The following is a 72,089-nucleotide window of genomic DNA, read 5'->3' on the forward strand; positions in this document are numbered from 1 at the left end:
ACTTCAAATTACAGACTTTCTAATGTCATGCGTGCATCTTTCCAGTGCACCCCACACCGCCCCCCCCCCTTCCGCACCAACCTTGTGTGACAGATTACATTTTTCCCCACAAACACAAACATTAGAGAGACGTGGTTAAATATGTCTGCACGTATTTCACCACTACATCAAATACACACACAGAAAATGAGCATTTAACACATTATGACTTCCAGTGTTCCTAAACAGATGGTTTTTTGTGCAAAGAGAAAACAGCAGGGAAGCTTTCTGAGTGTAGGTATTCTGAGTATGGTTGTAAAGACCATACAAAATGTTCCACGAAGCAGTTTTTCTCCAGTTTTAATAAAAGACTACCCACACTCCATTCACAATTTCCTTCACATTGGTCTTATTTTGCAACTCCCACAGCAAGTACTTTAAGGCCAGATTCACGCTGCTGTTTGAAGTGACCTACAGCCATGAGGTAATAAAGAACTGGTTTGAAAGGAAAGGACCATTTTCACCATATAAACGATCCCAGATGAATAGGCAGACAGGAAAAGGGAGAGAATGAGGGAATGGAAAGCAGGTTTAAAAACACATCTTCACGTTCTGTTTTTCAAAACCTAAAAGTATTTGTGAAGTGGAGCGTTGTATTTGTTGTCTTTTGGATAAATCTAAAATGTTCTCTGCTTTAAAACTGATGTTGTATAGATTGTACAGGTAAGACAGAGATGCAGTAAATGCTTGACTGGGCTGGACAATGCTAAAATGCTATCTCAGCTGCTCTCTCATACATAGATCATTACCAGCTCTGTCGCTGCAGTCCAAATTTAGAAGTAACTTAGTCAGAGTAAAAGTGGATTACATTGTTAGCTCCATGCATTGGGCATAACGTATTTCATTGGGTGTGTTTGCACTGGTAGGACTGGAGAGTTTCCAGTGATTGTTTTATCATTATAGAATTACATAAAACTTATTCTATTCAGCTCTGTTCAGGGATAGCGAAGTCACTTCTGGGTTAGTGCATCTGTCTATCTCGTAGGCACAAATAAATGTATTTCTGCATGTCTGCAATTTATTTCTCTCTCTCTCTCTCTGTCCCTGTCTCTCTCTCTCTCTGGATGATTGTCTATTGTGCACACATACCACAGTCTTCATGAATGTAACCAAAACATGTGACTAATGTATGACATGAATGGCTCGAGAACAGTTGTGCATGTCTTGTATTCATGTACCACATATCATTCGCACCATGGTAGAAAGTCAACGAATTCTTTGATCAGCTCTGTTGTTTTGCTGTGTCATGTATCTTATCTGTAATGTAATTAAACTTCTGCCAGCAGCGGCAGTGGATTTGAAAACCGTTGAGGTTTTTCCTACGTGGTCTGAGTGGATGTGTCATAGGATTCCACATTTGCATAATGAATTAAGGGTGGTTGACGGCAGTTTATTCCATTGTCCTGGTGTGAGTCTCTTCTCTTAGGAGAACATTCCTAACAGGATGACAAAATCTGATCATTTGTCCTTCCTTTCTGTTCAAAACGTCTCATTTCATCTATCAATTTACATTTCTCCACAAAAGCCTTTTTTTTTGGTATAGCACACTTCTTAGATCAATACTTTGAATAAAATAATCATGCTAAAACAGCTATAGAATTCAAGTACACATGATATAGCTTAGCCCTTTGAGAACAGACACTTAACCTCAGCAAATCCATTGCACCTCAGCTATATTCAGAAATCATAACCCTTATCAAGTCAAACTATATTTACATATCACATCTTCCACTCCACTCCTGCATGGCTATGGAGTCACTGTGTTAAATAAAAGTGGTAGAGAGGGAGTATGGGAGTGCTGCCTGTTCTGGTTCCTCTCCAGGTTTTGCAGGCAGTTTTGTCCTGCCTTGGGACTGGAGCAAACCCAGGCCTCATTATCTGTGCTGAGAAGACACATCAGGAGCAGCTTTCCAGGGCCGACCTGCACTCATTAAAGCCACATCCTCCCGCAAGCACTCCACTCACGCAGCACAAGCCCTCCAATATCAAATCAAATCAGCCAGCCTGGGAAATAACCCAGAAAACACATACACACACTCACAGGCACACACACATACACAGATACTATAGGGAATGACTGTAAAATACTTCCTCACTCCTCCACTGTGCTCTTTCACACACGTGTGTGTATGCTCACTTGAACATGCATAGAGACACAAGCACAGACACAGACGTAGACACACACACACACACACACACACACACACACACACACGCACACACACACACACACACACACACACACACACACACACACACATTCTAAATTATTACGGTATGCAGTTATGCAGAATGCTTGTCCTCTCTCTCTCTCTTTCTCTCTGTTTCCCTCTGTATTCTCATCACACAAACTGAGAACAGTTCATTTCAGATGGAGGAGTAGAGGCTTTGGCTCTCACACTCAAAGTGCTGCTGAGCAGGGTAAAGTACATAGCACACATCTCCGTACTGTTTACTAAAGGTTTAGCTTAGTCAAGCAAGGAGCCGTTATCACTGTTTACACTAGCAGCTTTTAACTTACTGATTTAGCCTGTGTGAGAAGCTCTGTCACTCTCATTTACACCCACTCCTCCATTCAGTGCACTCATTTAATCCTTCCTCCTAATGCGTTTGTAATGGTTCAGTATTACACCTTATTACTTCCCCTTCTAAGTTAGATGGAGCCCATGCTAAAAACCAGCCATAAAGGTAAATGTTAATGTAAGGGCAGACAGCCCCAATAAATTTGCACCCAACCCCCCCCATTCACATTAATCTGAGAAGGTTTAAAGCTTTTGTTTCTGGTATCTCTGCAGTTCATTTCTGACAAGTAAATTAGGCTTGTTTAACCATTGTGTGTTTGACATGAAATATGAGACTAGCCTTTTTACTCAGTATTTACACACCTGGTTCTTGGAACTTGTCAGGTGTTAGCTTATTGAATAATGTTTACCTGACACTGTTTACACTCTGCCTACATCCTGAATAACAGTAAATCATCGCTGAATATGAAACCTTCTTTACATGGGCTGCAAATGTTACACTGTGGTTTTGAAAGGGAAATAACAGACCAAAACAATAAAAACAAATATATTGCAATAGCCTTAATAAATAAATAGTGAATAGTATAGTGTTTAATATCTTATTAATAACAGAATATTGACACAACCAAAAATCAGAGGTATGTTAACCTTTTGAAAGTAAGGGTCACACAAACAACAGCTTTGTTATGACATGTGACAAATATAATATACGAAAATCAGCATAAATTTATCAACGAAGATGAGAGAATATGGTACTAGATATTTCTATGCACCAGTATAACACCCGCAATGAAAAACTGCCTAGTTATTCCGTGATCTAATATTTTAGCCGTTAGAGGGCGCTCTTAGACAATACTCGACGCTATGAAACAGAACGTTATTGTTGAAACGAGTAAAGAATATTTTGCTGAGGCCTGCATTGCTGTGTCGTACGCCGAGGTAATAGAGTTGGAGAATCAGAAGTGATTCATTCTAAAATTCATTATTCGTGATGAATGCCTGCAATCTTACGCTAAATACTTTCCTCTAAGAATATATATATATAAATATAAATATAAACTTAGTGTCTTTATTCCTAAATCCAGGCACCGCGACTTGGTATGCTATTTACGCTCTTTTAAGTCAAATACAGGCTACAGGACGGTTCTCTCTCCGCAACAGCTGTTAAGCGCGTTAAATGTGCAGCCACCAGAGACGCAAGGGGAACATGAAGGAATGTGTGTTTTCTACATTATGCAGTTCATACAGCTACACCCAGGGGTAGCTACAGAGCGTTCTGCAAGATGAGCCAACAATTTTTTTTTTTTTTTGAAAGGAGACACTGTTGCTACCAGCTTGCGCTGAATGTTCTCAGGAAAATCATATTCTCAGGACACTGTGCTCTAGATAAGGCACTAAATATCTAATCTGTTCAAAGATTATGGATCCCTGGTAAACACGGAACGGTAAAGTGAAGTACCAACACGAGCCCACGGCAAGATTTCCAAAAGAAAGAAAGAAAAAGGACAGGCAGACAGACAGACAGCAAGAAAGAATATCAGAATTGTACAAATTTCTTTAAGTTCTAATCTTGCGAATAGTCATTTTATCCGGCAATATTTTGCCCATTTAGCCCTAATGATGATAATACAGTGGTTAACATTTTCACTATATGTGTCCAAGGGCTTTAATGTTCTTGATACGTATGGAACTCAGACAGCCCCGAGATATCCCCAGATACATGTGCATTCATCCCCCCAAGCTTTCATCACCCCACTCTGAGAAAGAGTGTAATGCAGGACCAGTTTCCAATTCCATCTCACTTCTCTCTGAGTCTATTTTCCCTCAGCCAGCTTTAATGGAACCAAAAGCACAGGGCACTCCATATTAAAAGCAGACATTTTCTCCCCAGTCCTCATCATTCCCAGCCCAGCAAGCTGTTAAGATTTGACACATACATCTTCAAGAGCTCTAGGCAGTGTTTTGCACAGACTTGCTGCACTGAGCCAGAGAAAAGCCCCACATCTAAAGGATTAAGTGCAGCATCTGATTACTGCCATGTTGCCATTTCTAATCCTGAAGCACAGTTATTGGTCTGGAATATAAACTGGTATTAGACATCACTAGGAGCTTTTATATGTTGTAATGGTATACTAATACTCCTTTACAGCTATGATCAGAGCTACCATTACAAGGTGAAGACACACCTAACGGACTTTATTGATCCTTCATGTGTTGCAGGGTCAGTAAGGTTATTTTGTCAAAGAGGGATGGCAGAATATGGAGGACAGGTTTTTGGTCTCGTCTTTACTCAGAATAACATTTATTCCGCAAACCACCATTGGGTGCCTCAGAGAGCTTTTTATAAATGACAATTTGCTCAGTGCAGTCTGTTATCTAAAGAAATTTCAAATGTATGAGCAGCTGGCAGGGCGGCAAAATCAACTTTCCAGAACAATGCAAAGTGATATAGCGATCTATTATTGGCGGAGCTGTTCTTTTACGCCAAGATAAATTACACTGAGAGAAGGGCTGGGACAAATAATGTGCTCTTTTCTCCAGATCCAAGGTGAAAGAGGCCTCAGCGGCTATGCATTTAAACATCTTCTTTCAGTTCTCTCCCAGGTGGAGGTATTCTGCTGGGTTCTTTGTGCGTTTAGCCCTGGTGCGTGTGAGTTTATCACCTGCCAGCCATGCCCGTGTCTGCTCCGCCGGAGTCCAGCCCAGCCAGGAGATGGACTCGCCGAAGATTAATTGGGCTGCGGAGGTGCGAGAAAAACAAAGAGCAATCTATCTGCGTCTGGGAAATCGGACAGCCCCACAGAAAGGCGAGTGAGCGCGTTGGCATGGCGATCTATCACAGGATACTCATTACACACAAGGTCAGGGTGCTGTGCGTCTCCGTGCCCTGAGGGAACATCCACTCTCTCCACACTGTTTCACCCGCACCCCTCAGAGCCAACGCTACAACAGTGGGGTTCCAGCAACCTGCACCCCCAGAACCCTAAATCAATGGGAGCATGTTGGAGGCCCCGGCTTATTTAAATGGAGGTCTAACCGCATCAGGAGGTAGACTGGAGCTGAGCAACCGACACCAACAGCCATAAAATACTCACCACAACAGACAGAGCTATCAGTTCTACCAGAGACATGTGATTGGTGTTCATGTCTTAAGAGGGGGAAAACCCATCTAAGATAAATAAATAAATAAATAAGGACTTTTTGGGAATAGCTTCCACAGTACTGTAAGGGCTCTCCCAACTACCTCTGCAGGCCTCAGACAGTATTGCTTTGATTCATTATCAATCAGCCCTCAGTAGACATGTATGCATGCCACTTCCATTATCCATAGACACAAGAGTTCAGATTAGTAGTTTATGGTACCAGTGTTCTGTTAATATTTGTTAAACTAAATTTATATAACATGTATCAGTGGTTCTCAGGTTAGAAAGAGTTAAATAGTTCATAGACATTAGTGTGCCTTGAGTATCAAATTGAATTTCATGCCTTTGCAGTATGATCTTTTCAGAATAAGACTTTCTGTTCAAAAATGCCGGGGGTATAATCATTATATTCCTATGATGAAGTCATTGTTTTCATAATAGAGGCTATATGAATTTGAGAGTTCTGTCCCTGTGGCCCAAAGAGGCTTATGTTATTACAGACACTTTCACAAACCAAACGACTCTGAGCTTTGACACCTGTCAATGTGAAATGGAGATTTCACATATCTCACAAGTCCACAATGTAATCCAGCTGTGTGTGTGTGTGTGTGAGAGAGAGAGAGAGAGAGAGAGAGAGAGATTGAGTGTGTCAGGGAGAACAGTGTTGGTCTGGGGCGTAGTTTCAATTTTAGAAGTGGTTAAGGACATTGTCGGTGGGGGCTACTGGATGTCTTCCCCCAGAAAAATATTTACTCACTAAATGGCATTTCCTGCTATTTATACTTAGCATAACTCCTGTCACCTATTGCAGACTAGCAGATCTTTTTAGTGGGTTCTAGCTTTAACGATTTTTTGTTATGCTACTTTCCCCATGCTAACTGGTAAGAATTATCGGTTTTAGGTTGACAGCTGGCTGGGTATAGATTGTCCTCAGCTGTCTGCCTCAGAAAATAGTCCATATATCATTGTGATATGACAAAGTCTCCCTACAAATCAAACGCAGTTCTAGTGTGGCTAGCTCAATACCACAGAACATGTCAGTTAAAATAAACATGTTGACTCATCACTTGAGTTGCACTGAAAATATGAAAAATATATTTTATATGAAAAAAAAAAACTACTTTATTGACCAGCTGAGACATTTCAGACATTTCTGTTGAATGCAAAGTGATTCATTCTGATAACAGAAAATGGGAGTGCAGCTGTCATATCACGAAATAATAACCTACAAGAAATTAAATGGAACAGCGGCATGCCAGCTGTGTAAATGCCCACACCAGTTTTCAAATTGGACATAGGCCTGCTCAGCTTACAAAGCCTACATCAACAAATCTCTGCCTCTGTGACAGGATCAGGGCGCGCCTTCAGTTCCAAATCACAGCCGCATTTCATACGGTCCTGGAGACATGTTTTGTGTTCTCTTGGCTGAAATAACCTACTTGAGCATGAAAATGAAAACGGTAAGGACATAAAAAGAAAAGTGATACAGACATGTCCGTACCAATTATACTAAGAAACTACGCCCATGAAGTTCGTTTAGAAGTGGAATGTGCGGTGCAGGCCAAATTCAGATCTCTGTGGTGCTGTAGAGCAGACAGAGGGGAAATGGAGATAGACTATGACAGGAATGTTAGAGTGGGATAACACTAAAGCCTGGGAGCTGGACTCCTGTTCACACACATCGCCTAACACAGCAGGGACACAAAACAACAGCTGTCTAATAACTCCACTCACAGCCTGCAAGGGCTGCCTCCCAGGAGTTGAGCGTCCACACTTAAACCGTATTCTTCTCTCAGACGGGGAGGTGGAGACAAAGAACAGCTCATTACCGTGTTAGGAGTGCATTGGTGTTCCTGTCTCCTTCAAGATGGACGTCAGGAAAGGGACGATTCTAGCCCACCCCCCCGTCTCGAAGCGAAGGTTTGAGTGAGGAGGTGCAGGATCTTGTCATGATATGCCAAATTCCACTGCTTTCCAATTTCCTGTCTCCCTTTCCTTTGAGAGTGCTTTTGACCGCAAAGAAAATAAACCGACCAAGTGACAATAACCTAGACAGAGTTTCGATCCGTCCTTTCTGGCTATCATCGGCAGGTCTATGCTTAAGAAAGAAAAGCAACACTAGATACAGGAGCAAATTTTTCAACATTTTTATTTTGAGCAATTTTTTTCTTTCCTTTTTTCCTCTGTCACCATGTAAGAGAACTCCTTACCCCTAACACGCACACACTCTTTCCATATTCTTATAATTAAAGCTCAGATGCTTTACCTGGAGTGTCCTTGTGCTTTTGATAAATATATAATCAGGGACTTAGAACATGGCACATAATTACAAGGCCGGGAGAAGCAGTGAGAAGTAGGAGGGCTGGGGAAAGGAAATGAGTTGGGTGGTTAAGTCTGCACAAGCTTAGACATGACTGCTCATCACAGGCATGTTCTTCTCACTCTATGAAAAATAAATTACCTGTTTAAAACAAGCATCACGGCCTCATTGCTGTGAAGAAGGCTGCAATTAAAACAGTTGATTGCACCAGTCAGTATGAGTAGATAAAGAAACAATTTTTTTGTGCATCCTATTTCAGTTTAATTTTGGACAGAGCACTATGAAATTCTACATATGTCTTGTTATCAATTCTACGTGCACATTGATGTAACAGTTGTGTGTGTGTGTGAGAGATTGTTAGTCCTACGCAGACACGGTGCAGGAGGGATGTAATGTGTTGACTCTCCACTGTTGAGTCAAACAGCTCGCAGGCACAACCCACAGTCACATGTCAGTCTCGTAGAGCAGGCCTCCAAATGGCATTCCACAAGCACTAACCTATTCATCTGTCTGCCTCTCAGCCTCCAACTGCTCCACTCCGCTCAGAAAAAAAAACATTTTCACACTTCATTAATCACTGTGACTACTTCCCTTCACTAACACAGACTGTATCATTTTTGATAGTATTTGTTTAATAAAAAGAAAAGAGATGATATAATTTAAATTGGTTGAAACATCTGAAGTCACTTGCTGGGTTTTTAAGTAGCATTTGACCTAAACCTCAAACAAGCTGAAAAGATGGCAGATACTGAACTAAAAACTGCTTTTTTTTTTTCTTTTTTTTATCGATGCTCAGTCTCTGGTTATTCACTGATGAGATTTCACCTCACAAGCAATTTCTTCTTTTTTTTTACGGCACCAGCAGTGTCCCTTTAGATATTAAACACAGCTCCGCTACAGGGCAGACAAGACAGAACCCGTGGAAGAAACAAGCTACCTTTCCGACTGAGCAAGCTCATAGCATGGAGGCTATAGGCTGACACAGGGTATAAATCTCATGTGATCACTGGTCCGTACGGAGAGAGAAGGAAGAGACACAATGTCCTGGATCTTTTTTTTTTTTTTTTTTTTTTTAAATAGGGTCTAGACAATGCCTGTCTCTCACCACAGAGATTTTTCACATTCAAACTTGGAAAAATGTTCATGACCTTGGGCATGTAAATGTAGAGAGCTTTGGTCTATGGTGAGGAGATGTATGTAATACTCTACCAAAATAGATAGGCCATAAAACTAGTGTGGCCAAACAATGCTGTGTTTTCATAGTCTGATTGTACTGAAGTGAAATCCTGTTTGATTTTCCACTATCTGTTAGCACAGGCTGTGCTCTATAAACATGTATGGATAGGCTCGCTTATGTTAAGCCGACTACAGACTAAATTAACCTTTAGTCGAGAGTAATGAAAAGTACATTTCACACAGTAGGATTAATGTCTTAACTGAGCTTAGGCAAGTTTTTAAAATGCATTTCAGCATAGACAAATTTGACTTCATGTAAATTAGAATAAGGCAGCAAAGAAGCTGTGTTCCCAAAATGTATTTCACTTAAAAAAAAAAAATGCATTAGTCAAGTCTATGCCAATTTTAATGTGACCAACCAATATTATTTCTTAAATGGAGAGTACAGGATTTTATTCCATTATCTTGAATCAAATGATTTTTCTCCTTTGACTGAAATTTTCATCCCCACATCACAATCACTCTATGTCGTGATGGTGCAAGATAAAAATAAAAAATGTCAAATGCAAATAATTATTCAGTCTACAAGTTGTACAGTGACTGAGCCTGGAAACCCAACCCGTACGTGGGATGCGCTAGCCGCAAAGACGGCACAGCTTAGAGGACGAAGGATTCACAGCTAAGTGATTAAGCCCGGCCCTGCAGAGTGTATGGCATTGATGTTTGTCATCTAATTGCCTCTTGTTGGAGATTCGCCCAGCACAGGGTGACATGCTGCTACATCTCCTCACAAAGCTCATGTCACATGATTGCTCGAGACATCACACAGAGGGAGAGAGCTCGATGTCGCCGCGGTGAGTCCAGTACTAAGCGTCAACCCTGACAGCACTCGGCAGCAACGGACTCCCCACACCCCCCCCCCGACGCCGACCGAACAGGCTTCATCAAAGCCCGCCGACCCACCGCGCCGCCGGCTGACGTTCTGGAGGAAGGATAATGAAGACAGGAGCCCCCTGCTCCCATCCTGCTGCCCCTCCCCACATGGGTGGTCTCCTACGCACGGATAAGCCTGTGTGTCAAGGCTCAGTGCAGGTCGAGAAGTGCAGCTTTGTAAATCATTCTCTCTATCTGTGCTGTCTAAGCATGACATAAAACACTACACCTTTCAGGATTGTGGGCTACAGCAAACATACGGGCAGGGTCGTTCACTCTAACAAACACTCTGCCAAAAAGAAACAGTCACACTTTAGTAGACGCCTGCTCATATCAATGTTTGTGGTACATATTTTCGACCCTATTACTATATACAAATGTAAGGATGATTAAATGGAGAAATATCATTATAGAGCTTCAACTAAGATGTAATCTGAAAGCAATGTCTGACTAGTAATTGAGGTAATTCATTGATACCTGCCAAATCATTGTAAATAACAAATTTGTGATTCGAAGCATAAAATAACCGTTCTCAACCATACTGCTAACAACATGAGTATTCAGCTGCACCATAACAAAAAACTGATAGTAACTAGAAATCAGGTTGTCTTGTGGTGTAACTTAGTTTTATTTTAATTCCACAAATTTTTCAAAAAAATTACAAAATACTCAAATGGAGAGAACACAGGACTCACAATTTTTTCTTAATTATTTCTACTTTTTGTTTACATTGTGTCATCCCATGGCGACTACTAATATATACAATAAGCTTCAAGATACCAGTATATATAAATCTTAGCAGTCAGAATGTACATTCTGCTATTGCCGCTTTGAAACAAGAAGCTAAACCATTGACAACACTTAACATCAAAGGTTTGAGACACGCGAGAGGGACATAGGAGGGAATGACAAATAAAGCAAAGGAAAATGCTGGATACACCATAGAGACAGACAGGCAGATGGTAGAGTCCAAGTGAGGGATGTGACTGATTGACTTGGGGATTTTTTTTTTTCCAGCAAAATCGCATTTTGATGCATGGCAATTCCAGATTAAGTTAAGAGAAAGACAAATTTGCATCTGCTTTCAAATTTGCTCAACTTTCAACAATATCAATATTCATCAGCTCAAACTGAACTGTTTAACATGACGATATCAAATGGTGGGATCCAAAAACCACCATGCAGCAATGGCTAAGAACATTTTTTGGCATTAAAAAAAGAATTGTTGGTGTGTATGTCACTGAAACAGAGTGGCCATGATGAACGTCAGAATGATCCAAAGTGGTCTGACAAAAAACAAACAAAACAAAAACCCCACTGTGTGTGTAACAGTCAACAATGTCAGTGCCCCAAATGGCAGCGGGAGGCTGAGCATCATGGGAAATGTAGTCTCAGGAATGCAGAGAAAATTGGAGTGGCAATGCTTATCTTGACTATAGCAAACACACAGATACACACTGAGACAAATGCGCACGCGCGCACGCACCCACGCATGCACGCACACACACACACACACACACACACATACACACATACACACAGACATGCTGGTCCAAGCTCTTAACCTTTCTTTAAGTAACGATCAGGTCATTCTAACATCACAGTGTATATGGTACTGCGAGTTATTACAGTAAATCTCTAAAATGACAGCATGAAACCCAGCTACCTGTGGGATGAAGTGCAACATGACAGAAGTAGTGAAGGAGAGAAATGCTGAACTGCCATCTTTTTCCATTAGCACCCACTGACATGTATTTAAAAAAAAACAAACAAACAAAAAAAAAAAAGAGTACAAGCACACATAGGAAAAAAAACAACAAAACAAAACGTAGTTATATTATAACTATTAAGCTGTCTTCTGCAGCATCATTGCGAAACTACAGTAAAAACAAGATTCATTTTGCATTATCCATTTTTAAGTACTTTCAAATAACACATTAAGGAACTGAGGTGTGTTTTTTTTTTCTTTTCTTTTCTTTTTTTTTTAGCATACAGAAATATAAAAAAAGGTCCAGGATTTTAAGCATTGTTAATTCACTGCATTTTAAATCCAATTTGAGTTCAATGACGTATGAGCGTTTTGTGGTTTTTCAGTGCAATGTAGTCTTTATAGGGGCTTGGTGTGTGTGCGCGCTCTGAAGCAAACACACAGCTCTCCTCTTCAAGTGTCTCAAATCTTCAACTCAACATGTTGAGTTTCAATATAAAGCAAAATGAAAACTGCAGTGATGGTCAAGTTGTGAGTGCGTATGTGTGTGTTTATGCGTATGTGTGTATGTCAGTGATGGTCAAGTTGTGAGTGCGTATGTGTGTGTGTGTTTATGCGTATGTGTGTATGTCAGTGATGGTCAAGTTGTGAGTGTGTATGTGTGTGTGTTTATGCGTATGTGTTTATGTCAGTGATGGTCTAAATGACAAAAAAAAAAGAAGCCTCATTTGAAGTGAAGAGCATTCAGACTGTAATCTGGTACCATTCTCCCAGTAACCTCGTTTTGTGGACTGTAACCACCTCTGAAACCGATATCTGCTCAAATAATGCCAACTCTCTCCCCTCTGAAACAAGGGATGATGCCTCACAACTGTTATATACTGGAGCTCTAACAACTTGGTTAAGAATCCACACCTAATAATAATTATAATAATAATAATTATATGTATATATATATATACTATTTACAGACTCAAAAAAATGCCATGCTGCAGCTTTTCCTTAAAATTATGAAAACCTCCTACAATGTATTAAAATAAACATTGAATTTAAGATAGCACTTTTCCAATATAATGGCCAAACCATTCAGTTCCTCTTTTTTTTTTTCTTTTCCATAAGCACAGTGACAAAGTGTCTTGTATTTATTTTCTAGCACCTACAAAAGACGCTGGGGAAGCTTCTTAGAGGAGTTTTCATGCAGGAGAGTCACAATCAGTCTGTGGACACTGTCACTATGCTATATACCAAACGGTCAATTTCTTAAAAAAAAAAAAAAAAAACAAAAACAAAAAAAGAAAAAATATAATTGTTCATAACGGTAAAGAAAACTGACAACAACAACAAAAAAAAGTCTTCAGATGATCTTCCTTTCTGTTTCCTTTGTTTTTGCAAAGTGAAAATGTTTGAGGGACGTGTCAGGGCTCCTCTCTGTGACTGGTCTAGTACGACTTCCTGTGTCCTGCTGAACTCTGTGAGTTGTCTCGGCCACTCACAGCTGCTTATCGCTCTCTTTCTTCAACCGGCTGAAAAACAAGAAGATAAGCTTGTCAGAACGCGATCAGCAAGGAATGCAAACACTATAATTCAAACAGGAGAGAAGAGATGATTTCTCCAAAGGCCGTATGAGTGCGTGTTAAAGTTACTAACAACGGGGAGGACGCTTTTATGGGAAGGATAACCTTACTGTCTTCAACACGAAGCACTACGGAGCTGAAGAACTGTTAGGGGGGGGTAGGCGTGCAGCCAAGTGAGTGTGAGACTCTGTCTCAGGTTGTGTAGTGCCTTGCTGTGCAGGGGCTGGAGCACTGACCTGTAGTAGTCCTCTTGCCCAGGCAGAGGTCCTCCATGCATGTGGTGGTGTCCATGCAGCCACTGCTGCTCCATGGCCAGCCGCTGCAGCTCTGCAGACTGCGCATGCATGGCCTGCAGTTGATGCGCTGCTGACATGGTCGGAGGCAAACCTCCAGGCAGGTCTCTGGGGTATGGAGTGCCTGTAAAACAAAAAACAGGAGCCGACTGAAAACTCGCTGACCTACCTGTTTCTATTTAAACAGAAACAAAGAAAAGGAAACCCCGTAAACAGTTTTGAGAACACAGTGCGTGTTGAGGGTGGTAACGTGACTCACCAAACACAGGGTGTCTGAGCATCTCGTGTTCATGGGGTGGCTGTCCCAGCAGAGGGTTGGGGATGGCTCCAGGCGGGTACGGGAAACGGGCCAGATGTGGTCCGGCAGCCAGCGGGTCAACTAACGGGTGGGCCCCAGAACCTGGGGGACACACAAGACATTCACCACCACCTTCTGCGTGTCAGTGTGTTTTTGTAAAGGTACACAGATATTATACAGTACTGACACACTTCAGCGTGTCAGTATACAGATATTATACAGTACTGACACACTTCAGCGTGTCAGTATACAGATATTATACAGCACAGACACACTTATGTGTGTCAGTACACAAATATTATACAGTACAGACACACTTGTGCGTGTCAGTACACAGATATTATACAGTACAGACACACTTGTGCGTGTCAGTACACAGATATTATACAGTACAGACACACTTGTGCGTGTCAGTACACAGATATTATACAGTACAGACACACTTGTGCGTGTCAGTACACAGATATTATACAGTACAGACACACCTGTGCGTGTCAGTACACAGATATTATACAGTACAGACACACTTGTGTGTGTCAGTACACAGATATTATGCAGTACAGACACACTTATGTGTGTCAGTACACAGATATTATACAGTACAGACATACTTTTGTGTGTCAGTGTGTTTTCATAAAGGTACACAGATATTATACAGTACAAACTCAGTATTCACCACACTGACACTAATATCCATTATCAATCATTTTAATTAATGAAGCTCTTTTAATCCTTTTTACTCCCATTTTCCTCCTTGCATACATTTTCTCATATATCTTTCCAAGTGATAAACCTGAATCAAATTGCTAAGTTTGATATTTTCCTCAGTAAACTGTCGTTAGCTTAGCTGCCACAGTTAACACACAGCTGAATATCGGAGTTTCTTTTACCTTGGTGCAGAGGATCCTGTTGATGCAGGTGGAGGTGCGAGTGGATGTGCGAGTGCTGGTGGTGGTGCGGTGTGACGTTGAACATCTGCAGTCGGGCGATGGGATCGTTGGCCACCGACGCCATCCTCTCCGCGTGCAGCCTCTCGGCGGCCAGGCGCTCAGGGTACGTCATCTCCGGTCGCAGCTGAGGCCCGGCCAGCGCCAGCCGTTCCCGCTCCAGCGGGTTCAGACCCGGGTGGAAGGAGGCGAAGGGGTGCGGACCTGCCATGGGGGGCAGGCCGATGGCTCCGTGCCTGGCAAAGTGCTCCATGGGGTTCGCCGAGGGGTGCAGGCCGTCCAGTTCGGGTGGCTTGACCTCGAAGCCCGGCTTCATTCTCTCTCTCAGCTCCCTCTCGCGGATCTCCCTCTCTCGCATCTCCCGCTCTCGCAGCTCCCTCTCTCGCATGCCGGGGTCGGCGTTGTACAGGCCCGGCATGTGGTAGGCCAGCAGGGGATCGGTGGGGTTGAGTGAGACGAAGAAGGGGTGGTTGCGGTTGGTGGGGGACATGACGTGGGGTCGAGCGTACTCGCTGAGGGTGCGCAGGGCGGGCGTGTCGGGGCCGATGTAGGGCGGCACGGCGGCGATGGTGGTGGGAGGAGGGTCGAAGGACGCCCGCATGTGGGCGGAGCCCGCCAGCTGAGGCTCGCCCATTCGACCTTCGTGGGAAGAGCTGGATGCTTTCTGTGAGGGCGCAGAAAAGATTTCGTTTCAAAAAAGGGGTTGTCGGGACAAACATTTTTTTAGCTTGTAGAGATGCAAATACAGGAAATGAATGAATTCAAAAAGAAGAACACTCACAGCGGCTCTCTCAGCCTCTTTCTCTCTTTCCCGTTCCCTTTCCCTCTCTTTCTCTCGCTCCCTCTCTTTTTCTTTCTCTTCCCGTGCTTTCTGCTCTGCTTCCCTCTTAGCCTTCTCCAGAGCTTCCTCCCGTTTCTTCGCCAGCTTGGACGCTGCCAGAGGAGTGAAGTACAGATCTGTCCTGGCACATGTATTGTAGCCTCGGTCCAGATGTTTATAGAAACTGAAACAACAAACAATAGGACAATGATTCATATAACATACTTTGCAGAGCACTCATCTCATTTAACAAACAAACATTTGTGGGTGAAAAAAAACCAAAACACAGTACCAAACGTACTTTTCATCACATGAAATCCAGGCTTTAATAAAATCAGACTGAATTAACCGAGAAATGGTAAAGTAGCAGGCCGTGGATCTGCTGTTTCCTCTATGACCATGTAAAAACCAATACAATTAGTTAGGCCAAAATAAATAACCTTTGGCGTGTCAGCTCATTATTCTATACTAAAGCCACTCCATCGGTCTTTTCATTGCCGCTGCCATAATGAGATTGTCCCTAGGTGCATTAAGCAGCTCATTGCTATTCAAAGGCAGTATGTGCAGCACTTAGAGACAGAGCCACAGTGGGCCTAACATGACATATTCCCATTCTGACGGAGCCATTCACTCTAATGATGCAGTCATTAATCTCAGCTCCAGCCAGGCCTGATGACTACAAGTGCCACAGTGTAAGTGAAGATAAGGCTAATCCCTGCTCATAATAGAGGTTTTGTCTGCAGACATTACAATTTTAATCTTCACCAAGGCTATTTCATGTCAATTTGCAAAACCTTTGTACTTTATTGACTTTAATCTAAGCTTAGATTCCAGAGAGCGGTCGGTGAAGTAAATGTGCTTTAATGTGAAACGCTTTATGATCAATTTCTATTGGCGCTACCAAGTTGCGGCAAGACAGAATGAAAAGAGAGTCACGTGGGGGGGGGGGGCTTTGTGAGTTGGGTGTTTAAAGAACTCCGTATGAATCTGGGTTAAGTAAGGTGTTGGGTGACATACCGTGCTGACTGGCTGGCGTGGCTGGGGGTGTTGACGACAGTGGGCTCTGGTGAGGGGCTCCTCTGAGGAGGTGGTGGGCTTTCGGGTTCCTCTGCCTCGTCCAGAGGCTCCTCTTTAATCTGGACCGGGGGCACAGTGGAGGGTCCGGGGCAAGGGGTGCTGACGGACGCCGGTAGCGGCATCGAGATGGAGGAGGAAGGCGGCGGCGGCAGGCTGGCCATGGAGCCCGCCGTGGAGGGGGTGGCGGAGGAAGCGGGGATAACAGGTGAGCTCCCCGGGATGAAGGGATGAGGAGGGAAGGCCGACTGGGAGGGCGCTGCGTGCGAGGAGGCGGATGGAGGAAGAGGCGGAGCCGGAGGTGGTGCGTGGCCGCCTGAGGCAGGGAGATTTTGGGATTGTGTGAGCACGGGAGGCTGAGCCGGCGGAGGCTGCAGCTGTTGGCTTTGAGGCATGAGCTGTAGCGGAGGCGGATGGGCGGAGGGCGGGTGGTGCGTGGAGAGCGAACTGAGGGGTTTCAAGGCTGGCGGCGGGGGCAAGTTGGAAGGCATTGTTGGGAAGGGAGGGGCCGAGAGATGCGGAGGATGCTTGTGCGACTGGGGGTTTGGCATCTGTGGGATGGGGGTGGTGGGTGGAGGTTTGATGTGGGGCATGGACATGGGCGCCGGTGGCAGGGGCTGCTCGCGTGGGGGCTGCCCGCTGCTCTGTGAGGAGGACTGGGACTGGGATGGGGGCGTGTGGGGCTGCTGCTGGGACAGAGAGGACGTTTGGGATTGGCTGGAGAGGGGCGAAGGGGGAACCTGAGACTGTGCCAGAGGGAAAGGCTGTTGTGGGATGGGGTGAGGGTGATGGGACGGCCCTGCCTGGACAGGGTGACCCATAGGAGGCACAGGGCAGTGGAGTGGAGGCTGTAGCGGTTGGGCACCTGCCTGGGAAGGAGGTGGAGGTTGAGGCATACCCTGCATAGGTGAATGGGGTGAGGGAAGCCTTTGTGGGTGCAGGGAAGCTCCTGACTGGATGAGGGAGTGCGGCCCCGCCTGCGGTAACTGCTGAGGGGGCATGGAGGTGGGCGGGACAGAAGGAGACACTTGGGACGACAGAGACGGTGCTCCTGACGTGGCAGGGGTGGAGGTTGTGGTGGAGGTCTGGGGCAAAGCCCCTGTCTGGCACTGAATAACTGGAGGGTGCTGGCCCTGAAGGACCTGCTGCTGAGCGGACGAGTCCGAGTCGCTCTCGTTGTCCCGCGGGCTGGGGATGCTGGGGGACGAGCTGCGGTTGTCCTGGTCAATGTCCTTGGGGTCGCTGCTGCCCTCGTCATTCACGCTGCGACCGTCCGAGCTCTCACCTTCACCCTCACCCTCGCACTCCGAGGGCGAGTCAGGCCGACTCAGCTCCTGAGGGAGAAAGGAGAGAGTGAGGTCGGTGACCTGGTCTCCAGCCCCCTGTTCATTAAGGGATGTCCAGCAGCACAACAGGGATTAGGAAGACTAATAAACTAAACAAAATACCAGAACCCATTCCAGGGCATTTATCTCCGCCAAGAGAACACACACCCTTATCGCAAGATAGCACAAACAAAACTGAGTAAATGCACCTCCAGTCATGGCCCTGAGGCAGCGAGAGCTCTAATGACATGCTCTGGAGATGACAGGACCTTTTACAGTGGATACTGTGGCATGTCTGTGCAGTTTTGGTGTACTATGCAATGTGAACTAACAGGGAGATGAGAATACTGGTAGAGCGCAGTAAAAACTGGGTGCAGACAGAGAACTGATGACCGTAGTTAATGACGCTCACCTGAGTCTTTGATTTCTTAGCACTGGCTCTTTCAGGCTCATCTGTGTCTGAGGCTGCTTTCTCTCTTTGACGTTTGGCACTCTTCATGGGTGATGGAGCCTCCTCTTTAATCTTCTGATATAACAAAACAATATTAATGTCACTCCTACTCACAGGCCCATGCTATAAAAGTACGTAATCATAATTAAGAAAATAATTTAACTTAAGCTCCTCTGCTAAGTACTGAAAGGCAGGTTGAATGGCATTTTTAAGAGTCTCCATCCTTTAGGAAGCCTCCCCCTCAGTGTTCAGTGTTTAATATGAGTAGCTCAGTGATCAGTGTTCAATATGAGCAGCTCAGTGTTCAGTTAATATGAGTAGCTCAGTGTTCAGTGTTTACAATGTGCAGCTCAGTGATCAGTGTTTAATATGAGTAGCTCAGTGATCAGTGTTTAATATGAGTAGCTCAGTGATCAGTGTTTAATATGAGTAGCTCAGTGTTTAATATGAGTAGCTCAGTGTTTAATATGAGTAGCTCAGTGTTCAGTGTTTTAGTATGTGCGGCATACACACTAACCTTGCTGGGTTTCTTCATAGTGTCAGTCTTGCTGTCAGTACTGGATGTGCTGGCAGCACTGGGGGAGGTGCGACCGCTGGACCGCAGGTCCTCATTGGTCGGCGAGGCTCTGCCATCTGGGCTGGCTGTCTGCTTCTTACGACCACTTCGTAGCGTCGACATCTGAACCAAATGGGGAGATAACAGCGAAAATTCACAAATGGCTCCATGGAAAAATGTTGACACCATACTAATACAGGCTACACATGCAGTGGTGAGTCTACAGTGGGAGCAATGGGACCTACACCAACTAATAAAACTGACTGATCAAAGCCTTTGGCAATTACAGACCATTAAACGTGCGGAGACAGTCGGAGAGGGCTTACCGAGCCGCGATTCCGTCGGGTCCTCATGCTATGCTTCCCGCTGAGTCCATCCTCTTCCTCTTTGACAGGTTTGAACATAAACGGCGGAGGGTCCACCGGTTTCTCGATGGGCGGCAGCTCGCCGTACTTCTTAAAGTGAATCCGGCAGTCAGTGCACAGCAGGATGTTCTCGCGGCCCCCGTGGTGCCAGTCCTTAGAGGCTACAAACACATTTACAGCTCCAGATGAGTTCTGGCTCACACAAGGACAAAAGCGGCCGCGCCGAAGGAAGCCGACTGGAAACCTCCCCTCCCCTCCCGACTCATTTCTCTACAGTTACGAGCGGCGGAGGCAGCGACGGAGTCGCGGACGTCAAACGTCTCGCGCTTCTCCGAGCTGAGGCACACTTAAGAGGCGGCAATGAAAGCCTGTACCAGATGGGAAACCAATATGAGGACCAACTGCGTCCAACAAGTCAGGAGGTTTAATGAGGCAAAGAACAAATGAGTAAGTGTCAGGTTTGATCAAATTAGCAAATGCCATCTTCTGATGTCCATCTGCCAAAAGAGGGACTCAGTGAACAACACAGTTCCTTCACACAGTCAGCCATCTCCTGCCCTGCTGAGGGGATCATTATTGTTCTGAAGGTCCTGCAATGTTAGGGCAGTTGTTTGGTCTCCACCTGTCTCCTGCCATTACTATTATGGCATAACGCCACAAAGCCTGGCAACTGGGCGCTGGGCTTTGCTAGTGCTCCTGAAGACAAGCTAATGTTTCACTGATACTATTATGATGCGAGTACACATTTAAATTAGCTGGCTGCATTACCCAGCTGTTCGTTCAAACACTTTTTTTTTTCTTCCCTTGTAGTGTAAATTTAAACATTTACATTCAGAGAACCATGTTGACAGGATGAAAAAAAAAAACTGTGACATGGCAATGATTTGATTTAAAGATATGTTAGTAATTATGCATTTCAGTGACATTTAATGTGAGGTGAAATACTGATACTGTACAATATTTAACATTACTGCTTAAGCGTTGGTCAGGATCAAGTATAAAAATGTGAACTGATGTCTTACTGGTGGTGAAACAGTGTCGACAGGCGTATCCCTTCAGCTCCTGCTCACTGTCCTCACTGTCAAAGTCATCTTCACTGGCCGAGCTTAAGTCCACTGTCAAGGAGAGAGAATCAGCAAAAGTGGGTTAAAACGATTGCGACACCTACGATAACATCTACGTCTTTCTTTGGGTTTTTTTTTTAATAACAAAGCAGTGAGATGAATTAGGACATTATCAGCTGTGTTGAAGCAGATAAGCATAGCACATGTAATTAGCCTTCTCCCGGTTCTGCTTTCTCTCGGATCAGAGGTTTTTAGTGTTTATGTTTGAGAATAACAGTACCTTGGTGGTCTGAAATGCCATGTTAGTGCTGGGAGGTTTAGATACCATGTCTGCTTGTGACAGACCCTGTTTTTTTTTTTAAGTCTCTACAGGGAGCGTAGAGTGCACTTACGGAACTCGCTGGAAGGGGGGCGGGAGGGAGTGTTGACGGGCGTGGAAGCAGTGCGGGTCTTGATTCGACGGAAGACTGGTTGTCTACGATGGCGACGATGGGCTCGGGAGCTAGCAGCCTCTGGAGTCTTCTTCCAGTAATAGTAAAACGTAATCAACTCTCCCTGGGTGGCAGAAAGAAATGTGCACATCAGCCAAGGGTGCTCAAAAGGAGAAAACAACAACAGCAACAACAACAACAACAACAACAATCAAACAACACCACTAAAACAAATCCAATGATTTCCGGGTGTTGACAAACATTTTAAGCCTTGCACGTAAAATGAAATGTCAAGCCTTGCAAGTAAAATAACATGTCAAGTGTTAGTGCTATTGCCTAACAGTTTAAGTCAACAAAAGACTTAATTCACCATGGCGTATTATTATTATAATTAAAACAACAGCGCATTCTTCAGAACATGACAAATTTCTCCTCTTATCTGATGAAATACTCCAAGTCTTTGTTGCGTACATTGTGTCGTAAGATTAAATGCATAAAAACAGGGCAAAACAACGATAATCACAAAAACACGCGCAAAAGGCAAAAGAACATCTTTGGCCTTTGTGCAAACAAAAAAACTAAAATGATAAATCCACCATGTTGTAAAAACACCAATCATACATTTTTAAACAAACAAACAAAAATAATAAGAACAGAAAGAGTGATGAATCAGCTCGCTGGTGAGGGATCGCCTGCCTCTAGATCGTGCGTGTGCATGTGTACGCGTGTGTGTGTGTTGGAGTAAGGAACTGGACAGAGAGTCCATGCCAGGTTTTGCGTGTAGGCCAGCTTGTTGTGCTGCGGCCGTGTCTGTCCCAGGATTAGGCCGTGAAGCTGACTGAATGCTGGGGTATTAGGATCAGTACATTGGTGGCTGCCTGGGTGGCAGGCGCTTGAATGGGAACAAAAGAACATGTCGGGGAGAGCTTTGGCGCTACAAATAGGGAGTGAAATGGCTCCGAGCCCCTTCGCTGGAAGAGTCAATTGAACTTTAATCAAACATTCAGAGGGTGCGCTTGCCAGGGAGCAGGGCGTATAAATCCAGTGCACAAAAGCCAGCCAGGAAATCAATACCCTACTGAAACATTAACACATGCAATCATGGATCAGAAGACGCTTTGCTGAGGCAGCTCGCACAAATTTAACACCATCTCCCTCCCACACTCCAAATAATACACATGCCATCAAATTAGTTTCTGGTGGAAAAAAACAAACAAACAATCGTGTAGCTTTCCTGCCCCCCCCCCCCCCCCCCCCCCCCCCCCACCCCACCTTTACATTTTCCACTTATGCCAATTAGACCGTTTATCTTTTCCTAGATATTCACGTCAGGAAATTGAGTCCACTGTCCATCAAGGGCGCAGCTCTGTCCACTCTGTGATGTTGTGGGGCTTTTGGGACTGATTGGGGTGGGGTTGACAAGGTCTGTTAAACTCAGGGTGAACGAGGCTTGGTGTCTTTAATGCGTATTGATTGCTTTCCCTGTCCGCTTCAGCTGTGCTACTTGACATAAATTGGTCATTAAAACGTTGCTCTCTTCAAAATGTTAACAGCTTTGCGGCAAACGCTTTGTAGTACTCTTGGCAGAGAGCGATCAAATATGAAGGGAAAAATATCTTTTGATTATAACATTCATTTTAATGTTTTAATCAGTGTCTATTGAAAACAGAATTTAAATCACAGAGCAAAGCAAATATGCAATGTAACAAAAACCTCCCTCATTTTTATTATACAAAAACAGTTATATATTTATACACTGAGTATAATAAATTTTGTTTTCAGTTGCCTCTCACACCAAAATGCTGAATGTTTTCCCCCCTCCCTCCCTCTCTCTTTTTTTTTTTGTGAAACCGAATACCTCCAGAAGCGAGCTGACGGAGGGAGAAGGCGTTTTATCGGGCGAGAGAAGAACAGAGCGCAGCTTTGCTTTGCAGTGCTCGGCCAGCTTGTGACAGTGTTTGTCCTGGGTAAACACAAGAGCCACAGTCACGTGGCTTGTGCTTCTTAAAGGCTTTGGCAGTCTCTTTAACATCCAGTCATAAAGGTATAACACGATACTGCCTCATCAAATGGCACACTGAATCCTCAAACACAGCTCAACACTAAGTATATTAAACTCAAATCCTCTTTTCTACCCCTCTTGCTAAATGGAAAAAAAGAAGAAAAAAAAAAAAAATTCAAAACAGACTCTAAAATCATGCACCTTTTTTAAATTACAATGAAAATGTGAAACGAACGGTGGAAAACTAGCGCAAAGCTTTGACGGTCTGAGATAAATGACAATGCAATAAAGGTGTGGTGCTGTAATAGCTGAGCTGCAGCAGGGCCTTTTCTTTGGCTTTATCAAAACACACTTGTACTGCTCCACACCAGAGACTTGCTCTGAAAGCACATCTGGATTATGGAATAGTTACCACATGTGTGTGACTCACTGCTCACTAAGAACACATCAGCAGTAGAACCAAGGAGAACACAGCTCTCCCTTTGAGCGCCCTGGCCGTCAAGAACTGCAGAAATATCAATTATCACAATTACATCAATTACCCCTGGGTGGTTTTGGTGTTAGCTAAATGAGAAACACAAGTGCAACAAATCAACTTGCTTAAGTTTCGAATGACACCGTCTTACAACATTTTTCGTTTTCTTTTTCCTTCTTTCTTTCTGTTTTTTTTGTCTTTTTTTGAAATAAAGCAACATCACATTCAGCTCATGATACAGCAACAACAGCTGAACCGCTTCCACTTTCTCCATGAAAATACCAGCGAAAGCCAGCTTCCCCCAAAAACCACCCTTAAAACAACAGATTACTTCAACTCCCTCAAGGATTTTTATACACACTCATATCTAATATGACGTGGGGGGGGATATAATGGCGTAGGGTTTGTGGAGAGGCGTGAGCGAGCGCGCGCGCGTGTGTGTGTGTGTCAGAGAGCAGGGTTTTGGCGGGGCCAGGCAGGGCGCAGGTGCAGGACGAGGGATGGCAGGCTTCCTGATGTGAAATCTAATTGAAATGTGCAGATCAGAACTGTTGAGAGGGACAGAGTGCTGGCTTTCTTCACAGCCTAATGACTGTTCACAGCACCATACCTCCCCGCCCCCCCCCCTCTTTTTTTTTCTGCCCTCCATTCACTATGGGTCCAATACCATGAAGCCCAGACTTCATTCGGTGGGAGACGAGGAAAGGTCAGTTTAGCCCTAAAACAGGCTATTTAACAGCTCTAAAACACTCACTCTCGCAAAAGAGAGAATAAAAACTGTTCAGTACTGCTAAGACTAACACATGGACAATGTGATGGTAAAATAGAAATTGTTACACAGTCATTCAAAAATAATTTAGTCCACTAGCTTTAAACATCACGTTTAATACAATCTAAAAGGGTGACAGGAGCGAGAGTGTGGACGAGGGCAAAAAAAATAGCAGATGAAATGTGTTTTGGGGGGGGTGGGGGGGATCATCTGTGATGATGACAAGTTTCTGTGGGTGATGACTACCCGATGGAGACCTATAGAAAAATCCTCCTTTCATGCCTCGGAGAGGAGATGGGAAGAGGAAAATATGATTGGAGTGGAAGCGTGGAGGGGTTGTGCTAAGCCGCAGTATTCCTTGGCTTTCTCCCTCCCCCCACCTCTCTCTCAATGTCCATTCATTTCAACTGACTTCGCCCTGGTAATGTAGATAAAAATAAAACACCTCTCTCTTCGCTATTGCACAGAAATGGAAGATGAACAAACGAGAGGCTATCAGTCTTTTATATGGAAGCGTACTGCAGTGAGGTAAAATAAAAGATGACACCTGAGGGAGGAAATGCCTCCCCTGAGTTCCTGTTGACTGGGAGCTCTTTGTAGATGGGTTCACATCGTGAGTTAGCGTCAACGAGACAGATTGACACTATGAATTACGAAGCCGACCTGTCTGCGTGTCAAGATGGGTTTGTCTGAAGCCAAACTGAGATCTCTTCCTCTGAAACTTTCACAAGAATCAAACTGTCAAACTTTCTCATGCTATCTTTTCCTGTGTGCTCTGGAGGATAAAATGTTTGTTTTGCTGTTGATTTTTCCTCCTCCTTAAAAAAAAAAAAAAATTAAAACTAACCGCAACTATCAAACTCTATCAACCCTATAGTAAAATGCTGATAAAAAAAACAGACAAACTCATTTTTGATTTTAGCCACAGTCCTCTAAACTTAAAACATGATTAACGGGGGGGGGGTGTTTGTAGCATTTCCTCCATATCTCCTTTAAGCTGAGAGGAACACAGAGCAGTGTGTGCTACAGAGTGTGTGCAACTGACAACATAAGCTTGGAATTATGAGACATTTCAGAATGCTTCCATCTGCTGGATATTTCTAGGGGGTGGATTAGCCGACAAGGAAGAGGCTTACCTTCTATCACTACACTGTTTTTTTTTTTCCACCCTCTTCTTGCCTTAGGAAACTCTGTCAATGCACAGCCGGGTGGGTGTCTGCACAGTTGTGTGTGTGTATGTGTGTGTGTGTGTGAGAGAGAGAGAGAGAGAGAGAGAGAGAGAGAGAGAGAGAATGCGGTCTTCTCCACTGGATATAGATCCTGGTGTTTAGCTTAAGCTGCGGTGTAGAATTAAATGCTTTCTTGGACACTCTTCTCCTCTGTGTGTGATTGTAAGCACAAGATTGTGGCCACACAGGACCGGTGTGAAGGCTAAACTCCTGTATTTACACTCTCATCCACGCTCAGGCCTGGGCTTGAACAGATGGTTTCTGTTTTTCCTGGCAGATTTGTGATGAAGCCACAAAAGGCCCCTGCTTTGACAGGGAGCCAAACAGTTCAGGCTATAGCTGGCAAATACAGGAGGACAGGAGAGAATTTAAGGGGGAGGACAGAGAGAGGAGAAAAAATGGAGGCAGTGAGGAAGAAAAAAAAAAAGAGAGAGAGAAAATGGCATATAACAGTGAACAATCAAACTGGGGGGGGGGGGGGGTGTCTACGTGTTAACGTTCTGTTCAGTGGAACGTAAAACTCTGAAAGGCCACGTGAACATGTGGTGCAAACGGTTGAACAGTGCTTGTAAACATTAATTACTTGAATGTGAACTGTGTGCATGTTAGTCTGTCACAGGGAAGTGGGTGTCTGCTTATAGTCAACGCTGGTGGATATGTGGAAGGTGGGAGGAAAGGCAGAATGGGATTCCAGCGACAGACTGGACTGAGAGAACTTTCCACGTATCTCTGCCACATCGAACGTTTAGTGACCTGACGAACTTAACACTCAAGTCAAAAATGGACTAGCATCCCTCTCCAAAGCCCATTCTTAATAAATTCAATGAGAAGTACTTTCATCTTAAAAAATATAATCGCAAAACTGCAAATAAAACCACTGATCCAGCCATAGTTCTTTTTTTTTTTAATAATTTAATTTTACAGTGCAGCACTGGCTATATCAAATGGCCTCCAGGTCATTAGGTGGCACTGTGCTTCTCTGATTTGTGCAGTGAGAAAATCTACAATTAAACTGTTCAAAATATAAAACATATTAACCGCATAGAAATGATACTCTTCACTTTATAACATATTAAAAACAATTCTGTTGGTACCGGTGACACAAGATTTTTAGAGAGAAAAACTAAACAAATTATATGAGATCAAAGAGATGTTAGAGGACAAACTCTGTCAGCAAGTGCTTATTGACAGTAAACACAAGTTTAATGCCACCTTGTAATCGGCCTTAAAAAAAAAAAAAAAAAAAAAACGCTACGCAAGTGCATTTTGAGTATGCATTACTTTAACCTTGTTCCAAGGTCAACAGATCACAACCTTGCATCACACCTCTTTTCCTTTACTTGGTCCAGTTCAGACACAGTCTGTGGCTAAAGGATAGAGAGGCAAAGGGAAAAATGAATGCTACAATGGCCTTGGCTGGTAAAGCAGCGAGTGAAAGGATGTTAAATAGACAGCAGATCCCTGCTGTGCGGCGGCTCTCTGTTGGAAAAAGAATGAATAAGCTCTTCTTTCACAGGTCAAAGATGCACAAGCACAAGAATCAGCAGTCGTGTTTCCCTGTTGTAAGCGCTTCTGCCAGTGGAAGCAAATGCACTGTAACAGAGAGCGCTTACGTCGAGGGGTCGATCGCTCTAATCCAAAAGATCAACTTGTGCGGCCTCAGCTTTGTCCGTATAACTAATGTAAAACACAAAAGAAACGGAGGCTGTGGGGCAGTTTTCGATCAGGGGCTATCGGCTCTGCGGTTTATGTACGAGCTCTTCCAGAGTTTCACAAAAAAAACTCCCAAAAAAACAAGCACATTTGGCCGTAGCCCACTGGACCCGGTTCAAAAAGCATGAAAATGGTCGAAGATCCCCCGACTAATGACATTTGCAGTGTTTCCATAAACAACATCATCATCATTTACCAAAACAAGTAAGCTATTCTGTCAACCAAAGACAGCTGCTGCCAACTGAGCAGGCCTCGGAGTTTTTTAGCCATTTTAATTAGCGCCCAACCCTGAGTTGCATCTAATCACACGCACGCTTCTCGGGGGGTGGGGGTCTCTGGCCGTAGGGATGACAACGCTGCCATGAATTCAATTTGACGTTCGTACAGATCGTACCAGGGCAAACATCTGCTCCAAGGTTGGACCGAGATCACTTCTATCATCTTGGCCATCTTGCTCTGAAAATTACAGGGCCTGAGGGTGGGAGCCGACTGGTCTCACTGTAGGATTTGCCCTAGCCTCACCTTGCTCCAACACCAGTCCCTGACACACGGTCACGACTCTGGACTGCTTCACCGCAACACTTCTCTCACAGGCTGTTTCTGAAGCCCCCCCCCCCCCCCCCCCCCCCCCAAACCCCAACAACAAACAAACAAACACTCACTTTCAGCCCCAAGCAGCTTTCTTTGTCTGTCTACAATTCTCTTTTCCCATCTCTTGTCATCTAGCAGGTGTAATTTAACGACCTCAAACTGAAATGAAACTGATCACGATGGCGCTCTTTCTTCTACCAAATTTAACTGCTGTTCCTGAATCAGCTAAAGAGCAGCACGCCCCATAACAGCTGCTGCAGCTCCGCACTGGAATTATGTCACTAAGAAAGGCTATAACACCGATTAAAACCAACACTTCAAATAAACCAACAGTTTCAATTGATCCTACAAGTACTAAGTGTGAAGTATTCAACAGTGGACTGGCTTAGAAAATGAGAAAACTGCTACGGAGACTCACTGAAAGGGTTAAAGTGGAAATGCCAAAGGATTATCTATGATCTGTAAACTCTGTATGCCTGGTTGTTTAGGAACATATCTAGAACAAGTACACAAATTATTCCATGACGCTGTCTTTCATGTGGAGGAAATGGTGGCGGCAAAAAGAGCAGAGACGGTCAAGCGACACACCCACTTCCCTAGCTTCCCCTTTTATTTGCCTTCATATAAAGCATTCCTGAGAGCCAGTCAGGCCTGGTGTGTTTGCACAGTGGTGGGTGCATACCCTTGGCACCAGCTCTTTATGAGAAAGCCAACTAATAAGAGCTGAACAAAGCAAAGGGAGACACAAACACACTCTGCTGTCTTCTCTGGTCCCGTCTACCAGCTTAAGAGTTTCAGCAGCGTCCCTCTAACTTAGCTTGTGCTTATCGCACCCCGGACCTTAACGGAGAGTAACAACGCCGACACACAAGGTCTTGAACGGGGTGCTTGGTGTGTATGTGTGTGTGTGTGAGAGGGAACGGAAACATGTATTTCTGTGTCGAACAAGATAAGGACTGGAAATAAAGGGAATTTGACGCACCTCATTCAGGGCCTTGGAAATCATATGAAAATTTGAATGGTAGTGAGAGAGAGATCGGAGAAAAGGGAGAGGGAGAGAGCGAGAGAGAGAGAGAGAGAGGGAGAGAGAGAGGGGGGGGAGAAACAGAGTGAGGAAGACTGTTGAGGAAATAAATCAAGCTTTCCTCGGGGTATTGACTGGCACTTGCACAGAGAGCTAGCTTTCAGCACAAAAACAAGTTCAATCTTAAGCAAAGACAGGGCTTTTTAGCTGCAAGAGAACACGGGCTTCTCTCAGTGTCTATATTCAACTAACCCCCAAACCTCTCTCACCTTCAATACATCTGCTATCCCCACCCTAACACTCTACTCTTCTCTTCTCTTAGGCTTAGAGGGTAGTTTATTTTCCATTTGCTGGCGAAAATAGAAAACAAATCTTCACATCTCTCACGGCTGGAAGACTTAGTCTAAAGGGACGTCTGTTACTTCCCTATAAAATGGAAAACTGCTTCAGTTTGACTTGCTTTAAACTTTGAAGGTTTTTGCTTTTTTGTCACTAATCTCCCCCATTTAACTGTGTTATACAATCAAAGAAACAATAAAATCACTCAAAGAATTGTTTCATAATGACGGACTAGATGGTATGATGCATTTGAGCTGAGGAGAGCCAAGAGCCAGCAGAAATCTCATTGCCAAAATAACGAGGTGGATTTAGACGAGGCCAGCTGATTTGGCCCATTTTGTAGATGAAGCATATCTACGCTGTACTCAAAGACGTTATTCAAATAATGCAAGAGGGTTTGTGTATTGCTCTCCTGTACATATATTCATTTTTTTAATTTACCATAAGCGCAAAGACTAAATCGATATAACTGGTCATTTCCCCGAAATGTTCACTTCATATTTCTTTGCATTGTTTGTACACATATGACACCCTGTCAACACTGGCAAATTCTACAAGGTGCCCTCCCTGCCCATTCATGTTATGAAGACATTGTCCAATCAGAGTGTCGCATGTGTCACGTGACTGTGGGGACAGAACCTGACAAATCACAGCAGAGACAGGCAAGCTGGTCAAATGCTAAAAATGAACTAAGATACTGGTGAATCACCAGTTCCTTCAGTTCAGCCCTCAGGAGTACAGACTCCAACATGTATCCAACATGTATCATCCTCATTATCTGTCATACAATGTACCGATCTTATATTAAACATAAGCAAAAATATGAGGCATTAATGAAACTGGATCCAAATTGTTTGATGATCAGAGAGCTCCACTACGAGCGCTTTCAGTATGTGACCTAAACCGGCGTGTTAATTTCACTCTTTCTGGTATCATGTAAGGAATAAATGTCATATCTAATGAGAAACTTCATCTGGACATGCAGCTCCACTACTGCTCGATCTGGCTCTGACTTTCTTGGTTAATAATTATTTGTGGCAAAATTGACCTGTCTATGTAATGAAAGTGACTAAACATCTGCTCATTGATGATTAACACAGATTAACGCCTGCACAAAAAAAAAAAAAAAAAAAAACAACAACAAAAAACCCCAACCAACCCAAACACAACACCTCTGTTGATTTCTGTTAAAGGTTATAGCTCCATAATCAAATGGTGCAGTTGTACAAGCATGAGAGATGTCAGTTCTTTCTTCCCCCTATCGTCGGGAGAGATTTTCTTTCTTGACTAGCCTTTTAGTTCAATCAATACACTTCAGGGCATACTTCATAGCTGTGCTTTCAAACTGGGCACACGTTTCAATGGTTCTGACAGATTTTGAATCCCAACTCCGCCCAAATCTGATACTAAAATGACAAGCACTGTAGAAGCCATGGTTGATGGTGACACAGAAAGCATGTCTTCCTCTACGTATCTAAGAGTAAAATGGCCTTTTAGCATACTCATTTCTTTGGATATGATACGCATTTGTATGATTTCCAGTGTGAACAAACACTCCATGTCCACTGGCTGCCAGCGGAAGTTTGTTTTAGCAATAAAATACCAAGTAGCATGGTCCCTTTTTTTTGTGTGTGATTGGAGCCACAAATACAGAACAATGAAAAACTGATATCTGATAACTGATGATAAACAAAAAAAGTCTGTTCTGTTTAGAGAATGGCAATGCATTGATCAAGGACAGATAAGTAGGGGAAGAAGAACTGAAAACACAGTAAAGGGAAAAAAAAGAAAGAAAATGTACTTACCTAAGCCATGAACAACACTAATAGTGCATTACAATGCATCTACTCTAGGTATTAATATACATGTGATTAAATATGTACTGTACAGACAGATGTGTGTGAATTGCCTGCTTTTACTCATTAAGCCATCGTTCTGTGCACTCCACAGGTTGACTGACGTTACAGCCCAGTTGTAATCTCATTAAATGTTACCTCACTTCAAGACTAAAGTTATAATCTTAATCTGTGAGTTTAGTGCACACTAAAGAGGATTTGCCCTCGTTTCCTTAACAAAAAAAAAAAAAAAAACACGAACCACATTAGGAATTTTCCATCATTGCGTCCACAGTAGAAAAGACCTGGCTACTGTTATGTTTTGGTGACACAGTGAAATGTCCGGTGAGGCTGGTAACAAAACAAACTTATTGCTCCAACAAGTTACCAAGTGTTGCATGAATGTTCTCTTAAAAAAAAAAAAAGGCATCTAGCAGGGTCAAAATACTATTTTCAATTATTAATACTGATCATTGACCAAATAAGTGCATAACACGCAGGGCAAAATATTTTTAACTCTGCTATACGCATCGCAAAATACGACAAAATGTGTGCTGGACATTTTCAATATTTCAAACATATCACATCATCAGCCAAATCCAAGTTAATAATAATTTTGTTATATGCACTGTTTATATGGCTCTTGTAAATGGCCCAAGCAACACAATTCAGACAGAATGTTCTTCCATGTGCAGTTCCTGTCAAACCTCAAAGAAAACTTATGTAACGACAGGCTATGTGTGTGTACAAACCTTATGGCTTTTCCTGCTCTTTCAGACACAGGTTATCAGTGAGCATGTACACGTACAAAGCACGTGCTACCCTCCTTTCCACAAGTGTTTAACCAAATGCACAGTGCTCTGTCTTTAAATCAAGCTTTGACTGAAAACACAATGATTTTATCTAAATGTCAATGGGTCTCTAAAATCTAAAAAAAAGAAAATATTGCCTGTCAATGTGTGCATTACAAATAAGTTACAATTTTTTCTTCAATCAATTTTCTCAGTAGTTCCAGGATCAAAATACAAACCACTACGATGTAACTGCAATATACCAACTGAAACCGGACACAGATGGAAAATGACAGAGAAAAAAAAAGAACCTCATTTTGTGTCCTGGGCAGATGACAAATATTTACAATGGAGAGAAAATGACTTACCGTTTCCTTGTTCGGTAGCAGCTCTTTCCGAATCCTGAAGAAGTTCTTGCCGTACTGCCTAAGCCCTTTTATGAATCGTTTCTGTTTAAATAAAAGGGGGGAAAAAAGGATATTAAAAACTAACCATCGTTCAGTTTTTCACCTACTTCACTGTAATATGGTTTTTGACTTTTTACACTGGAAGCCATAAAACAAATAAAAAGTAGAAAACAACATTTTTATCTCTATCTAAAAACCTCTGTCTTCTCTTTAAAGCCCTAAGCACTAGTAGAGTTACGTTAGAGCTAAAAATGAAAGGAAGCGACAACAAAAGCAGGAATAGAAGCCGAGATTCAACCGCAGCAAAGTGCAAACATAACGGCAGTTCTTAAACCAAGTTCATCGGGGCAATATGCATATCTCAGTAACATGGCACTCGAGTTCAAAGCACAGACTGAACTTCCATAAGTAACAGAGAACCACAAAACGACTCCCCTTATTCACACATTGGCCATGCTTACAATTCAAACAGTAGCTTAATTCCCGTGTAAAGTGAGAGATTTGCCAAAATCATTTGCTCACATAAAGTCACTAAGAAGCAACACGACCAAAGCTAAAAATGTGTAAATCCACTAATACGAGACTGAATCCCGAGGGGGAAAAAAAAGAGAAAGAGACGTACAATAAATAAAATATCCACTTTACCAAGAGCTGAAAAACAACTTTCGAATCAAAACCCAAAGAGCTGGAGAAAAAAAAAAGAAAGAAAAACTAAAATGTACGTTTTCAAAACAAATAACTGAGGTACAAAAGAAAACGAGTGTTGCTTTAATGTATATCTACTCCTTTAAGAGCCACACATTGTGAGCCATAAAAAGCCAAGGCAGAAAACATTCATAACCAACGAAGCAGACAAGCAGCAGATTTACTTTCTTGTTCCAGAGAGCGAGCTCCGTTCCTCTGTAATCTTAGCCAACGCTTTCCACCAAGTAACTCCACCAAAAACCAAGGAAAGTCCACAAGATCCACAACCCAGAGCTCGACGTCCAGCCACAGGTAAATATATATATAAAAAAATTACAACGCAAATCCACAAAGTCTCCAAAGGTACGTAGCTTTTTTTTTACAAGCAAGAAACAGCTTGTCACTCTCTGCTCCTCCACTACAAAGGGGAAGGCTTTACATGTGATCTTTCTGCTAGAGAGCCTCTGCTCTGTGGCCAGAACGAAAACCCGGAGCGGAGCTACTGGCTCCAGCATGCCGGCTCCTCTGTCAGCGGACCACGTTTTGAGTGCATTTAAACTACCAAAGCAGGATTTTACGCGTGGGTATCGCTCACGCGCCGCGCACTCCCGCCAACTGGCCCCCTTTCCTTCTCAAAAGAACACCAACTTCTATCCCACTTTTCAACAGCAAGCAGTACGGTTTCATTAAATGTATTCAAAGCACTGCGATCCACACACACCTACGACAGCGGCCAGCCTCAGAGGGAGGAAGGCTCAGGCAATTTGTGTGGAGAAAGGTCTTGGACACAGTAAAAAGAGATGAGGCAGAGGGAAAACCAGACATGGAGTTGCTCTAGTTCTCTCTTTAAGGGAGCTACTCCCCCACCCCACCCCCTTTAGAACATACAGTATGCAGTGCTTATGTAACTGAGAGATTGTTTACACAGGGCTTTTAAAGGAACAATCTGAGGCAAGTCGGGGTGGGAGCCTTTCATGACTTTAAACGCACTTTTACAAGAATTCCTCTTCAAAGCGGTCTTAAAACTTGCAGTAAATTGCATCTTTTGAACAAAATTAAAAATTCTAATACAGTAAATTAAACAACGGCTCTTTTAACGTGACTCTTCCACTAACTTGAGATTTCTTAAAAGCAAAAAAGCTTGGACAAGTTCAACAACTCTTCAGCTTCAAAAAAGTTAATCCATGACCGTGAACTCAAGTGTTATTTCGTTTACTTGGCTGGAGTTATGGTTGATTAACCAGTAGGTGGAGCCATGTTCAAGACAAGTACCTCTGTTTTCTATACACTGTAAGCCATGCTGGAGGTTAAGAACAGAAAAGGCCTTTTAATACCTCTGATGTACTTCCATTAAAAAAAAAAAAAGTAGGTCAGAAATCAAATTAAACCTCTGTGCTACTGCTGCGAGCTTCAGATTCATTAACGTTCGATGCTGCAAGGCTTTTGGCTCACCTAATCATTTTCTGCATTTAATATCAATTGATAAGCACTAAGAAGAAAGACAGCTTTGTCAAGTCAGACATTTTAAAGAAATGTCTTAGCAGAACTTCACTGTGCCTGCATGTACGTGTGTGTGTGTGTCCATGTCCTCCCTCTGCCCCGCAGGCCTACTTAATGCTCCCCTTGACCGGGGAGCTGAGCACCACTTGTCAAAGGGAACACAAGTCTGCGGCGTTCTGGCCCTCCACAGCTGGAGTCTTCAGAACAAAACAACAAAATGCTCTACTTTCAACTGGGTGGGTGAGAAGGGGGTCTAACAGTAGCATGTGTTAATTAATCCTAGGAACAATGACTACAGGTTGAGGGTCTCTTCTCTTAACCCATTAATACATTAACACCGGAGGGGTCTGGGCCCACCTTCATTATCCAGGGTCTTAGATCCCAACTGCCACAACCTAAAATCAATTACACCTGCCAGCCAAAGCTTGTGTTAGTGTCCTGATTATGTCATCCTAATTATCTTCTCCCCACTGTCATATTTACACTGCCTGCACTGCAGGTTGTGTGTGCTACGTGCTCCGCTCATGCTATCACTCGCCCTTTCTCCTCTTCTTTTCTCTCTCCGTCCCTCCCTCCCTCCTCCGCTCATGTCGGCTCCACTTTAAGGCTCCATTTCAGCTGCCTGAGCTCAATGCTCTCTGAGCCCAGCTAATAAATCATCCACCAATCTGCTCCGTGAATCGCTCTGCCCCTGCTACGATTGCTCCAGCCCTCCGTTGCTAGGCGACCAGGCGGGAGGAGGAGGAGGAAGAGGAGAAGGAGGGGCCGCTGGTGGTGGTGATGTTGGGGGGGGGGGGGGGGCGGGGGGGGGCGGTTAAAGGGAAAAGAAGTGGGGGGTGTTGGGTAGCAGCGCTACCAAATCGCCAGGCGCTTGCTCTACTGAAACAACAGGCTTCTTTCTGTCAGAAATTGTTCCAGGGCGCTGGATCTTTTCCCTGGTTCTGCTCTACACTCCCTCCCCTCCTAAGCTCAACACTGCACTATTGTAGGAGAGGAGGGCACGAAGGGGGGAAAAAAAAAACTCAAAAGGCCATTGTAAAGCATGCGTACTTCCTGTTCAAGTGATAATTATTAGAAGCTGCAAAACTGGTTAAGATCATACCAGCGTGTACAAAAAGGGGGGGGGGGGGGGTTTACTCGACACAGTCACAGCATCTGGCTCATACACACAGGCCTTCATAGAACTGCACGTCCTTAAATATCATGACTCCAGTTAACAATGTCTAACATTTAGCCATGTGTCTACCAGGGGCACAAACACACACGGGGCTTGTGAAAGCAATGTACTTGACCTTTAGTTTAAACCTGACCTGCAAGGTTGAAAACAGAGGGACAGAAATATGAGATTGAAACTAGAAATGATGTCAGGTGACTATAATTTGACATTAGAAAAAAGAAACGGTGACACGACCTCACACAAAACCACAAGAGGCAGATGCACGACAAGCCCACATCCTGTCCATTAAGAGTTTTATGTAAAACAAAAACCACACAAAAGAACAAACAGCAAAACCATCAAACATGCTACGTTTACATACAAACATTCATATGAAGTGCAGAGGACTGTACTCACTCAAGTCAATGCAATTTGTCAGGCACACTTTTCCACACATACAAGTGCTTAGTGCAAAAGCCTATAAATAAGCATACATTCAGCAAAGCCGCAGTTTCCTTGTGTACTCTGTAAAAAGCTAAGGTGACAGGAAATTCTCAAACACACCCTTCCCGCCTTACTAAACATAAAACTATGATTAAACAATCCCTAAATCCGAGCCCCAAAACCAGTGATTGCAAGTTATACACAATAACTCAGCACGGATAGCCTCCAGAGAGAATATCTGTGTAATAAAACACTAAATTAACTTCAGGCTGGGTGGGCGTTTCCGCGATCCAGAAGAAAATGCTTTCAGCCGCCTCTATGTTAGCGGTGAATTTATATGCTACTCTTGGCTTCGCGACCCTGCTTTAATTCCCGGCTCCTGAGGTAATACTGGGGAGGGTTGGGGGGGGGCAAGGGGAGTGTGAGGGGGTGGGCTGAAAATGGCTGGGCAAGGATCTGTAAGGCCCTTTTTTCACCACTGGGGGGCTGTTGTGCTGCCAGAGTCTAAACTCTGATGACTCCCAGGGTAGTTGTGCTATCTGAGGTTTCACACTATCATTCATCACATTCTGACAAGTGCTGAGATAACACAGCACGGCTGAGAAGCAGGTACCAGCTCTCACTCTGCTAATTTATCTCAGACCTCTGATTTATAAGAGCCAGTCTGAGGGAAGGTCTACTTTTCTGTGTCTCTGGTTATTGTTCCAATGCAGGTGTTTCACTGACATTAATACACACAGATTTTTTAGACAATTCTAGAACAGTGAACTGAGCAAAAAAAAGTCCTTTAGCTATTTCCAGGAAGGAATGTATTATACAGCACTGAGTAACACTCAGTGAGAGAGATAAGAGAAAGCACCAAGTTGGAAAGTGTAGCTGAAGTGAAACACAGCTTAAAGAGATGACTGAATCTCTCAAACAGTGGTAAGCTGTAGGCTATGTCAGGCACTGAGGGGGGGTAGGGGCTGGGCAGTGACAGGGTGACAAGTGACCCTGAAGAGAAGATGATTCTGTCATTTCAGAGGCAGTCACTGTCACTTTTGTTCACATTTCAAACAGAACGGGTGGAAAAAGAGCAGGAATAATGAGGCCATGGTCCTGGGGGTTGTTCCACAGCAAGAGAGCAAGAGAGGGAGAGTGAGAGAGAGAGAGAGAGAGAGAGAGAGAGAGACAGATGGAAAGAAAAAGAAAGAGAGAGCGAGAGAGAGGGACCGGGGAAGGGAAAAAGGGATGATAAATAAATGAAGAGCAGCAGGGCTGGTATGTACGCCAAGGTCAGGGGTACATTTACACCTGTCCCTCAAGGCTGCAGGGCTGAAAAGGCACAACTTGAAATCAGATCAGTGTGAGTGGTGTCCTTGGCTGTTCGGCAGCGGCCTGGCTGACCGGCTGAGAGACTGGCTGCCTTACAGACGGGGGGGAAAGGGGGGGAAGGCTATGGCTACAGTGGCCTGTTTCAAACTCCCTCCAGCAGAGCACAGACGGAGGAGAAAAATACCAACAGAGCTGGAAATCAAGGCCTGCTCTCATGCAGAATTCATTTCAGCTTTTCTATTATTCATCTGGGACAGAATGTTACACGCTTGAGTTCACAATCTCGCATCATACACATACAAAATGACGTTTACTGAGAAATTGACACAACAAGAAGACATTGGGGTTTTTTTTTAGATGCTAACTACTGGCATTAATATAAAGCACATCTTAACCGGACTGCCTTTAAAATGAGACAGAATCATGAAATGAAGGCAGCCTTTGGAGGGAGATAGCTGATAATGGAGCTTGTTCAGAAACGCAACTATCTACTTTGGCCAAGTGAACTCCAGCAGTGGAGCTTGAATGCTAGGTAGCATCCTGGGGCAACAGCCGGATCAGAGAACGCCTACAGCTAGCATGACAAAACCAGAATAAATGAAATGCCTGAGAAAGGACGGATGCATTTATCTGTTTTGATTAGCCGCAGAACTGCCCTGGGCCCCAGCTTTATTTGAATGTACTCATCAACTTTAATCAGTGATGTTATTAGCAAGTCCAATTTAATTTTATTTTATGGTTGGTTTTAACTGTCAAGAAGATGGCACATCTAACAGAGCTGATAAACCTGATGCTGTTGGAAATGAAGGATAAGAACATCTGGGGTCATTTACTGTTGCTGTGTGGAAAGTAATACTTGAAAGAGACTGCTCTTGTGTTTTCAGAGGCAGTATAATTTAAGAAAAGAACTAAGCAAGGGCATTTCAGGACATCTTCATGAATAGAGTGGATTACCTTAGCTGGGTGTGGACTTAACACAACACGCACAATGAGCTTCGCAAATAGAGAGCTTCAGGTTTACAAAGTTTTGTCATGGAATCCCAAAAACCTCGTGAAAAAGCAGATCTATTTATAGCTGTGTCACTATTCATTAGCTTCCTTGACCAATCCTGCCATTGGGCACAATCTCAAATTTTCAAACAAACTGCCTCCAGCTGCTTGAATGAAATCAGAAACTAAATTCATTTACAACACAATACAAAAAAAAAAAGGCAAAAAAAAAAAAAAATCTTGAAGCTTAACCCTCCTTCCCTCGTTTCTTATTCCCCCCTCCTTTCTTTCTTTCACTCAGAAGATTTATTCTGTAGGTCATAAACAGGATGCAGCTGGTTTGCTCTCTCTTGGAGGAGCAATCCGATGAGTGCTTTTCAATGGACTTATGAAAGAAAAGAAAAGAAAAGAAAAGAAAAGAAAAGAAAAGAAAAGAAAAGAAAAGAAAAAAACCATACTGGTGATAAAGCATAAATCCCACACTCCCTCTCTGCTTTTAAAATCAAAGTTAACTCGTGACTTACCACTTCATCCTCCGACCAGCATTTCTCAATTAGTTTGGGCACCGGTTTCTTCACCAGGCGCTGTAGGGCCTTCCCGGCATCGTAGCTGCTTTCGTGTAGCTGTGGGAGACAGCCCAAAAGTTAAAAGTCGACTCCAATCTTACCACTACTGACAAAACAATAAGAACGGTTAGTGCTAAGACACGTCGATAAACATATTCCTCCATTCAGGGCTGAGCTTATCGGTCTTTTTCACCCTCATGTTGGTTTTGAACAGGGATTATGTGATTGCATTCCTTTGAATGTGTCAGTCACAGAGTTTAGACAGCTGTGCTGAAAATCTGAAAGCTATTAGCCATGGAACAGGCTGCTGCCACGGAGGAACACTATGTGGCTGTAGGGGAGACTGAACTAAAATAACCTTGGAGTTCAACCAGGAAACCATGAATACTGTGTACAATCAATGATATTAGGATCACAAGACTAAGATTCCTATGAACACACAACGTACACGGAACAAAGAACGGTATTTTTCAAATTCAGTCCTCTGGAACTGCAGGAAAAGACATATTCAGTGTAGTCCTGTCCCCACACCCCTCGTTTAACAAATTGAAGGCACGTTGATTTGCAAACAGGTTGGATGTGTTAGTGACGGGTTAGAGCAGAACAGGCCTTCTCCTGCTATTACCTGTGTGTGTTGTTCTTGGTACACAATGAGTATCCATAACCTTAAAATTCAATGATAAACACAAAATACTAAATACAATATTGACCATTACCACTTGAGAAGCTGAAAACAAAGCAGTCTTGCCAAAGGCAAGCAGGTATCTGTCTGAGTGGGTTCAGGTTAATCCTTTGGGAGGACAAAAAAAAAAAAAAAAAAAAAAACAGAAAAAAAAAAAAAAAAAAAAAAACAGAAAAAAAAAACAACAAAAAAACAAATCTGAATTGCAGATGAGTGGGAGGGGAAAGGTCAAGAGACAGGGAACTATGGATGGCATTCAAATTTCCACTCATTCCCTTTACAGTCCAAATGTCATGTATTTATTGCATCTCTAGTTTATCTGCAACATGCTTTTCACTGAATTTGTTTAAAAAAAAAAAAATGGAAAGAAATCTCTATCATCCCACATCATGTGCTCGTTGGGTGTAAAGGGGGCTGGGTTGGGGTGGGCACAGAGAGGGTTACATTAGCATATCTTGCCGTTCTTCACAGGCAGGCTGCTGATGCTCTCTCCTACAGCTCGTCTGTTCTGCCCTGGGCGGTCGGGGAAGTCGGCGCTGAATAAATTCAGCTCCTGGCTCTGCTCGGCTGTCAGAGTCCACTGTGCATTAATGAAGCCATGAATTACACCTTTTTTCTTTCAGACGGCTTTACATCTAACACATCACAGCGCTGCTCTTCAACACCAATTTACGGCCGCGCCTCTCCGGCCGTCGGCTCCCCGCGTCTGTGCCCGGCCTCGAGACCTGCTCGCGGTATCACAGCCGGCAGTGTACCGGAGAGAATACACACAAATTCAAAAGAGAACGCAGAGGGATTTTTCATCATCTACAATTACGCGTGAAGCCTGCCTGGGACATCAGATTTTATTTTTACTGCTATAGTACGGGCTGCTTAATTGGCAAAGATGAATTATGCTTTTTATCTGCAGATCTGAGCAGCCGGATCCCACTAGGGAAAGCACGACGCTGTTCGAGACTAGGGAAAGGGGCAAAACAACTGATCTACTCTAGCAAACCATCTAAGATACAAATTCAAAGGCAATTGTAGCCATATCAGCACATAACAAAACTACCCTGTCACTTACTATTAAGACCGCCCAGCCAAACTCATCTGGATCCTAAACCCACTAGAAAAGTGAGTGAAAAAGTTGGTGACTCCTGTTGAAACGGTTAGGACTTCTCAGAACCATTTAGCTTGATTGGAAAACTCTTTACTAGCGGATGTGGAATATCTGGGGAATGTCAGTTTCAATGCGCAGTATCCTGCTAAAGCAATTTCCTTTAAAAAACACATCTCCCACATGATCAATTAGAGAGTAAATGACTGTTCCTGGTACTTTTGGTCTCCTAAAAAACCATCCCTCACACGCAATAACACATTTCATAGTTTGGAAATTGTCTAATTTAATTAGCCTTATTACTTTTTGTATGCAATATTTTGGATCAACCATCCATATACAAACAAAACACAATTATCAGTCTTCTCATCATCAAACACAATTAAAAAAAAGAAAATATTAGAAAAAGAAAAAAAACGCTGTTGCTGAGTGAGAACTTGGAAAAGTTGGAACATGTTTTCTGAGAACTGGAGTTCTTGGACAGAAACGGCCGGATAACTTATTAAAGATGAAAAGGGGCTGAATCCCATCACAGATAACTCTGCACACATGCAGATTTCTAACACTTCTCCAAAAGTAATGCTGTGTGTCAGCTGACACCAAAAATCAACCTAACAGAGCAACTGAGACAGAGAAGATAGGAATTCATTTCTAGAGCCGTCTATTAACTTTGGTGTGGACTTCAAGCTGATTCATTAGCAACAGTGACTTAAATATGTCTATGAACATTTAATAATCACTATCAGTGTCAGTGTTACGTATGTCTCTTCATGAAAAAGGTTATATTAACTTGCACTGTAAAAAGACTAATGTAGCTTTATACCAATAGTAATAGCTCTAGTTCTACAAAGATGGCTAAAATACAGACAAATCTTTGCAATTTTGTGTTACATGGAACAGCATCTCTCAGTCTATCGACACAATTTCTTTCTTTCTTTCTTTTTTTTTTAAACCAAGCTGTTTTGAAGGAGCTACATTTTTTATTTTAGAGTGGGACTTGAGCAGCACAGAGAAATGTATATCATTTCAACAGAGCGATTCAGAGATTCCTCAATATGAGCAGCTATTCCTCACACGTTTCAATGACACGCTAATACGCTCTTGTTTTTATTTGCCATAACACTGCAGAGTTACACTGACACCTTTTCAATTTATGATGATTATAATGCTAACACACGCTTGTGTCCGGGCTGTTATATTTGAAAGAGTCATCACAAGCTCCACTTCTCTTTTTATTGCTTCAACTAGCTAAAATCAATTAGCAATAAATCCATCCTTGCTTTTCACTGACATAGCAGGAGGATATTAATACAAAGATTTAACAGAGCAGGGTCAAGCCAAGACTTTCAGATTTATACAGCTTCATGGCTACTTTGGCTTCAAATGGTTTTCATAGAGAAAGAAAAATATGCTGTATAAACTGAGACTGGGGTCTCAATTTAAGTGCAAATCTGGGGCCTTTAGGGTTAGAGTCTCGACCTGATAGAATTAACCTCCCTGTTACAGTCTGGACACGGGGGCTATAGATTTTTTTTTTTTTTTTTAGGGGGGTGTGTGTCCATTTTAGAAGTCTGTGCAAATTCTGTGTTCCAGACAAATCACCTGTCGTGATTCATTATGAGTGAAATTCTTGGGATATGATTTTGTGAATCTTGGTATTTAGAGCAGTGTGAAATATTGTTTTCATGTGCAGACGAATAGCCACTTACAGTATTTAATGCATTCAGTGTAGTGTCATCCCGTGAGGCAGCTAGACACCCGTCTTCTGTCGACCCTCCGTCACACATCCCAGCAAATGCTGCCATACTCCTGAAAAGACAAGAGAGGAGGCTGAGTCGTTAGCACGCATCTCGTCAAAAAGACTAAAGCAAATACATCTGAGGACCTCACGTAGATCGTGCTGTTTCCATAAAGTGTCATTATAGAAAAAAAGTCAAAGTAACTCTGCCAGCTTGTGATGTATTCGGTATGTTACAGAGGCATGAAGTCAGGCCTTTGCTCTTTGCATAAAGTGAGAACTCCACATGAGAACTGTATTTAACTTCACGCCAAGGCTCTGTGGGCATGGCACAGCCTAAGCTACTCACCTTGCCGCCCGCAGGTACATGAGCAGGTCACAGTCATTAACCCCAGGCATCCAGACCAGCTCCTCATTCTCGGTCACAGCCTGGCCATCAGGGGAGGGGAGGGGCTGCAGCTCGGGGAGTTTGGCCTAATTAGGCAGTGAGCACAGGAACAGACAGCTGGTGTCAGACTACAAATAGCACACAAGCTAGTGGAAAATATCAATTTCCAAATCCATTTCATCTCCGACAAGACAGCCGGGCAACCGCAAGAACATAAACAATCACAATGAATTAATATTGCAGGACCCGTTTAAATAATTAAGGAAAACTAAACACATTAAGCGATATGCGAAGACAAGAGACTTAAATTGGCATTGAGGTAAAGTGGGTTTATGATGGCATCGTTTAGAAATAAATTCAAAGGTCTGCAGACAATGGAGTCCATCTCGTGGACCTCAGCCCAATGCATGAAAGTGGCCAGCGTTTTCACTTTAAGGATCATTTGCAGTGAAAGTTCCTCTGTGCACTTATACTTTCGGTAAACACTAAAAACCACAGCAGGCAAGCTAAAGTGGGCAATATTAACCAGTCAAATGAATGAGAGTGATGTAATTCAGTGGGGCCCTTCAAATAACTAACTCCCCATTTGTAACTTATTATTTCACAGTAATGGTCTGGAAGATCATGGAGCGCTGGACAGGGGATTTATTTAGAGTTGAATCTTGCAGACCCTTTCTAATTTTCTACTGGTCAGTGTTTAGTGATGTTTTATCTACAGACTTGCTTCAGCCTCTTGGTCTAAATGATCCTCTCTTACAGCACAGTATCTGAGGCAGGGCTTTCTAGGCTGAAGACCCAGTAACATGATCGTTTCTCCTGAGAACCCAGCCAGCGTGAGACAAGCAGCGCCACATGACCGTAACTGACGGGACTGTTCATACATTTTCATTTTCTGACATTTTCTCTCCCATTCTCACTTTTCAGATTTCAGTCATACATAGACGTAACCACAAGGACCACATCCAATTTTCGATGACCGCTGCTTAAAGCGTGTGATCAGTTGTGCTAATTTATTTATTTATTTTTTTTAGATTCCAAGACAACATACAAATATATCAGATCGATCGTTTTGAACTGTGCATGGAGGACACAGGCTGGAAATGAGCTTCGTTTACTGTTGGAAAAATACTTTTCTTTAAGCAAACAACATCAGCAGATGCTAGTAATATTCAAATGACTTTTTTTCTTTTTATTGGAGTCTGTGAATGTGTGAGAACATTCCTATATTTAGCATAGCAAACGTGTGAATGCACATAGTGACAGTGTTTTGTTATTCTTCTGTGCTCTTCAAACTCGGTCTTGTCAGCTGAGGATTAACGTGAACTGGCTGTACCCATCAACAGATTGCAGTCCATCAGCTAGCACCGGCACACACAGATCTGTGCCAGTGTCATGAAAGAAGAGAAAGTTTCAGAAGGCATGGAGAGAATGTATGTACAGTATGGTAACATACCTGATGACTGGGGCCCACTCTGATCTCTCCTTGTGTGCTGTTTAATCGCCTGTGGAGAGAGAGAGAGAGAGAATCCATCTGAAAACTATATCAGACATATGCGGGTTTTCAGACACCTTTAGTTCTGAATGAATATCAGATACCACTTTCACATAAAGGGTAAGTAGAATGCTACTGTTCATTTATGACAAACACCAGACTCAAGTTTGAAAACAGAGATCGTTTTTACTAAATGCTGTTATAATTACATCTATCTGTCTACACACACGCACACACACACACACACACACACACACAGAGAGATAAAAACAACTATAGATCAGCTACCGATGGCAAGAAAAGTAGTATAAATGTACAATGCAATGTTCAGCTATGGGCTTTCAGCAGTGATGCTAACAAAGGGACAAAGTCAAGGAGCAGTCTAGCCGATGTGTGTGTTTGAGGAAAGCTCATTGTTCATGCTGAGGTACAGTATAACAGCCCCCAAAACGACCACGCAAGGAAAGAGGAGCCCTGAAATGGCTGCTGTTACAAACGTCGGTAACCATAGCAACTACAATTTAATAATAGTGTTCCGATCTCCAGCTGCAGTGGATTAAAGAAAATGACAAGATGTTCCTTTTGAAAAGCCTTCCCCGCCGTTGCCACGGCAACAGTGCAGATTTTCATATAGCCAGGCAGAGAGCGGCCCAGAAACTGTCATTATGATTTGCGTCCAGAGCAACTCTCACTCCATCACAGGGGCTGTCTGGCTGAACCTGGCTGGAAACCTGAGAGAGGTTAGGGCTTTTGGTGACTGTTCCAAGTCCTCAAATCACAAGCTTTCATATGAGTACATTTCACAAGCACCCTTTTGCCTCTTCTCTTAAGATGTTCTCTTAAAATAAAAAAACAAAAAACAAAACAAGCAAACAAAAACAAACAAACAAAAGAAAAAAACCCATGAAACAAAACTCAATGCAACGCCACTGTAAACATAACAAAAGCAGAGGTGAATATGGAGAGTACGGTACATATACACCTTTTGTTACAGGCTAGACGTAGAATGCTGACACTCAATCAAACTCGCATCCAAAGAAAATAAAAACTACAAGCACAACGTAACTGATGACTTACTATGCTGACTTTTGAGGAGTCAGACGAAGTAAAATAAAACTGTGCGTTCTAACAGCACAGAGGAATTCCAGTCGGGGAGAGAGATCTCTCAGCTGGGCTCGTAAACATTTTGCCTACTCTGCACTTTCAGCCAGACTGAATTAGACATCGGCACACAGAGGCAAGAGAAAGTGATCTGTAGGCAGCCATGTCATAGTGAACTCAAACACACTGAATTAGCTCCACATGGTCATCTCCAAATCTCAAAGTCTGAATCCCAAAATCTGGAATCTGGAGATGGCAGACATTTCAAAATATACAGAGAAGACTAACTGACTAAATTAGTTGTGGAGGCAACAGACACAAAGGTTGTAAACGCAGTCTGAAGTGTACATTACCTGAGTTAGGACTACGGATGGAAGGGGACTTACAAAGTACAAATGTAACTCTCACAGGGATAATTTACAGCGTGGGTATTATTAACCTTGGCCAAAAAATGAGTAACACACTGGAAAGAGTCTATGTCTTTTGATGTGCAACTAACCAACAAATGAATGTATTACATGCCAAGCTAACTGGAACGCATCACTAGGAAACATGCAGACATAACCAAGTTACACAGATTTTCAGGTTTCAAACATCTGACATTAGTTAAAGTATTGTCATATCTCATGATATGATAATAGTATACTAATAGCACCGCATAATGAATTCATGGTTGAGTGTTTGGGGTACATTGCCTATGTATAAACACTGGTTGTCAGGTTGAAGTATTGAATAAAACTGCATCATATTCCTGTTACAGTGTTACAAAAGTTTAACAAAGTCAGCAACTACTTAGACTGTTATTACATAGTATGTAACAATTTGAGGGAAGAAAGAAAATAAACACATGACTACAATGAGAAGGATGACTACAATTTATTTGCTCGGACCTTAACGGTCAAGTATCAGCATACAATACGTTAGACACCAAGAAGTCTTGGTTATATGCTTAAGAATTAGACACAATACATTCTGATACTATATAATAAGTATGATACACTAACTATAATATTCTACAGATATACCTTTTCTCTTAATGTCCTATTAATGGACTAAAAGGATCCTCACAGTCATAAAATGCATTCTTTTTTGAGAATAATATGACTGTGAATGTGGACACGTACAGAATAACATGCAAGACAGACTTTATTCTGTAAATTTATTTACCTTTTCACAAGCTGACATTTAGAAAGTTACAATGACACAAATTCAGCACTGACAAAACAAACTGTTTGTTTTTTAAACTAAAGAGGAATATATGAAATTATACAATATCCACAGCACTGGTGTTCATTCGTCTCAGGTATTACATCAGTGCTCTGCATTTAATTATGGAATAGAGCATATATGTTGACATAATGCCCACTATGATATTCAGTGTACAAGACATACGTAAAGCTTAATTTATATGTTTAATATTCACACAATACAGATGTTTTCATACAATTTTATAGAAATCCTAGCTGCTTAAAATTAATTGTAACAAGTATAGAGAGAAGCTAGGGCGCAGGAAGTGCTGTCAAAACAAGCAAAACATTCAAGAATTTTTTTAACTCGTCCACGGGTACAGCAATCAAGACAAACCCCGCCCCTTCCATCAACATCCTCCAATCCTTGCCCGCCTGTAACACTGTCATAACACTGGATAAATGCAGAGAGCGTCCCAACTTCTTTAAAATTCATCAAGAGGCACTGGTAATCAGAGGGTTCTCAGCTTGTGAAAGAGAGCAATACATCTACCAACAGTTTCCTTAGCCATGTCATCTAAATTGTAAATGTAAGAACATAAAGTACTGCAAAATGGAGTCCTGATAAGAGCCGTCGCTTATATTCCTGAGGCAACAAAATGAGGGAAAAAGTTAGGGTGCTTCTGAGACGCCAGCACAATGGCATATTTCATAGCATCACTCTCTCTTTCGCTCTCCCTTACAGTCACTGACATTGTTCATTTTGCACACCGTAGGTAGGTTGATTACTGCAAACCGTTGCTCTGCTTATTCTAAGAAAGCTAATGCCATAACTTCACTAGCCTACACCGCTAATGCTGCTAATCACCACAAGCAACTAGTCAGATTGCACTGACAGTTAAAAGATACTGGAGAAATCGGATCTTTGTAAAAGGTAAACACGTATCAGTGTGCAGAAAGAGACGCTAACGTTACAATCTACACCGCAGATCTACTGCTTAACAAGTAAAGTCGACAATGTAAGCCTACCTTCGCGGACTGAACAAGTCGTCCATATCGGAGACAGAGCTAACGCGCTCTATTTTGACAGTTTGCATGCCCGTGGTCGCCGGAATAAACTCTCCTATCCCACCTTATTTCTAGGTGCTCAAAATGGAGGCTCACGCAATCTCTCGGAGAAATTTTCACTGAGCTTGTGCTGTGACCTCAGCTTTCACGCGCAGCGTACAGAGTTCCCGTTCCGACAGACAGAACTGAGCATGTGCCACGACCTTACACACAGACACGCTAGAAACGCAATCCATCTCCTCTGCACGTCTGCTACATAAACAAGGCCGAATCGAGGGCTCGCTGACGCCCCGCACAGCATACCAAACAAGCTGAAGTGGGAGGGAGCCGAAGCGGGCGATAGACTGTGATTGAGTGGGGCCCCAATAAGGGGTACTGAGAATACACAACAGTGGTGTTGAATACAAGCGACTGTTGTGTATATATCGGTTTCCCCCCGTTCTTTCCCCTTCCCGTGATATTCTGGGCTACAATTGCACCCCATTATCAGTGCATCACATGACTGTAGTACTGCATTCTACTATAATCGGCTTATAGACTTGTAATTCTCTATATTCACTATACAAGCTGTAGCCCATGGCTTTGCAAGGTGTGCTCATGAATAACTGGGCTAAAGTGGGGAACGCTGATCAGATTTTAGGAGTTGTCAAACTATTTAAATTGAAGAGCAGAGGCAGACAGCCGTCTTTAAATGTACATTCTAAGAATCTTTAAATGCACTCTAGGAATCGGGTCAGATGTGTTAAAAAACAGATCAATGATATTTGTGATGGCTCAGATGACCTAAATCTCAGCATCCCAATAGTAATTTTACTGCGATTTGTAATATAAAGCAACAAGATTTTTACATTAAAAAAGAAGAAGAAATATAAAACAAACTCCCAAGGTTTTCCGTATTATAATGTTCTTTGGACCGTTTCACAATCAGCTCAGGAAAAACAAGGAAAAAAACAGACTGTGATCTCTGGTTCATATAGCATTAATGGTCTAGTCAGTGAATACTGCTGGAGATCATTCTACAAGTCAGTCATTTTCAAAAACCAGACAAAGGTGTCTAAGTTAAATACACCTGAGGGTTACAACTGGGCTTCCTCACATGACCCAGTTTTAAAAGGTGAAACACTCAGCATAACTTCTCAGTGACACACACACACACACACACATATATATATACATCGCTAACTTGGAACACACTATTTACCCAACCTCAGTCACATTCATACAATGTAAGTATTCAGTACAGCAGCAAAATATGAAAGGCAGCGGACAGAAGGAATCCATGTCCCTTGATGAACACTCACAACAATGTGATAACTTTTCAGTTGGGAACAAGTTTCCTAACTTCAGTGCCAAAGATTTGACAGCACTAATCCTGTACTCATGTACTGTTTGACAATTTCCCGTAAAAAAAAATGCTAAAGAGAAAAGTTGCTCATGGAACATGGGGACTCAAACCCAAGGCTATTATCAATACTGTTCAACTGTCACAACTAAATCTAACAAACGGCTATGCTAGCGTTGTGCAGGGTTATCCCAAAACCTTCAACATACAATACTGAATTCAGTGTGGACCACAAACACGGATCAAACATTGTTCAATTACGGATCCAATCATCACTGAAAACTACTGCTGAAAAACGCTTTCCAGCCAAACAAAAGTTTAAGCACTCCACATCCACCAATATTTGATCGTAAGACCACTTTTGAACCATCTTACACAAATCATTGCTTTAATTAAATATTCGCACATAATCCAAAAACATATACAATAAAAAATTGCCCTTTGATGATCTGTTTAAGTACAGTTTGACAGGCAGACACAGATGTGTACATGTGGATGTAATATCACCCTATATGGAGCAACTTGAAACAACGAGACTAAAAGCAATGTCTCCAACACTTCAAACTTTTCATTAACATAATGATATAGTACAAGTTTCCCTGAATCGTGCACTGCTTACTACATAGCCTATACGATCTCTAATTTTAAACAGAGATGGGATTTTGAGAAGCTAAGCTTTTGTGGCATTACTGAGATACGAATTATGTATGTTTGCTTTTTTAAACTCTCAAATCCACAATGTGTGAAAATAACCATCAGACCTTCATCTGTATTCAAACAAAATATGCAGTGTACCGAATGCACAGGGGAGGATAGCAACAGGATGACTTTAAAGGCCACACAAAGAGTCGCATTATGTTCCCACACAGTTCAAACTGCATATAAGAGTCTTTGGATTAATATTTTTCTCCCTGCAAATTCCTGATATAAAAAGGGAATGACATTTTAAAACATTTCGTATTTTATTTGTTATATGTCCTCGAAAGCCCAGTGTCTAAAAACTTGCATCTCAAAGGACCAGTTACATGGTAGAAACTAAAGTTAGACCCTAAATCAAATGTACCTTTTTTTCTATACTTCCTCTACCATTGAGACAACAAAAACCCCATAACTACCACATGTATTCTGACAATGAATCGACGTCGACGTCATTCTGACAATGAGAAACGCTGGTGTTTAACCCTAGATGTATATCAAGCCCTAGCATTTTGCAATGCAGTTCAACTAAACCAAATCTGGGCTACATAAATAAGCAACATTCGGTTCAATTTCAGTTGTTTAGCGTGTTTTACAAGAGACATAATCACAAAGCGGCTTTGAACTGCCCAGGCCTGGGACAACTAAAGCACGCGCCTTGAGGCAGCAGTGGCAAGTCAAAATTCACCTGGGTTAAAATAGGAAGAAACTTGGAGAACAACCAAAAGAACAGCCAACCAACTTGCTTTTTAACCGTGTTATAACTGATAAAGCAAGTTCTGTCACACCGCTCTTTGCCTGGAGGTAGACAATTTAAAAGGGTAGAAATGTGAGAATGATGTCTTACCTGGTCTCTGGGTTGTATCCTAATATATAAAAGAAAGAGTCGATTCGGGCTTTGAACTCCCTGGCAGCAAATATGTCAGAGAAGTGGGAAATGTTACATTTCCCTCTGCGAAACAAAAGGAAAGCATGCTTGTGAGTGTCTTTTGAACATACAAACATAAAAATGCAATTCTGTTAATGTAGCTGTCCTGTTAACCAAATATATATATACAAATAAAACTATATATGTATATAAAATTAAAATAATATATAAAACTGTGTGTGTGTACATACATACATATATGTGCGTGTGTGTATGTAACTATATATATATATATATTATATATATATGTGTGTGTGTGTGTGTGTGTGTGTGTGTATATATATATATGTGTGTGTGTGTGTGTGTGTGTGTGTATATATATATATATATATATATATATATGTGTGTGTGTGTGTGTGTGTGTGTATATATACACACACACACACACACACAGTTTCAACCCCGTTTGCTGACACACAGGGTGTTTTATCAGTGCACAGATCTGACTGGATTTCTGCAGGCTGATCACAATGTGTCATGATTCCATCATCCTGCATGGCAGATAATGAGTGGCAGAGCCCACGCATGTTCTGATGAAACCCTAAGATATACACACTTTAAAACATTACACAGGGCAAGCTGCCGGAACTAACCACAGCTCCATACTATTTCACGTTCAGTCCTGTTCCTGAATTTTCACATTTCAAATGTATGGGAAAATGAATATAACAGGCATCCGCATTGGTCTGTTTGCTCTGCTGAGAGACAATATCATCTCCGTAAGATGAAAGGACCGTTAAAGGTTCGGTTCAAGGCATTACAACATCCCAGTGGAATTCACAGAGTTTATCCACAGCCCTGTAATAAGTCAAATCAAAGAGCTTTCTGTGCAGTAGAAGGTGCAGCTAATTTGCCCTGAAATCAGCGGTTCAGAGCTGCGGCTTAGACTGCTGCTATGCTGCTTCCAGATGGCTTTTGTTAAGGGTAGAGCGGAAAAGGGGGGAGTGGGTGAGAGGAGGGAAGGGGGGGGGGGTGTCTCACATGAGTGAAAAGAGACAGGCGATCTGGTTTCAAATCTCGACAATAAGCATGCCTGTCCTCTTTTTTTTTTTTCCTGTACTTCTCCGTGGAAAGGAAAGTACAATTGCTTTCAGCTATGCTCCACATGTGGAATCATTATGAAAAGCTACATAAAGAAAACCCTCCTACAACAGCCATTTGAGCTTTGTGCATGTTTGTTTGGAGTTCAAGATTTAAAACAAAACAGGTGACAGCTCTGGGTTATTTTACTTTATCCAAATACTAATTTAATGGGCTTTGCAAAAACAAAATATTTCAAGCAGCCACACAAAAACATAACAGCAGACATGTTTATAAATGATTGATCTCAGTTAGAGCCAATTATAAGTGCCTGTCAGACACGAGAGCCAATTACCTGAGGGCAGCAGCATGGTAGGTGTCCACATAGTCTGAGATGAATAGTTCACGACTCTTGACCACAGGATCAGTGATGACCAACTCTCGACCAGAGTCTGAGACGGCAGAGAGGGACAAGACAAAAGAGGACAGGTGAGACAATACACAAGCAAAAACGGCAATATTTTTATGAACTGTAAAACATATTCAGAGCTGGTGGAAAAAAATACGCTTGCTACTGCTGAATCTCCTACTGTTGTGATTTATGCTACCATTAAAATGAGTTCTCCTATGCCTGCGATTCCAGTTATTGATATTTCATCTGTTTTCGCTATTACCATGAGGAGCCAATCATGGCAAGTCGATAGTGGCAGTAAACCAATCATAAAAAACCCAAATGACCCAGCTATAGCTGAGAAGGAACCTTTATGACAAACGGACCTCAGCCTCATTTAAAGTAAGAGTGTATTAAAATGTAACCTCAGTGAACGAGAAAAGACATTAAACCAAGAGGAAACAAAGAAAAAAAAAAAACACACACACACACACACGCTGCATCAGGCATACAGCTTTGGCACTCCGACACGACCTCAGATAGAGAAATCAATGCCTGTGCCTGCTAGTGAGACTGGAATAGATATCTCAGACAAAAAGCTTATTACAGCTACCCTGGAAATGTTAGCACTTCTGGCTGAGGAGGTTCGACACAGAGAGAAAGAGAGAGAGAAAAAAATCATTAGTCTGACAAATGTCATTACAGTGATCCATTCTGCTGTTCTCTCCATGAGCGTTTGTCATCCCTGCACCCGAAAATGGGACCGCTCCTGCCCACAGTGACGATGGCAATGTCAGACATTGTGTGTGTGTGTGTGTGTGTGTGTGTGTGTATGCTGAAGCCGACAGGAATGTGTGGCCTTTGGGGCTTTTATTATAGCACAGAGGAAATCAAAGGGGCCACGCCACCAGTCCAGCCGCACACAGTCAGCCTGTTATTACGACACAGCCTCCACTAAGGCCTGATGTTTATATCAGAGCTCAGATTTGCACTGATAGCCAGGGAATGGAAGCTCCAGGGGCATATTAGAGTAGAGCTCATTTACACTTCATGCTCTCTCTTCCTCGTTTGAGGGGCCGTTACCGAGGGAACGAGGCAGGGAGAGGTCTGTGGGTTTGTTCCTCCATTTGAAAACGCTTTTTCTTTTTCTCTTTCTCACTTCGGGTTAAGTAAATGTTGAAGGGGTAGGGTTGGTGGTCTGTGCAGATTAGCTCTTCACCATGAGGCTTTTTTTTTTTTTTTTGTCTGTTTAAGGTCATGGACACACAAACGCGGGAACACTCACCGTTTTCATTGTTCCGGTCCTGTACCAGGTGTTGGTACACTGAATCGGGCACCTCAGACTGGCGATAGTACCATTTCACATTCATCAGCAGATGGTCCCGTTTACTCTGGAAGAACAGAGAGGGGAAGAGGGAAGGGAGGGGGGGGGGGAGAGAAAGAAAAAACAAATCCAATAAAATAAACAGACATCATTTGTTTGTTAACAGCATCACAAATTGGCCTCTTAGCAAACACAGCACTGCACGGCATGTGCGTTTATGATTCCCCGTATCCGTGCCAAAAGCCCACAGTGGAACCATGTCAATTAAAAAGGGATCGAGAGCATTTCATTTTATTTTAATAAAATAAACAGCAACGTTGAAACTTGCGCAGGAAGATTGGAAATCTGGTCGTCAGATTGAGAGGAGGTGGAGGAGGAACTCTCTGTAGCTGAAATATACCCTTTATTTCAAACATGTGATAAATGTCCTCGTAAATACAAGTCCAGACGTACATCTGTAAAGGATTCTGGGGATAACACAACAGCTCTCTTCTCTCCCAGCTGCACTTTGAACTCTGCCACCCGCTGTCAGACTGAGGGACTGCATGTGATGGCGTGGCCGCAGTACCCTCGCATTAACACCGAGTGGCAGCACTGAGGCGCGCAGGCCACCCAAAGGCATTTTTCTTTTCCAACAGGGGCCAGGACGAGTAGAAGGAAAAAGGGCAAAACACTGTTTTTATTCACCGACATGAAATATTTATTATCCCTTCACACAAACCCAACTGACCATCTGAACAGTTTAAAAGAGCATTAAAGAAACCACAGCTCAGCAGAAGTGGGTGACAGGGCTACCAGAAACAGCAGCCAGAAATCACAGCCATCTTTAACATGACTACAGATTACCACATTCCCCACAAAGCGGACTATGCCACTGAGCCAGTGAGGGAAGAAAAAACATCCTGGGTGGATCAAGGAGCCAAGGGCTTTTTCAGACAGCATTATACAACTCTAGCTGCTCTCTGTCTTTCTTTCTCTCTCACTCTCTCTCCCTGGCCATTACACATAGAAGTGTGAGCTCATTGTTAAGAAATTTTAAGACTTCTCTTACTTCAAGAGGTCAGTGGAAAATCTATGGAAGAGTAAGAATTAGTGGCTCAGTGCTGGACAGAAAGAAGCAGTACAGGATGTTTAATTCAGTTAATGCTTTTGTCTGACACAGAAAGCAACAGAAATATTAAAACCTTTTGGGTCAGGAGTTTTAAGATTCTTTTAAGAGCAAAGAGGAAAAAGTCAACTGCAGATCAGATACACAAGCTTAAAGGAAATATTAAAGAGATCCAGACTACAGCTCTCTGCTTTCAATTCTAAACCTGAGAAGTAAGAGGAGAGGAGAATAAAAAAAAGAAAGAAAAAAAACCCCAGCCTATTTAAAATGAGATTAAAGGCAGTTCCCTATCTGTCTTTCTTTAACTAGGCCAGTTCCTTGAGTCATCAGAGGCATTGTCAGAGCTTGTTAAACTTATAATACAGAGAAAACCTATGCTTTTCCCCAGCACATGCTTATTTTGGTAATTCAGCTTCTCGACTTGGGCTCTGTGAATGTGGATGTGTCTAAAGCTTTCTGTGGATAAAACACAGCTTCTGGAGCCAGTCGGTATCTGTCGCTTTAATTTACATTACCCGAAATTAACGTGCCTCCACAGTCCATAAAACATGCACTGTTTCCAAGAAGATGTACCGACAAGCTCCAGAATGGGGATTTATTCTCTGAGTTCAACTGACTGTACAGTTACAGCAGCCCCCAACCATCCCATGCCCCTACCTCACACACACACACACACACACACACACACACACATTTCACACATACACGCACATACATCACCTATTTAAAACACGTTAAAATAAAACACCTAAAACCTGTGACCCTTCCTTTGGCTAGTCTACAGGCCCGGAAATGACTTTCATTATTAAAGTCTAATTATATTTGCATGTTGCACCAAGCAGATCACTGCACAGAATCAAATGATCAAGATAAGCATGCTCAGAGAGAGAGAGAGACAGAGAGAGAGAGACAGAGAGAGAGAGAGAGACAGAGAGAGAGAGACAGAGAGAGAGACAGAAAGAGAGAGAGAGAGAGAGAGAGAGAGAGAGGAGAATGGAGACAGGCACAGCAACAGCGGCAGCCCATTAGAATTACAATGCTGAATTGATTAGTGACATTCCAAACTACGTTTGCAGCTGTGGGGCTTTACGCTGGCTTTTCTCCCTTCTCCCTTCTCGAGTGCAACAGTGTCTCTTCTCAGGAGAGACACGGGTCTAACCCTTCTGCACTCTCTCTGCAATGCTACCGGTCTCTGCCTTAAAACCCCAATACTGCCGGCACAGCAGCAGGCAAACATAAACACTATCATTCAGTGGAGAAGAGAGAAGTTAGCCAGGGAAAGGCAGCTGGCCCTGACACCTCCCCCTTTTACTCAATAAAGCAGGACTATTTTACACCATTTTTCCTGACTGGCCCTATTCACTGGTGGAAACAGACTGGGGCAGTCGTGCACTGGAGCTGGGCACAATGGTTGGTGTGAGAGTCCTGGTGAGTCCCTGTGAGGGCTGGATGGAGAAATGCTGGGAGAAGTGAAGGGGTTGGGGCGAAGAGTTGCTGGTTTGTGCTGTGCCCCCCCCCCCCCCCCCCCCCCCCCCGCCCCTCTTCCTATACTCATCTGTACTCTGTAATGGCCTTCCTTTGTCTGTGCACAGAGCTCTGAATGTACAAGTCACAGTGCACTGCCGGGGAGGAATTACCTCCTAACTGCCACACACACACAGACACACACACACACACACACACACACACAAATAAACACAAAAACACACATACAAACACAACCTGAGAGGGAGTGAGAGAAGGGGGAAACTGAAGCGTTGTGAGAGTGTGGGGGTTGGAGTGGACTACAGCAGAGAGTGGGTGGTAATTACAGGGAAGCCATGTTAGGTCCGGACAGCAGCCCAGAAGGAGCTGAGCTGCAGGGCTGGCCTTTCCAGGCCAGGCTGGGAATGCAGTGCTGGAGGGGGAGCAGAGCAGGGTGGAGTTTTACAGGGGTGTTAGCAGTGCCGTATGGCTGCCTCACAAGCACCACAGGGGAAGGAAAAAAAAAAAAAAGGTGGAGAAAGACTGGTTCAAGCCCGACCGAAGAGAATGCAGTGTTCTAAAGTTCCAATCCAAGTAGGCCCACAAATCCAAACAGATTACCTTTATCAAAACCCTTGACAGAATTGTACTATCAGTGCCTAAAGGGATAACAGGATAACATAATCACAAGTAGTTAGTTTGAAGCTCTCTCATCTGTCTCTCAGTTGTAAATCTCACAGAACTCCTTCAGTTGGGAGTACCACAAGGGAGCTATTGTGCTAATAATAACTCAATCAGCAGAACACACCGCATTTGTGAAAGCACAAAGTGTGAGGGCAATTCATTAGAGACGTGTGAATTGAAGAAAAGAAATAAACAAGTAGTTTTCTGTTTTCCTGGCTGAAAAAAACATTTGAAACCAAACAAATAAGGTTGGAAAACAGCGATGACACTAATAGAACATTTAAAAAAAACAAAACAAAAGACAAAATAGAGACATAAAACCTTCGGCGTTACTAAAAGCTCCAAATTTCAAGACCATAAATAAAATAGCTCTCAAATCTCCATAGACCCTTTCTCGTGTAACTAACAGTTGCCCGATGCCTGCCCTTCGTGTTGTCGGCTGCCGTTTCACACAGCTAGCACTCATGTCTGCTTAATGTAATCATTAAACATGGTGGCCACAGCCGCGGATCTCATCCGTGACGTGGGCTGGTTGTGGCGGTCACGTGACTGGCGCATTAACACGGCGAGAATGACAAAAGTGACAGTTAACCTCAGCTCAGGCCAGGAGCCGGCAAGATTTTCCTCTCTCTCTCTCCGTTTACGCCGCCGACCAGTGTGAAAGAAAGTCAGAACCTTTGTCAGCCTCTCCTCCCCCTGCACATTAACAGGAAATGTGTGTTTATTTTCAACTGTTTATACGGTGCTTCTTGTTCGCAGCGCGGATCCAAACTCTTGACCCTGGAGTGAAGCTGCAGTTCCAGACAGAAGTGGAGGACTGGGAGGAAAGGCTGGATCTACCGATTCCTTTGGAGGGTGGCCGTAGGAAATGGCTTCTTAAACCTCGATGATGGAGGAAAGCTCCAATGTACCGCCTATCGTGTTTCACTGTAACCATCTCAGGAATCTGAAAAAGCAAAGAGCTGAAACCCACGCCAAAGCCAATCAGGAGCTAGATGTGAGATAATAAGGGTTTGGTTTTGTAAGAGTGAGGGGCCCTGCTTTTTGCTGCTCCAGGGAGGCTGCAGAGCAGAACAAAGCAATGTTTGTGGCATTAGGAGGACAAATCTATGAGTCCTAATCTGCTCTCTAAACATGATATGATTAGTGAGGAGCAGGCAGGAAGGGCTGGCCTAGAGAAAAGACACACACACGCACGCGCGCACGCATGTGCGTACACACACACACAGACGCACACACACACGAATGATGGATGTGGCTGAGGTAGTGTTTCCGCCCAGCGCTGCGCTCTCTGACTCACAGATAGAGTCCAGGCAGTGCTGTTCAAGTGTATGAACGAACACACACACTAAAGCGCTTCCATCTGGGCCCCTGTACACAATGACTCACACAGCTGTGTCTGTGCAGGGAAAACATCCCATGCAACCCCACAGCACTGTTCACTAAATGAGCCTGGTGAACAAAGGCAAACACCAGTGCCTGTGTGTGTGTGTGTGTGTGTGTGTGTGTGTGTGTGTGTGTGTGTGTGTGCGTGCGTGTGTGTGCATGTGCGTGTGTGTGCGTGCGCGTGTGTGCGCGTGTGTGTGTGTGTGTGCATGCGTGTGTGTGTGTGCATGCGTGTGCGCATGCACATGCGGTGGGATCTGTGCAAATGTTCCAAGCCACCCACAAAATGGAGGTTTTTGAAGTGGGGGTAAGACAAGCCAATGTAAATCGGTGTGCAAAAAAAAAAAAAAAAAAAGAGCAGAGAAAACAACCACCAATGCGCGTTTTCTCCGATTTGCTTAAGGGAGTGCGATTGCGCTGCCCTACCTTTCACAGACTCAAACTAATAATGGTAAACAAGTGTTGATGACATGTTTCCTCCCTGCAAAAGCCTGAGCACAGATTACTCCTCCTCCACCCGTCAACAAGAACAAATGGAAGGAGGAGGAGGAGGAGGAGGAGGAGGGGTGGTGGTGGTGGAGGAGAGTCACAGCTGTGATGCCGGTGCAGTCAGGACCTTTACACTGCTCTACCAGAGAGCTGCTCTCTCACAGTCTGTGCTATTTAGATATTAAATCTCCACTCACTTTGAACACAGTCTGCCCATCTGTCATCTGCACTCTATATTGGATTTGATGAGCATTAGCCAGTTCAAAGTGGGAGATTTTCAGTGTAACAAAACCAGAATATAACCACCTCCCCTTTCCTTTCCTCCTACACACACACGCGCACATACACATATACACATATACACACACACACACACACACACAAACACTTGCAGGCACACACACACACACACTTTCAAATTGAGTCTTGTGCCACCTTACACAGTTTGCGACAGAGCGTAAGAGAGACAGTTCTGAAGATGTTATCTGCAGCTCTTGTCCTTTTGGCAGTGGGGGGATGGCGGGTGACTCACAAATAATGCTAATTAATATCTGCCTGCCATCGCCGAATCCATTAGACGTGCCGCTGTAATCATATTCAACATGACGGCAACACTTAAAACATTTAAGAGTCTCAGCACTTCACATAATCATCAGAGGGTTATACAGCTCTCTTCTCCTCATCTTCCACTCTTCCTGTGCCTGTGATGTGGGAACAGCCCTCATTGGCTGTGCGCTCACGTCGCCGGGGTTTAATGTGAGGAGACTACGCAGATGCTATGATGTCTATCATGGTGTGTTTGGTTGCTACACACACACAGCAGGTGAGCCTTGGCGCTTATATCACCTCCCCCTTCAAGCCTCTCTCTTTTGTCTCCCCCCCCCTCCCTGTTCTCCCCTCCTCCCTCCTTCGTTTCAAAGGCTGCCTCCCACCAAGTGCTCAAATACTTAGCGGCTAATGACAAAAATACTGTGAGACCGCATTTGAAAAGAAGGGTGCGTAGTGAGTGAAATGACTGACAGAATTCTTAGAGCAACAGTGGTTTTACTGATAGCTAAAATGTGTAGGGTTATGGTAGTACATATACACTGGTTATTTTTTTTTTTTTTTAAGGATTTTGATTAACTATACAAACCCCAGTCTGTGCACACTGTATTTGCTGAAATAATTTGAGTGAGACCACACTAAAGTAAGACTACTAAACTACGGACCACATCTGTATTCTGAGGTTTAACAGATCCACAAAACCAAGTGTATGGAATTTATAAATCTTTTACACTCAGTGGATTTTTCTCAACATGTTATTGATCCAACTTAAAGCTGTGGACATACACTAAATCTGGTCATTTCATGCGGTTGACCATTGATGTTGATGTTATTATCAGTCTTATGGATTTTACTATTGATTGTTTCTTGACAGTTATCCACACTGCTGGAAATTACATGAAGAGAATCACAAAGAATGGTTATCAGACATCATATGTTTTCAAACGTCACATATGTTTTCAAATGTCATATATGATCGGTGTCTAACTGAAGTACAGCACAAATAAACAGCACAGAAAATCATCGTAAATCACGTTAACACCAGATAAAAATCTGCTCTCTCAGTGACCCCAGATAGAAAAAAAAAAAAAAAGAACTAAACTATAATGCCATGCAATGGAAAAACAGGCAAATCCTCCTTCTCAAAAGAAACTACAGCAAGCCCAACCCATTCTTGAAGACAAATCAAGCTAAAAGCAGAGCATAAAATGCAGAAAGGTGGCACGTATTATAGCTGGGAAATCTGAGCGCTTAAGTAAATAATCTGGCGAGAATTCTATAGTTTTATTCTTGATCTTTCAAATTCCTTCTAACTCACTGACTGGCTAATCCGGTCTTCCACTATGTGAGAATGTGAGGATTTTTCTGTTCTTTGATAAGAGATGGGACCACTTTCGACAGCCATGGGGCACAATGAAAGTCCTGTGCAAAATTAATGAAATACTGCTTTCGAAAACTGCTTCACAGTAAAAAAAAAAAAAAAAGCAAAAAAAAAAAAAAAAGCACATCCACCTGTTCCTTGGATCCAATTACAATGGCTGGGTTTTTTTTTCTTTGCTCCAGACATTTTGACAGTCTAATTGACAGTGTGCTAGGTATAGTCAATTGCTTTTAGGAAGTAAGTGTGTTACCAGACACATAACTGCTCTAGTCACACACTTAAGAAAAAAGTAATCAAGATTCTCTGACTAAATTCAGACCCACTTCCAACATCGTTATTTTGAGTGACGTTCTAGAAAAGGCAGTACTCCAACAGTTAAATGACCGCTGAATGACAACATTCCTGAAAAGTTTCAGTTCAGGCCACAACGCTGACAGAAGTAATTGATCTGAGACTGAATGTGGATAAAAAACTGTGTGTCAGTTCCTCTACTTCTGAATTTGCATTTCACACTTTAAGACCACGATGTACCTGTAAATCAATTTGACAACTGAACTACTCTTGAACCGGTTTCACACTTAACTCACAGACATTATCATTAGATCATGCTATTTCAGTCTTGCTGACCATGTTTTAAGAAGGCATGATAAACTCGGTGGTGTTCTGCAAGGCTCTAGTCTAGGTCCACTGGTATTCTCCTTGTAAATGCCTGCACTCTGTAGATTTGTTTTTGAATACCATGTCACCTTGTATAACATTTGGTTTTGTCCTCTCTGGGGCCCAGTGACAAAAATGACCTGAAGCCAATATTTATTGCATTGTTAATCACATGAATCAGTTATTTCCTAAAGCTGCTAGAGAATGCTAATGTTGAATTCGAGTTTTAAGTGTCACATTGACAGTCACTTGGATTGCTTTCTCTCACCTCAGGAACACTGCAGAACGTGTTAGAAACTTCTCACATCATAACACGCTTCAAACTGGACTCCTGCTCTTCTCTACCCATAAACTACTGCAAAAACGCATTTGAGTGGGTTACCACCAAAGAACTACAATTAGGCTACAGCTGCTACAAAAAAGTACAGATAGCATCTTAAAAGAGACAGTGCATTGCCCCTGTCTAGCATCTTTACATTATTGTTAGTTGTGACTTTAAAGATCTTTTACTTTTTCAAGCTTTTTTTATAGCATGCTACATACACTTTATTGTGTCTGACAGATTATATTCAAAATTTTGACCTTTTTTTTTATCTGTTTTCTGCTTGTAAAGCAATCTGAACTGCTAGCTTCTGCAGGAAAGTTGCTATACAAATTATTGCTGCTGTTGTTATTATTATTATTATTATTATTATTACTATTAACCACAAGCAATTTGTACATGACAGATAGGATCAGTAAGTTAGAGGTTAGGTGACCACACTCTGATGAGGTGATAAAATTCACATCCTTGACAAAGTATATTCTTCCCTTTTCACTTCCTCTTAGTCTCTTTAAGTGCGTGTTCTTCAGCACTGGCAAGTAGTACACAGTCACCTAGTAACCTATACCATAAGAGCCATCATGTCCGAAAAACCTGCACTACAGGGGGCCAAACACACACACACACACACACACACACTATGAGACAGACACAGAGAGAGAGAGAGAGAGAGAGAGAGAGAGATGAAATCAAGTGCATGGCTACTTTCATGCAAAAGTGCAACTGAAGGTCAGGCAAAAAGAGAAAAGAACTCTCCTTAAGGAAGTTTTTTTTTCTTCCTTTGTCCCTCTGAAATCTACTTATCCATTAACTCAAAGTACAAATCACTACAGCTGCTGAGATAATCTGCTAACACAGCTGACATGTGCACACAGGTATTTTACCTGTAAGGCTAAATACCTCACAGCCTAGGAGACAGCTTGAAACATAGCGAGCTTGTTTACGACCCTGTTGTGGCCACTGGTTTTCAATTACTTCATAATCCTTCCCATCACCACGGCAACCAGACTTCCGAGTCAATAAGACAGTGTACCCTTAGCATCTGATGTGCTCAAAAGAAATGTGAGACACTTCAAAACATTTGAGCCCTTCAGTAAAGTATGTCAACAGCTCAATTTGCCTACCAGTGCTGCTTTCAACCAAGACATATCAAATCTGTCATTAAGCACTCCTCGTTGTCTTTCCTGGAGACCTGGTTTGTTTTTTTGTTTTTTTTCCCCTTTCTGACTAGAGGAGGAGAGGGACAATGTGTTACCTTGTCAGTGTCATCTAATGACTGAGTCATATCAGTGACTTAAGACACTCAGATTCAGCAACTATGAGACAGTGAAAAGGGAGGGAGGAGAAGATGCCTCTGGAGAAGTGAAATAATGAAGAGAGAGAGACAGACAAATACAGATCAAAAGAGAGCATGTGTATTGTGTATGTGTAGGCATAAGGTTACAGCCATTGCGGTTGGGAATGAATTATTAGTAGCCAGAGAAAAGAGCGAGCGTCCACAGAAAGAGACAGAGAGTGAGTGAGTGAGAAGAGGGAAGGCTGATGGCTTTTAAAATGTGAACCATGCCTGAGTGGCTAATCCTGGCAGAGGCAGTCTCGCCCGCCTGGGCCCCGGTGCAGCGGCCAACGTGATAGAGCGCCGTAATGAAAGGCAGGAAATGAGAAGTCTTGGTTAAGCCACAGCTAATCGATCAGTGTATTCAGTCAAGTGTGAGCTGAGCTGCAAGTAAAGCAGCTCTGGAGGTATCAAATACCTCTGCAAAGACAACCCCCCCCCCCACCCCCCCCCCCCCCCCCCCCAACCACACCCCCCAGGCCTGCCTTCAACTTCCACATCTGTCTGCCGTGTGGCTCGGCCTGGTAGTCAGGGACAATTGGATTTGTTGCTGGAGTTTTGCTTTTTGCAAAGGTTTTAATGGCTCTGTGGTCAAGATTTTTTGATTGGGCTGATGGCTATACTTGGCATTTGTGGGTGTGCATGTGGGGTGAAAGCAGACAGAGATGGCAGAGAGAGAGAGAGAGATGGGTTCTGGGGAGACAGCCGAGAAGCTCTGGTCTTTATGTAACAGGGACTGATTGAGGCTGGCTGTCTGTCTAACTGTGGCCACTGTGATTGTACTGTCTGCTCAGTTTTCTCTAGTGGAAGCACAGCTGATGGGAATTTTTATGAACCACCCCTGATAAACACAGTTGCCCTGATGGAGAGTGGGAGAGAAAGTAAGAGAGCAGAGAGCGAGAGAGAAAGAGAGAGCATGAGAGAGAGAGAAAGAGAGAGAGAAACAAAGATAGAGAGCAAGAGAACAGAAAAAAAAAATGTGCTCCAGCTTGTCTCCCTCTCCTTCTCTAATCTCTTCACTTTTAAGATACCAATCTTTCTTTCTGTCTCGCTCTTGCACTCAAGGTGACCCTGCTTATCTTGTGATGCAGCAACATCTCTGGTATTTTAACATGATCATTTATCAGTATAAACGCTGACTGTTTATTTCCATAAACTAAAACTCCTCTAAATCACACATCAGAGACAAAAAAAAAACCACCCTTCCACACGCGCAAAGCTATGTAGAATTGTCTTACGGTAATCGTAAGACAAATCTAAGGAGGCATGGTAGTAGCAATGGATGCAGGGACTTAACAGCGAGCTGTCTATGCACGTGTTTGTAAATGTCTAGACGAAAACTAGGAACGAGAGCTGAACCTTCTGCGGAGAACTGAGGGCAGTATTGTGGCTTTCTGGCTGGCACAGGAGATAATATGAGGTGAGGAAAATATCTATACATCGCTAAGACATCCACAGTTTACGTGAAGCATGGCTATTAGCTGTAGACAGCTCTCTCTTTCTCTCCCTCTCAGCAACGCGTTTAGCTGTGTGGGCTTCGAGTCCGATTTTTAATAAGAGCGTCACGGCTGGTCTCTCCGCATGCTGAACGGCTAGAGAGCGGAGCTGAAACTGACCCCCGCGGGCCTGTGAGAGGAGTAGCCGCGGGAGCCTGCTTATCTCTGCTCCAGCTCTGCCAGCCTGACAGGACTGCCACGCTAATAATGCTCCAAAGGCACGAGGACAGGATCACCTGCCTGCACTCCTCCTGCTCCTCTCATCTGCCCCCCCCCCCCCCCCCCCCACCCCCCCCCCCCCCCCCCCCCCCCCCCCCCCCCCCCCCCCCCCCCACCTTACCGCTCCAGGCTCATTACGCAGGCAGAGGCTCGGCAAACACACGCTGAATTAGAAACAAAGTGGTTAAAGGGCCATCTCTGTCTGCACAGAAGGTCAAAGTGCAAAAAAGGGCTGGTGTAGATGCATGGTTTTGTGCTAATCAAAGACAGACAACCTTACAGTGTAGTGCTAAAACCCACACACTGACACACAGACACACACACACCAACATACACAAACACAAACATACACAAACACACACACATTCTCTCCGTCATTTGACGTCTGTAGCCCAGGCAGATAGGGGAGGTGAAACCTTTAGCTGCAGACAAGGGAAATACTTGTCTCAGCTCTAACTGTCTGTGAGGAGGGAGGGAGGGAGTGTTTACTCTCAGAAGAAAGGACATGGGGAGAGCAAAAGAGAGGAAGAGCAGAGACGGTGGCCCTGGGTCAAAGGTCAAGGCTGTGGTTTAGTCCCCTCATGCTGTCTTTCAGCTCTATTTCACTCTCCTCTCAGGCTGTCGCATGGCAGCTGCTGTCCTTCCAAGGTGAGCACCGTGCACATCCACACACACTCATACAGAGCACTGCTCTCAACCAGTGGCCACCAATTCCTCTCTTTTTAATAGAGTGCCTTCAGAGGCTGGTCAGATAAGAGCCAAGGTCAATCTAATTAGATGTAATGGGCTGCAGCAAACACATACACACAGAGACACATGAGCACAGGCAGGCAGGCTTACACACACACACACACACACACACACACACACACACACACACACACACACAAGCGCATACACGCGTGCGTACGCGCACACAACAAAGCACGGGGTACTTTTCCATTCCAACTCAAACTGCAAGCATATGGTTAGAACAAGGCTCCAAAAACACCAGCCATTTTACAATGTCTTTCTGAGCGTGTTCTGCATGTGGGGTAAACTGATATCTATTGGCAGATGAATGCCTTTGGCAGTGTAACCACACTCATGTCAAATTAAGCAAGCAAAGAGTATTCCATCCTCTGCCCACGATGCTGGCTGCAAAGCACTGAAAAGCACACACACAAAAGAAAAGAAGGGGCTAAGCAAGAATGGCAGCTTGGTTTTATGTGAGGGGCTGTGTCTGTGTGTGTGTGTGTGTGTGTGTGTGTTGTGAACAGGGTGTGGTTACTGATGCCACTCTGCTCAGTAACGCTGAGCATCATTAGCACAGCAGTCAGTAAATTATCACAGCTCCACTCATTTCCCCCCACCCTCTCCACCATCTTAAAACCCACCCACCCCTGCTGATGCAACCAATCGGCATGCGGCTAACCAAACATACAGCTTTGCTCAGCGAATGTTCGCGAGTCATGATTGCTGTGCAAGGAGATGAAACGCTATTTGAGCATTCCTTCTGTTGATTGACGCGCAGCGTTTGTTTACACGCCGCCTGAGATTTACACCCATTTGCGCTGCCCCTCCCTGCATTTGTTTTTCTTTCTTGCCGCCTCTCTCTCCCCCCTGCCTTTTCCTCTTCCCTGCAAACTGTTCTTATGCTGCATGCATGCACGCGGCTATGATATTGATTGCTAGGCTCCTCAGCTCGTGTTCCTGCAGCACTGGTCGACCTGCTTGCTGAGAGACTGGCTCTACGAATGATTACATCGCGCTCATGCTCACACACACACACACAACCACACAAACGCACGCATGTCTCCTCTCATGTAAATAGGCTCCAAGGGAGTGAAAAAATCAAATGGTGGTCAGCCAGTGGCCAGACCATATCTTGTGGCAGTCAAACAACATCAAGCTAATGCCCTTTTAACACACGTCGAGGGTTGCTCCCCCACCCCCCCTCCTTTTTGGCGGCGGAGGTGGTCTTATGCTGCTATTCCCTCAGATGAGGCAGGCACGCAGCTGTGGACCAAAAGCCTGTTCTCACAGGGTTTTTTCATTAGGGTGATAACGAGAGAGTGGAAACTTCACAGCCTGGTTGCAGACACATTTTAACGGTCCACAGACGCTCCTGTTCGCTTTCCTTTTTTCAACGGCCTGTGCTTATTTCTACTCATCTAACAAACCAGCAGAGAGAAAGAGAGAGAGAGAGAGAGAGAGAGAGAGAGAGAGATAGAGAGAGAGAGAACCAAAGTGTCACAACAGAGGAGACAACAGAGCCTGATGACTTTATTAAACAGCAAAAAGGGGGGGAAAAAAAAGCCTCACAGGAGATCCACCATTGCTGAGGAAGATAAAATAACACTTTTTCTACACTTCCTTTCTTTCTTTTCATCTCTCTAAAGGTTCTTTCTCATCCACATAATCCCTCTGCTCATGAGGTCTACTTCGCTAGTCTACAGGTATCTCCCGCCCGGAGGGACCAATCACGCGGCACAGACAGCAGAACTTAAATTATTTTCTTAAACAAAACCTGTGCTACCATTACTGTCAACTTGTGCTCATTTTCTCCTAATGAAGCCTAAGGGTTAGATTCATTAGGCAAGCACAGTGAGTGTTAGCTGCATGCGCGTTGATGGAGGCGATGAAGATTCTCTAATGGCCGTCCCTGATAGCACTTTGATAGCTGTGCAGCTGATTGCTACGAAGACTCCACAGCTCTGCTAGCAGCGCTAAGAGCTACCAGTGCACCACACCGCCTTCCCCATACTGTAGCAATCCTCTTCACAGTCTCCTCCAAAATCCTTTATTCTCACTTAAACCTTTTCAACCCCCCTGTCCACCCAACCGGTGAATGGAAAACAAAGGGGGGAAAAAAGGAGGGGAAAAAAAAAAAAGTAAAGCAGCAAACCTCCAGTATTATGCTGGCCTTGGCCAGCATTTGGCATTTAAATGCCATTTGCGGCGACAAACGCTTCGTGGGCTAATTACAGCAGTCAGGCAGCTGCAGCGGACGTCGCTAGCACACGCAGGCAAGCTGGGCCGCCAGCACGGGCCCTTTCAACTTGCCATGCTGTTAAAGGAGAGCTCACCTTTTAAATACTAAATTGGCGTGGTGCTCAGAACATCTCAGCAAGGGTTCCCTGGCTTCTGAATCACCAGCCTGCTCTGACGCTCTTCAAACATTCCTGCACCAGTCTGCTCCACTGTCACAGCGGTCTCCATCATCAATTGGCCTTTCCACAGGGCTGAGCCAGCTCTCTCTCTCTCTCTCTCTCTCTCCTTTGGTGGGTATCAGTCTCTCTCTCTCTCTCTCCTTTGGTGGATATCAGTCTCTCTCTCTCTCATGCACCCATAAAAATGTCTAATGCTCTGAAACTGCAAAGATGCGCTCGCTCCACTGGGAGCAAATAGAGGCATCTCTTCTTCCAGAGCTACTAAACAGTCTTTGAAAAGCACGGGGGTTGAAAAATAAATAAATAAAGGCTTTGACATAGTACAGTTTACCACCAAGGGTGACTCGCAGTGAAGTCACGCTACTGCATGACCTGACACATCTCTGAGAAATAACCAAATATATCATTAAGATAACTGTACAACGTAATGTATAACACACACACACACACGCACACACACACACACACACCAAATGACTTAACAAAAGAGAGAGAAAGGGGAGGGAGGGAAAAAAATAAAATCCCAGAAATTCGGCTTCACACTTAGGATGTTGAGAGAAATCAATCACGTCGGAATTCATTAGAATTCCTTTCTGTGGGTTTTCCAGCTGGATGTCTCCTGGCTGGAGGAGGGAGCAGGCTCATCTGTGAGCGGAGGGGATAAATCACCGTGGCGATGTCACCTGATGAAGGGCACTCGCTCAGGCACAGCTCCCCACCTCTCTATCTGCGGCAACTAGAGCGCTCACATCCACCCATGCAATATTAATGAGGATCTCCTTTCTTTGCCATGCAGGCTTACACTCACTCCTACCTACCTACACCCTTTTACTGCACACACCTGTGTTTTCAGCCCTCTAATAGAGAAATCTAATCTCAGCCTTGTGGCTGGTGCTTCCTAACAAGTAACTCTTACTGACACATAAATATCAGGCTGGCTGTAAAATCCTGAACAAACTAGGAGGTACATTACTTTACGTACGGCCTGCTTCACCTGTGTCTGCGCGTGAACTTTATATTCATGCGCCGTACGAGGCACCTGTCAATGCCGCCGCTATGTAGTGCAAATATTTCTGAGTGGCAGGGCAGACAGCAGAGTGTACGAATGTCACACTCAAACTGCTCACACAGACAGAGCAGGGTCTCAATCAGACACACCTGCGCGCGCACACGCGTACGCTCGCCTTCCGGCAGGGTCAGACGTGAAATCAACCCATTTCACCTGCAGTGAGAGAACGCCATGTCTTCCCTGGCTAGCGTGGATCAGTCTTTGACGTATGTGTCCACCGCATGGACGAGATTATGAAGGAAAGGCATCCTCTTTACTCCCAGTTTAGCCAAAGGCGTAGATTTCACCACACGGTCGAGGAATAACAAATAGATGGAATGGGATGGAAAAAGAAAGAGACAGACAGAGAGAAAGAGAGAGAGAGAGTGAGAGAGAAAGAATCTCTCAATATGAATGCGAGTGAAGAAAATGATCTGGTCTCTCTCCTCTCTCGTTACTTTATCTTAAACCTATAAAGAGTTATTGTCCCGCTGATGGGCAAAGCATTACAGCAATCTATAAATGGGATGTTAAGTTCAACAGCCCAAGGTTAGCGGCCCAGTCTGCCAGCGCACTTCACTGGCCTCTGTCTTGTTCTTTATAGAGCGTTGATGAAAACTCTCCAAAGCGCAGTGCCAGTTCCTGACACTGTTTATGAATTCAGCGCCGGCTGAGAGAGAGCAAGGGAGAGAAGAGAATAAATAAAACATTCTGTCCTTGATAAGAGTCCCCGTACGGCTCCTCGGTTCTCTTCTGCCGGAGCTACGCGTAATTGATTTGCGAATTCATTTAATCAAACAAATGGATTTGCATAAAAACATGTCTAACCGTGCTCTAAAAAGTGGAGTTTAGGGGGGAAAAAAAGGGGGGAAAAAAAAAAATCAATTAAGATTAGTCTGCCTTATGTTACTGTGGGGCTGAAAGTCTCCCTTTAAACTGAAAGGTTGTCTCAGTGCTGAAGCAAATTGAGCATTCCCATACAAACAGAGAACAGCGCCATGTTCGCCCCATCCAGTAGAGATAAACAATGCTGCTCAGAGTTTCTCTGTTTGTACATCAGCGACGTCTTTTAACCATAGCACTTGCGTGGTGTAACATGACAAATTTTTACAAGAAATGAAACTCCCTGTTGATAGTTCACGACGGTCTAACAGCTGGTAAGCCAACATGTTCAGAGATGTGATGTATGGAGAGAATGGTGGAAAATGGCTCCTCTGTTTGCCATTAACAGATGGAGAAGGGGCGGGTTTTCCAGAACACTGGGGTTAAAGGAACGTGGAGGTTGGGAGTGCAGGCTTTCTTGTGGTGGGGGTCTCTGTGAGTTCACTATAGCAGTATAATGAGGGTAGGATTGCGGGGTGTGTTCAAGCCTTACGTCTGTTCTGACAGGTTACAGAATTACAGCCCCAACTCTCTGGACTCTTTAAATCCACCCTGCTCTCCTCTCTGACACTGCCGTGCCTCGCCTATGTGCAGCCGTCCGCTGGTTACTGCCAAACTCACACAGCCCACGCTAAAGCCATGAACACACACGAAACACAGATACCCCCCCCCCACTTTAGAGCCATACGCAGGTGAGATAGGAACACGCTAACATGCTAGGAATGCATGATAAGCCTTGAGGTAAAACAAACAGAGACAATGGTTAAAGCAACCAAGCAGGAAAAACTGTGTCATCCAAACTGCAATGCTGAGCTGTCCATACCACAAAGCAAACTCACGCTTAATCTTCTCAAATTAGATTTGGGGGGGGGGGGGGGGGGGGATATTACAAACAGACATTTTTTCAAATGCAATCTGTAAAGAAAGAAGAAGAAAAGAGAGAGAGACAGAGAGAGAGAGAGAGAGCAGAGGTGAGAAGAAAAGAGATTGCTGAAGTGCACAGGGGTGAGAAATTTCTCCAGCCTGTATCTTTTAACAGTGCCTTGAATTTCACCCTCTCCCCTTGGCCAGTGAAGCTGCCCCCAAAACTCCCTACTCCCACCTTAGAGGAGTTTTGTGAGAGCTAATTTGCAACATGTGTTCTTTAATGGAGAAAGCTGGCCAATGGAGGCCTGTGAATCCGATACCACAGTAAATCTCCACTTCGAGTCTTTTTTTTTTTTTTTTTTATTGGCATGTCACACTTTGGACAAGCTGGAAATTACACTGGGTGAGCAGAGAACTATTGCTGAGAAACTCTGCAAGGCACAGCAAAGGAGAAAAAAGGCGGCACATTTAAAAAAAAAAAAATGTATAAGGTGTCATGATTCTGAGCAGGAAGAATAAATAGTTGATGGAAGGAGGAGTTCAAGCAATTACACCCAAGTCAAACCAGTTTGTTTGTAAAAGTGAATAGCTTTTGTCTTTTGTGTGAGCAAAGGCGTCAAAAAAAAAAAAAAGAAAGAAAGAAAAAGAAAAAAAAAGGGCACTCCACCTATACATATCTTGTAATAGTCTAATCGAGCTAATAACAGCATACCTTCAATATAAAATCAGACTTGAGGACGCACCAGCCCAAATGACAAATAGCATTTGTACAAAAACACAATTAAAACAATACACACTTATGCTATGTGAAGCAAACCTCCTTCAAAGAGATCAAAACTGTTTAAATTTGATTTATAATCGCCCACCCCCCGAAAGACACGGTATTTTAATGTTACAAACCAGTCATTAAAATACACTAGATTACTGTATTACAATGTCTGGTGTTATTACAACTTAACTGGAACAGATCAAATATTATCTTCCTGTCTGTATCTGTGGCATCGCTATATATATATATTTATATATATATATATTTTTTTTTTCTTTTTCTAAGCATCAAAGAACAGAAGAATCAGCTTTAGCTTTTCCACATGAAACAGTGAGCTGAACGACCGGGCTCAGAGCTCACTGCTTCAGATGTTAGTGAAGACATCAGAGGAGGCAATTTGCCTGTGATGTGCCAAAAACTGCCACTGTGGCACAACATGCATATTTCAACAACCCTAAGACAAGGGCTGGAATTAACACAGAAATTTGCCAGGCTCCTCAAATGATTTCTGATATTAAAAAAAAAAAAAGGGGGGGGGGGGTGTAACCTGACGAATACGAGCGGAGCGGCAGGCAGAGAAGGTAAAGTCGGGATAATGACAGGGAAAAAGAAAAAGGCTCTGTTCAATAATTTAGCCTGGTGTCAAGGAGCTGCTATTGATTGTGCTTTCAGGAGACTTATGAAAATGTTATCTTCCGTCCTACAGCCCCCAGCAAAGCTAACCCTGCTCCATCTTTGAATGTAATCAGCAAGGCGCTCTATCTTAGCCCATCACTGACCCTACAACCCCCCCCCCCCCCTCTCTGATTCTTCCTCATGCTTCCCTCTTCGCCCCCCCACCCCACCCCCACACACACCTTCTGATTCTTCCTCATGCTCCCCCCCCACCTTCTGATTCTTCCTCATGCTTCCCTCTGCCAAACACTCCCCCCCCCCTTTATATTCACCCATTCTATACA

The 72,089-nt window shown here is 43.4% G+C and overlaps 1 protein-coding gene across 2 annotated transcripts; it reads right to left on the reverse strand.

Annotated features, from left to right (window-relative positions):
- Positions 1-13,100: 13,100 nt before the first annotated feature.
- Positions 13,101-47,787, reverse strand: rerea (arginine-glutamic acid dipeptide (RE) repeats a). Of its 2 annotated transcripts, XM_030767422.1 has the most exons (17): positions 47,585-47,787; positions 44,229-44,277; positions 42,737-42,861; positions 42,359-42,458; positions 38,827-38,925; positions 32,176-32,256; positions 21,010-21,163; positions 20,567-20,659; positions 19,506-19,705; positions 19,141-19,302; positions 18,585-18,698; positions 16,791-18,181; positions 15,735-15,957; positions 14,897-15,617; positions 13,968-14,108; positions 13,652-13,832; positions 13,101-13,364 (listed from the first exon to the last, which is right to left on the reverse strand). In XM_030767422.1, the coding sequence occupies exons 1-17, from the start codon at positions 47,650-47,652 to the stop codon at positions 13,331-13,333; spliced, it is 3,936 nt and encodes a 1,311-aa protein (XP_030623282.1). In that variant the 5' UTR covers positions 47,653-47,787; the 3' UTR covers positions 13,101-13,330. The 2 variants fall into 2 exon arrangements, with proteins under 2 accessions (XP_030623282.1, XP_030623283.1); XM_030767423.1 differs by lacking the exons at positions 38,827-38,925; positions 42,359-42,458; positions 42,737-42,861; positions 44,229-44,277; positions 47,585-47,787 and adding an exon at positions 33,084-33,088 and having other exon boundaries at positions 13,968-14,138; positions 21,001-21,163.
- Positions 47,788-72,089: the final 24,302 nt, after the last annotated feature.

The sequence above is a fragment of the Chanos chanos genome, chromosome 3, assembly GCF_902362185.1.
Source record: "Chanos chanos chromosome 3, fChaCha1.1, whole genome shotgun sequence".
Lineage (NCBI taxonomy): Eukaryota > Metazoa > Chordata > Actinopteri > Gonorynchiformes > Chanidae > Chanos > Chanos chanos.

Excerpts from the sequence above, each read along its gene's own strand:
- rerea (XM_030767422.1), bottom strand. The coding sequence starts at position 47,652 with ATGCAAACTGTCAAAATAGAGCGCGTTAGCTCTGTCTCCGATATGGAC. Across the intron at positions 42,459-42,736 it reads ATGTACCTGCGGGCGGCAAG|GAGTATGGCAGCATTTGCTG; the intron begins GTGAGTAGCTTA and ends TTGTCTTTTCAG. Across the intron at positions 13,833-13,967 it reads GCTCAGACACCCTGTGTTTG|GCACTCCATACCCCAGAGAC; the intron begins GTGAGTCACGTT and ends TTTGTTTTACAG.